The following is a 56,798-nucleotide window of genomic DNA, read 5'->3' as shown; positions in this document are numbered from 1 at the left end:
CCTGACACACAAATGTGAATGCCGTGCTAAACATGTGCACAGCAGGTAGGTAAAAACCCCAGGTCCGTGACTGTACAGAGACATACATACATGCATGTGCACATATATGAAAAGGCATGGGCTCACATACAATGCTCATTTGTATGTAAGATCAGAGTTGTATATCCAATTCAGCAATTCTAGGAGCTTCTTTTGAGCACTTTCTAGAGGCTGTGTTTGGTCATCAGGCTCCTGGGATGGGTATAGACACTCACAGGACCCTCCACATAGCCAGTCTCTGCAAAGGGGCTGAAGGTGGAATCCAGAGGGTGGGAGTTGAGCAGGCAAACAAGCGTACTTGGGGGTTTATATTTTCTAGAACATGACTACTTTCCTGCTCTCCTTTGTAATTTGCCTGACTTCCAGAGCGGCTGTGACAGGAGCTCACAAGAGAGCCAGTCTTTGGCCTCACAAGCTGCCTGACTGACTTCAGTTTCCTGTCCTCACCAGGGTCTCTGTGGTTTCCAGGGTGATGATGGTCCAGAGATTTCCTAGACCAAGGTACCCAGGGAATATGGCTGAGGGGGACTTTGACCTACCCTGGCACCTGATATGAAAAGCCTTGGTCACATCCTTGACTTACAGGCAATTCTTAGGAAAAGCAGAAAAAAAAAAACCACCCATTATCAAAGTAACTCCTTGGGGTAGTTCAATAATGGAAAATGTGATTTTTATTGAAATATGGTTTTGTCAAAACATTTCTGGATACAGAAAGCTAGAAACAGAGTACCCCAAATGGTAGGGCCTTAAGTTTTCCCAGTAGAAGGAACTAAAGCCTGGAGGATCAATCCTCCGGGTGACTCGGGCGCTGGAAGGATACTGATACGGTCCCCTGAGCAAGTATAGCAGTGCTGCCTCCAGAGGTGAGGCTGGGTAAGGAGCTATCACTCACAGTGTGCCTTATGACAGCCTTGTCTACCCTCAGCAGACAGCCCAAAACCTCAAGCTGAGATAACACCAGAACTCAGAACAGGAAGTCCTTGGAATCTGACTGCTGTCGCCATGGTACCCACAACTACCCCAGGAAGTCAAAGGCAGGCTCCCCCAGCAAAGTATCTCATCCCATAGGGAAAAGCGGTGAGCCCCAGATGTCATGAGAGCGTTCAAGATTCAGGCTCAGAAGGTGCCCAGCCTCCAGCAATCCCAGAATTCAGAGTTCAGTGCAACGATCGTTCCTCCGCTCCAAGCGCAATCTTTGTGAACATCCGCTCCCGTGGGCAACACGACTTCAGAACTGTAAGTGGGACTGGTACCTCACCCACAGCAGAGACCAAGGCCTTGCCTAGTGGTGGGAGGGGCTTGCATGTAGCTCTACCAGAGCAGGGAGGCATGGCAGAGGCTCCTGGCTGGTAGCTGAAGGAGACTCACAAACAGCTTCCTCACAACTAAAGCCCACTAAGCACACAGCTCCCAATGAGACATAAAAAATAACAATACATTTTGATGCCCTTGAGATGCCCTGGGATTCAAGGTCAGTTAATAAGATACTTGAGTAGAAGCAGGCGTTGCACAACAGCCTCTCAACTAAAATGAGCTTTCTGTGTGGAGGGTCCAGCAGGGGCATTCCTTTCTGTGATGACCAGCTCTGCATGAAGTCCACATGAAGCCCCCTCCTCTCTCCTTAGATGTCTCTGGGCCACACTGAAGACTCGGAGTGCTTATCTAAAACAGTAGGCAAGGGTTTTAGGCTAGGGAGGTGGAGGTCATTCTGACTTCTATGTGGAAAGCAGGTCAGAGAAGCAGCTCTGTATTCCCCAGGTTGTGGGCAGACACGTGGAAATCCAGCCGTGAAAGAAAAGGTGTGCACACGAATGTGTGTCTGTGTGCATGTACTGCACACACACACGCGTTGCTGAGGACTCAATCTAAGGCTGAAGTGCTACCGTTCAGACCCGTTCCCACCCGGGATGCTTTGATGTACAAGTTTTTACATGAGAATCAGTCCAAGAAAATAGAGACACGTACAACATACTTCCCATACCTAATTCTCACTTAAATAATTTAGAAAATATTAACAACGAAAAACCAGATGGTATGTTTAGAATGCCGGACACCTGTGAAGCCCCCGGGGCAGACACGTAAGCATAAAGCTTCGTGTTCCCAGCGCTGTGCATAGCAAGCACCGGGACGATGCTCAGGGAACCTCAGCAGCTCAGTAAGAGACGGCAAAGTCCAGGAAGAAAAAGGTACAAGGTAGAATAACAAAAAAGGTCTCCCCTTTGATGCTGCCAGTTTCACATCGCAGGGATAATGCATAACCCAGAGGTCATATATCTATTTCCTAAAGGTTGACTCAGCTCATATCCGTAGGCTAGCTCTCAGTTTGCAGAGAGATGCTTTGGCCTCGTAAATAGAGCTATGGGTTGTAAAGCGGAGTAACCCACTGTTAATAGTTAATCCTCAAGCTGCTGACAGTCTGTTCTCATTCTCCTAGGCTTACAACTTTATATTTCTTTATTTCTACATTTTTATTTCTGGAATATACATTTTAATTTTTTTTATTTTTGGACTCTTCATGAAGCCATCTGTCACCAGATTAGCAAAAATCACACACTGATAAGCCTAGTACTTAAAAATTGATGCTGGGAATGCAAATTGTGGCAACTTTTGGTCAGGTGAACTGGCATTCATCTATTATAATTAAACAAGTATAATTCGTAATTCCATTAGAAGATCTGGTTTGTAGAAATAAATGCAGTAGCATACAAAGATACATGTTTACATATTTGCATGTTTGTGTGCCTAGGTAGATAACATACATGCATACATTAATATAAACTACCAGCCTTAATAATGTGCACTTGCTGTTTATGGGAATAGAACACAAGAAGCAGCTGCAATGACTAATGATAGGGACCTATTTTAATGAAGAATGAAACACCCGTTTATGAAATACCGTGTAACCCTTGTCAAATTTTCTTTTTTTTTTTTTAAAGATTTATTTATTGTATACAGTGTTCTGCCTACATGTACATCTGCAGCCCAGAAGAGGGCACCAGATCTCATGGTTATGAGCTACCATGTGGTTGCTGGGAATTGAACTCAGGACCTCTGCAAGAACAGCCAGTGCTCTTAACCTCTGAGCCATCTCTCCAGCCCCTGTCAAATTTTTCTTTGCCTGCTGTATTTATATTGATTCAGCTGCTACTTTTGCAGTGCTTTCTGTTTGTTTGTTTGTTTGTTCTTAATGTACTTAATTTTAAAGGAAAATATAATTCTGCCTGTTCACATGGGATGGAAATCCCGCGAGGCAAGGTCATTCCTGTCTTCCTCTCTACTATACCTCAGAAACAACCAAACCTTCCTGAGTTCACACACAGAAGGTGCCTGTAGAAAGAATTTGTTTTTTGCATACCATTAATCAAATTAGTTTCTGTTGTTTGTCACCAAATTGCCCCAATTGCGGTCAGAACCCGCAGAAGAATGCAGACTCTGCCAGTCCTCTTCCATGGCCCTTAAGCCAAGATTGTCACAAATCTGCGGGGCTCCAGTGCAACCCCGACTCCACCTGTTGTCGGGGAGGCTAATGGGGAAAGCCTCCCCTTTGTCTCCTGAGCCAAATGAAGCATTACATGCTCACCCTGCTTGCAGCCTTGTGTTGCTCCTCATCCTCTCTCGTTGTCAAGAGGATAAAGATCAGCACGTGCTGCCCCTCTGAGCTGCTTTTCCAACACAACAGCATGGATCTATCCACAGATATGCCCTGGAGAACCCAGGCCTGGGGATGGAGCTCCAGGCCAGAGCTCTGGTGGACTATGAGGCCCTGCACTCAACCACAGAACAAGCTAACAGCAGAGAGCCTAGGTACCATCTTGCTTTGCTACGTGACCCACATTTGAGGCTCTTTCTCTTTATTCCTTTTATGGTAAAATAGAGATTCTTTTTTTTTAAATATTTATTTATTTATTATGTATACAATATTGTCTGTGTGTATGCCTGCAGGTTAGAAGAGGGCACCAGACCCATTACAGATGGCTGTGAGCCACCATGTGGTTGCTGGGAATTGAACTCAGGACCTTTGGAAGAACAGGCAATGCTCTTAACCACTGAGCCATCTCTCCAGCCCCTAAAATAGAGATTCTTTAGCTCAGCCTCTGCTACAATGTTCTGATGAGATGCTGCTGGGGCGCGTGAAAACGCTCAGCTTTAGCGCTTTTGTCTTCTAGATATTCATCTCTTTCCTTCCGTGCCATCTCCACCATCATTCATGAAAATGTCGAGTCCGGTGAGTAGATCCTCTTACCAGAAGGCAGGTAATGGCAGGGCTGGGGAGATGGTTGTTGATGCAAAACCCACAACTCTCACCTCAAAGCGGGATAAGGGATAGTTTCTTCTGAAGGCAAATATAAATGAGCTTGGCTCAGGAACACAGATTTAGGTTACTCCGAAGTCCATTTTCTGGCATGGTAAGGAGATTCGTGACATTGTACATTAACAGAACACAGAAAGTTAAAGATCAATACACCGCCCTGGTACTTTACCAGCAGGTCACTAGGTCACACCAATGTGGGGAAATCTCTGCTACAGGTGTCTGGGTTAACTGATGACATTTTGAGGTTGTCAATATATTGCAAAATGTTCCACCTGACAGTCACAAAGATGTGCCAGACAAAGAAGCAGGCGAGGAATGACTGGAAGGGGACCAGAGACAGCCCGAGATAAATTGTCTTTAGGCTCTGGACCTGCAGCACTCCAACCCCCCACCGTCATTGAAGCTGTCCATCATCAGTGAATCAGCCTCGCAGACTTTTCAACATAAGGCATAGTTTCTAGGGAAACTTGCATTCACGTGGCTCAGTCAATAAAGTGCTTGCCATGCAAGACTGACGGCTTGAGTTTGATCCCCTAGCACCCATAAAAACCTGTGTGTGTGTGTGTGTGTGTGTGTGTGTGTGTGTGTGTGTGTAGCACCCCCAATGCAGGGGGTGGGAAAAGACAGAAGAATCTTAGGGGCTTGCTAGACAGTTGTTCTTGCTAAACTGACAAACTTGGGTTCAGTAAGTGACCGTTATTCAAAAACTAAAACAAAGGGTGATAAAGAAAGATACGCAGTATCAACCTCTCACTGTGCACATATGTTCATGTTCACAGGCACTCACAACATGCTCACACACACATGGTGTAGGATGGTAAGCAGCACAGGGTTACAGTGGGATTCCCGTGTTTCCATAAGGACCAGCGCCTGCACCACTGAGGGCTTCAAGCTTGACTGGCCGACCGCAGGGAAGGGCGAGTCCAGGCAGCACTGTCCAGAAACCAGAGAGCAGCCCCACCGCTGAGCTGACCCTTGCCAGCTCCTCATGACAGCAGGGCCACAGCCAAAGTCAATCCACAGCTTACGGTCACCTACCTATGCAATGTGCAAAGACACACTTCCTGGACTGTTTCATTTGATCCTCTTATAGCTCTAAAACTAAGATGGTATCATGATCACCATCTCTGTCACCATTATTGTCACCGCTACCACCACCACTACTAATATCATACCATCATCACCAGCACCAACACCTCACCACGTATTACTGTGACGGATATCACCATGACCACCAAAATCACTACATCATCACCATCCCTGGCATTGCCATCAGTCCCATCACTATTGCCGTTAACGTTAATCATCCTTCCCATCTCACTTCACCACCCTAAGTACCACCAGCAGCATCAGCACCAATATCATCATCCTTACTATTGCTGTCATCACCATTGTCACTACCGCCATTATCACCAGCACACACACCACCACTGCTAGTACCATCATCATTATCACAGTTGAGATCACAATTCTTATTATCATTTACATTTAATTTAATCCGCAACTTAAATGATATCTGAGGGGCTCAAATAGGTTAGGTGCCTTGCCCAAAGTTGCCCATCAGTAGGTGGCAATAATAGGAATTAGAGTGGGATCCCACAACCCATATTTCCACTATTCTCTGGGTGCCTGGATGGCTTAGGATCGATGACTTCCATTCCCATGAGTCCCTCGTGGCGAGTTTTCCTTGCTATGTCTTTGAGTCATCAGTCTGAGGGTTGGGTGCCTGGTGTTCTCTTCCATCAAGGAAACTGTATGGACGTTCCTAGCAGCACGATTCATAACAGCTAGTGGCAGGAACAACTAAATATCATCAGCTGGGAAAAGATAAACAAATTGTGCTATTAGTCACCCAGTGCAATATCATTCAGCCTTGAAAGGGAAGTAAGCGCTGATACATGAATGAACCTTAGAAACATGGTAACTGAGAGGAGCCAGACATTGTGAGATTCCACCCTTACAGTATCCAGCGTGAGCAAAGCCGGAGTCAGAAAGCATTGTAGTGGTCACCGGCAGTGGAGGGAAGGGCGATGCTTGGGGAGCCGGGGGATACAGGGTCCTTTGGTGAGTGATGGAGACGTTCTGAAGCTAGATAGGTGGTGGCTGCATACGATTGGGAATGTACCGAATGCCCCTGAACTGCACACTATCAATGAATACGATGGTGAATTTGTGTTGTGTTCCTTACCCAAAAGAGAACTCTCCATCCATAGCAACCCTCTGACTGTGTCAGGGTAAGGACTCAAAGAACAGGACTTGAGCCATAGTAATATGCCTACTTGTGGATTCTTAGCCACCTACAAAACGATAGTCTTTTTGCCCCAAGCAGCTCTTGTTCCAGACCCCAAATTCCAAAGTACTTCACCGTTTGAACCACAGAACACTCCACCCTTATCTTGAGAAGATGCCCTGTGACAGATACTAGCCAGGTCTGAGAGTTCACCAGCAGCTTAAAGTCTACATTGATTTTCTTTGTGCTGCCCAGTCAGGGAAAGCTGGCATTTGGGTGACGCTCAAGGCCCTTCTCTCTGATCCAGCAGCGCAAGACTCGGCTGGAGCGCCGGATTGTTGGTGCAACCAACCGGTGGCGTTTTCCCCAAGATCATTTCTGTGGGGACCTGCTGGCACTCTCCCAGATGTGCAATGTTTTGAACATAGACCTTGACGAAGCTCTGAAGAACCCAGAAAGGTAGGAAGGGTTGAAGGACCGTGGCAGGGGATGCCAGCCCAGAAGCGGGGGGGGGGGGGGGGGGGGGGGGGAGGTACTTGATGACTAGACCACGCTGGCTATGGGTGGTCCAGGCATATCTAGGAGGAAACCTCACTAGGGGATGACACATAGGCACGGAGAGGGTTTGAAGTGACTTCTTGCTCTGACAAGGTCTGGCAGTGGTGGCTAAAGAGCAGCTTTTCCTTTACATATGAACTTCGGACTCCCACCAAATCTAAATTCATCATCCACGGACCAAATGATCGCTTGAAAAAAGCACTATGGCTAAGTGTCTTGGTGTGAATTCTGATGTGAATTCCTATGAATTCCCATTTCTACACAGGCTACCATTCCCTTTCCCTCTCTTAGTAAGAAGCCTTAGCATCAGGCTAGGCCATCACTTCTCCAAATTGCGAGTTCTACCTGTCCAGAGAACACAGCAAAGGACCTCAATGCAGAAGGACCCTTCACTTTCGAGTGTTTGTGCCCTGGCTTGATGCCACTAATATCTGAACCAGTAGTCCTGTCTTACATATTCATGGTTAAGTCGGCCTAAGCAAAGGCTGCCCGCTGCCACCTTGGAGAGTATCTGGCATGGAAGATCTGATGGTTCCATGTTTGCTGAGTGACTGCTCAAATGTGACTTAGCCTGTGGCTAAGCCTCTCTGAGCCTCAGTTTCCTTGTCTGTAGAATGGTGATGATGGAAACTCCCTTGAAAACTCGATGGATGATTAAGTCTGGTGTGTTGTATCAGGTTATGCCCTAGAAATGCTTAGTATTTTTCCTACAAATAGTGGACTCCAAATAAAGTGGAAGGTTATCTCAGTGGAGTCTGCCAGGGTGTGGGGAAAATGGGTTTTCTTTCACGAACATGGGATTGCAATCCTGTCTTTATAGTGGGAATCTATCCCTGGGACTGTGAGAAACTCTTGGAAAGCACCTTAAAGGTTCTATTTTTTTCTGTTTTTTTTATATCGATAGACAACATTTAATTAGGTAATAAAGCTAATAATTTAGGTAATAAAATAATAGCTAATTATATGTACCTTTAGATACCAGGAGGCTTTCTGATATCATGTTCCAAGGCCAGTGTGTGTACGAGTGTCTGGAATTGTCCTTTGTAGCATGCACGTGTCCCCAGAACACACACAGCTCCCCAACCCTACCTGATCAGTAAAGTCCTGGTCTGACCTCTTGTGTTGTAATTGTGACTTCTCCCACATGGGGTCACTGTCAACTTTGACAGGAGCCAGATCAAACGTATTACATCAAGGGTCACTTGGCTCCCAGCTCCCGTTTATTTTGGGTCTATAGCTGTGCCTTGGACAGGCCAGTGCCCTGGGTGCCACCCAGCTGGCCAGTTCTGCTTGTTGTGTCTGTGGGTTTCCAGGGTGTGGGGGACGCTGAGGCTGCTCACTCCTAGATTCCGTGCAGAGCTCTGTGGATGGCTTAGAGTACCGAGTGAGGTTGGGGGCCGAGAGACACAAGTATTGACTCCTTTCATATAACCATAGGTTCTTATATACAAATTGAATATGCTCTCTTTTGTGACATTATTCATGGAAAAACCTTGAACAGACACCCTCGAAAATAGTTCCAACAGTCTTGGGGGTTTCTTGCATATATGGATACAGATTGTCTCTTGCCCAAAGAGGCAGCATAGAAGAGGTGCTGCCCAGCCAAGACTTAAAGGAAGGGCCTGCCCACTATGGATCCAGACACTCTGGGAAATGAGCCTAGAACCCTTCCTGATGCCTGGCCGGTGTCCCTGGATGATGGTGTCCTTTAATCCTGTCTGCAATGCCAAGTCAATCAATGACGGGAAGAGAGGTGCAGATGTCTTCATGCAGAGAGGTGAAAATGTCCACAGGGGACCCCTGGATATTTTATCAGAGTACAGCTCTTGCGGGGAGATGAGGGACATAGGACTTGAGTTATAGGGGAACAAAAGAGCAAACATCAACTAAGTATAGGCTTAATGGTAGGCCCTCAGGCATTCCCCCTTACTCTGCCCAGCCATCTTTGTTTTATAGGGGAAAGCTCTGAGGCCAAGAGACAGGTTCCAAGGTCACATAGATAAAAAATGGAGGGACTTGGACCCAGGTCTGTGTAATTCTTCCCAGTTAGCCAAATTGGAGTCTTCGACACTGAAGTATCAAGCTGGCATTCCCATGTGTGGCTTATTACAGAAGACCTGTATACCCCTGAGACGATTTCGGAATTCCCTTTTCTCTTTCTCCACCATGGGCCCCAATCTGGGGGAAGAAGTGGCAGCCTATGAGCACATGACCCCTGCTCCCTGCCACATCTTCCCAGAGCAATTTCCCTCCTGGAGAGTGAAGAGAGGTTTGTCCCGTAGACCCTATCAGTGACCCTAACATCAGCCTGCTTCTGGAGGTCTACAGAATCTTAAGTAAATATAAACTTGTATGTCATATACAAGTTTACTATATATGCTTGTACTCTTGTGTGGTAACTGTGACTTCTCCCGCATGGGGTCACTGTCAACTTTGACATCAGCCAGATCAAACTATAGTAAACACATCGCATCAAGGGTCACTCAGCTCCCAGTTCCCGTTTATTTTGGGTCTGTAGCTGTGTCTTGGACATTAAGTGCCCTGGGTGCCCCCCGGCTGGCCAGTTCTGCTTGTTGTGTATATAGCTTGTATAGTAAACAGCTCTCACACCCAGGAGAGGCAGCATGGCCATTTTGTCATCTGGCATCTCCTGGCTCAGCTGGCAAAGGGGATGTTTGTGCAGTAGGTTGAGCTCATGGGCAGTGCCCTTTCGTTTCCAAAACCAAGCTGTCCCATTTAAGGTGACAGTCTGAACTTTTAACCCTGGCCAGCTCTTCTCAGACATGACACCCAAGTGACTGAGGGAAGGTGAGGGTAACTGGGTCCAGTCCATCACTCCTGCTGAGCAAACAACCCAGGTCTTCCTGAGGTTGAGTCCTTTGCAGCCATCTCTGTCCTGGAAAGGGTGGCATGCTGTCACTATTATTCCGGAAATGGGCTCCTGCCCAAACCGCCTCCATGCACCTGGCTTCTGAGGGCTTCTGAATCACTGGTAAACAGCCTTGCCAAGTGGACGCCGGGATACACAGACCAGATGTGGTCTCAAGTGTCCCTTGGCTGATTGGCTTTCTTGGGACGATCATCCTCTAATTGAATATGTGACTCAGGTTTTAGTTTGTTTCCACACTCTGCATGGAGAGCACATAGTGTCTGTGAAAAGCACTATTACTGTGGCTATTCATACTCAGTGGACATTGACCAAACACTTGTACGGCGGCTTGTACCAGGGCCACAGCAGTAAACAGACACCCTGGTGTTGTGTAGAGGACCCAGGAGTAGACAGGCAACCAGAAGACATTGCAGAAGTTTTAGAGGGACAGACTTGGGGATCTATGGGGCTGGGGTTGCTGGGCCAGAGAGAGCAGCAATGGAGCTTTTCCTAGAGAATTAGTAAGAACCCCTTGAGAGAAGAACTGCCAGTCTCAGAACAACTGAAAATTAACCTCACAGTCTACCCCAAACCCTGTTCCTCCACCCAAGTTCTTGTCTCAGGACATGGACTCCCAGGTACATGGCCGGGGAACTCTCAGCACAGAAACAGAACCTATGAGCGTGTGGCAGCTGCATTCGAGAAGCCAGAAAAGGCTGCAGTCAGAGCGGAAGGCACAAGGTCGTAGTGAGGCAGAAGCCTGTAGCTTTGCCGATGAGTCTGTGGGGACACAATGGTGGATCCCCAACAGGAAAGACAAGACCAGCTCCGTATGTTGTGTGGGGCGTGACAGGGAGAGGATGTGCTAGAGGCCAGGACACTGGCATTGACTGGGCCTTGAGTGGGTGGACAAGAAGCAGCCTGGACGAAGGTTGAACGATGAAGGTAAAGAGCATTTCATTAGATGGAGATTAGTGGTTAGAAGTGGCAATGCCCAGTTGGCTGGCGTGGGTACCTGGGGGTCCCTGTTCCGAGACTAGAACTGGGGTAGAAGAACGGGTTTTGGGGTAGACTGTGAGGTTAATTTTCAGCTGTCCTGAGACTGGCAGTCAATGCCCTAGAAAAGAACACTCTATGCTCTTCTCCAACAGATATTTATGGAGTACCTACTGTATGCCATTTTAGAGTTTCAAGTTTTAGAGACTTTCCAAAGGAAGTGCCATTCCACAGGCAGGGGGAGCCTCAAATACCTCCTTGGTAGGTCATGCTCACCAGCAGGAACAGGGGTCGGTGTTTAGAGTCAGCCACGTCAACAGCTGTGGAAACTCTCACAAAGAGGAAGACATGATAAGGTTCTGTTTTAGGGACGGATGCTATAAGGATCGATGAGGTAGGGATACTGGAATGATGTGTGTTGTTAGGATGGATGCTGTAAGGATAGATGAGGTAGGGATACTGGAATGATGTGTGTTGTGGGGATGGATGCTGTAAGGATCGATGAGGTAGGGATACTGGAATGATGTGTGTTGTGGGGATGGATGCTATAAGGATCAATGATGTAGGGGTGGCTGCTATGGAGATGGATAATGTCGGGACTGATGTTTTAGTAAATTATACAATAGGACGAGTTGTGGCCCAGTTTCTGAACCCTGCCATGAAATACTATCATATAGTTGTTAAATAGCAATAATCATACCCAGGTCACACAGCCAAACTAACGGTGAAGCCGAAAGTAGCCAGACAGAGCTACATGGCCCTCGGGGTTCTATCTGGCGCAATTATATAAGGTTGGGGATGTTACCCTTCTTTCTCCAACTCTTGGCTCACATAACAAGTTAAGACATATAGAATCCGTCTCCCACGCCTCTCATAACTATTACGGTTAGCAAGAAATTGACTTATTATTAACCTCCAGATCTTCTGTTTGTGCTTTCCCTCAAGATTATACATTTCAAAATTCCAGAAGTTTTTCTCTGAGAATCTCACAGACAGTGGCATCCAAAGCGGGGAAGCAGGTGAGTTGTCACCAGTGGGTTCAGCCAGAACTGTGCTGACTTCGTGACTCTCCCATGGTCCCTGAGGAAGGGAATCAGCCATGGGCAGGCATCTGTTCTGCGAACCCCCATTCTCGTGAACCACAGTGTCTCAGGTGAAACAGGTGACTGCGAGCATTCTTCTATGTGTGAGGAGCGGATCCATGCTCTACATACAACATGCATGTGGCAAATAAAGACAAACACACCGGTGACATTAGGTAGCCTTTGGAGGAGTCTACACAGAACATTCAGGCACCAGCAGCTGGATTTTTGTCCCTTTGGGACTTAGCCAGTCATGATTGACATTCAGCTTGACACTTATTCCAAAGGCCTTTTCTGCGATGGGAGTATAAATCAGAGCAGGGAGAAGGCCTGCTGAGCTAGGTGAGGACAGTGGGAAGACAGCTGTTTTCGTCCTACCTTTTGTTATGCTGGAGGATGAACCTAGACCCTCATATGTGCTGGGCATGCACTCTACCACTAAGCCACACCCCTACTCCAAAGTCAGCCCCTTAAAGAGCTGTTTGGGGTTAAACCCCACAGAACAGCTGCCTGAAGTCAGACACACCTCTTTTTCAAGGGAAAGCTAGCAATTTCTTCTCATCTGCCAACTCTACTGGATCTAGAGAAGCAGTTTGATTCCTTTTCATGGTGAGGAGAAAGAACACCGGGATTGATTAGTGATGTCTGCCTTGTAATGCCCATCTTTGAAGTTGAGATTGCTATCCAGTGAAGGAACATACTGGTTCTATAATTCTGTTCCTTCCTATAATCACCCCACATATATGGGATTGTTTTTTTCCCTAACCCAGCATAACCACACTGCTTGAGGTCATCCAAAAAGATCTGAAACACAAACTCTGTTTCTGAAATCCAACATAAAACAGTATCGTAAGCTGGTGAATGACAATATCAGGAAGGAGAGATAGGTACCCCAAGTCACACCGTCCAACTAATGGCAAAGCCAAGAAACAGCAAAAGGCCTTCTAGATCATGTCTGGCTTAGAACAATTGTCCCTTTCACCAGCCCCTCCCCCAGCTCTCTGCTAACAGTAAGAGCTGACTCATGCAGAGTCCTCCCACCCACCCCCCTCACGCCTCACCTTGGCCTGGCATCCTTGAATTATTCACCTGCCCTCCTGTCAAGATCTCCTCCTAATCATCTATGAGAGACATAGGTCGGATGCCCCCACACAAAGCATCCCACAGTTAGCAAAGGGCTTTCTTCACAGTGCCATTTTACTTCTGTATGAAGCCCCCTAAGAGAGTCCACTCTAGAGGGTTCCTAAAGTCCCTTCTGAGCTATTTCCAAGCCCTCGAGTCAGAGAGCAGCTTACATGGTTTGGAAATCTACAACTTTGTCAGCAACCCTCAGAACACCGATATCATTGCCATACCATTGCTCATGGAGTCCCCCTCAAAGCGAGCAGGCGCTGGGCCCATACTACACTAAGGCCTGGGAAGCCCCGTTATCTACTGAGTAACTATGGCCATTAGGAGGAGCTGATGCATCCTCAGGTGGCAGTGTTCCTAACTCAGCATCATTTTCTCTCCCCAGATGTGATTCTAGAATGCCTTGGCTACAAGTGGGAACTCCATCACCCGCAGATTTTTCAGTCCGAGACCTTGGCCAAGCTTTACCTGACAGCCCTGATACAGAACACAAAAGGCCCCACAAAGGACCTGGAAAGGATTCTGAAAGGTAACCTCCCAGGGGACCTGTGACGAGAGCGGCAGATCCCCTCAGGATTGAGAGAACTTGGTCGTTGATTGGCACACGGTCGTCTTCATTAACGTTAAATCACACTCTACAGTGTGAGCTCACCATGTGTCGAGACTGCCCCCTCAGCTATGAAGTGAGCGATAGCTCTTGTTGTATGAGTTTGGAACTTAGAGGAGGTAATAGGTGTGGGGGTTCTAGAATAATACCTGGCATGGAGCAAGTATTCAGTACATCTTCATTAATATCTTTGTAACAAACAAGTCTTATCCAGCCATGTAAAACACAGAGCCTACCTCCTCCTTAGAGGAGACAAGATGGGCTATGTTGACTCTCCCAAAAAATGTTCTGGAAGGAAATCACAGTTCTGAAATCTGACTTGTTCGCCCTATTCGTGCTGGTTAAAGGTTTATGTGTGCGTTTTTCCTTCTGTTCCCTTCCCTGCTGTTCTGTTTCTCTTTTTCTCAACTTGTCACCTTCCAGAAAGAATTTAGGTCACTTCTTTTATTCTCTCTTCTTTGCACCCCAACCACCTTGGCCCTCCTCTTTCCTAGTCCATATGTCTTCAACGGTTACAACACCAGCTTCTTCGGGCACCAGCTTGACTATCCTCCAGACTGGCTCATAAGCAGGTGAACTGGAAAATCCATGGTCTCCAAAGCTAGCCAGCTTGCTGGTCAGAGCGGGATTGCATCCTCAGGCTGTGGAAGCAATGCCTTGCTGTTCTGCAGCCAGCCAGGCAGCCAGAGTCACTCAGTGCCTGGAGTACACTCTCCTATCTGCTCACACCCATTTGACCAAACAGCATCTGAACCGGCATGGAGCCAGATCTGTAAGCAGCTTCTGCATCCCCACAGAAGCATGAAAACCCGAGTCCCTTCTTGTGATGTCTTTTCTGTTCCTAAGCATTAGCATTTGCCTCACATTTTCTAGAACAGGGCTGCACTCCTCTACCTTCCCAGAGCTCAGCTCAGGACACTGACCGAGCCATGGATGGAGACTCTGATGTCTTGGAGGGGAATTCCATTGGAAAGTAAGGGAGCCTGTGGTGGGGAAGAGGGCAGAGCTCATGTTATCTTTCATGGGTCCAGAACTGTGTCACTAAAGACTAGGTCCCGCCCCTCTATCCCAACACCCCTCCTAGTCACAAGGTCTAGCTGCAGATCTCAGAAACGGTATAGTAACGAGAACTCCCTGTCCATGATTGTCGCTGCTCTCCTCATAACCACCCACACCGAGAAGTACCAGGACGTGCCTTTCCAGGATGTCCCATGGAACCGCCACCACCTTCTCAATGCCTTTAGAAATAAGCAGGGCCTCTGTCCCAAGGTTGAACACTGATCTCACAATCATTGCTTGGGTCCTGTGGGGAATGTCTGTGCATTATCCTGGAGCTGGCACGGATAAGGCTTCAGGAAAAGTTCTGGAGAGCGGAACTCTGTAGGTTCCATGGCTACTCATCCTCTTTCCACCTCACACTGATGAACCACTGAACTAAGAGCTAGGGACGATTGTTTAGGATGACACCCAAAGAAACGGTCTCTTCTACTAAGCGCACTCCAACCTGGTCTGATTTCCACAGACCTCAGGAGCAGGGTTAGTTTCCTATCTGTCTGGGTGTTGGCGACCTAACCTGGAGGGAAGGTTGAGCCTGTGTGTCTGGCTCGCACTCCGGCTTAGCTGGTACCATCCTTTCCTTCAAAAAACATAGGCTGTTGTGCTTATACCAGGCAGCTAGCGGGATAGAAAAACACCCCAAAATAATGATAAAACATGGTAAGCAGCATGAACCGTCATAATACTAGCCAACCCCTCCTGTGTGTCTCCTGTGTGTGAGGCATTTGTGTGTAATGTCTTTCGCCTTTTGCAATGGGGGGAGTAATTGGTAAGAACATGCATCAGGAGACCATGCAATCAGGCTAAGAGGAAAGTGATTCAGAGTTAGGTAAAAACCTGGCACTTAGAGGGTACAGAGGTAGGCAAGGATGGTGCCTAGTGGGTACTTCACAAGTAGTGGGTACTTCCTGAATGTCAGAGGGTCGTAAGGGGATGCTGAGAAAAAGGGACTTTTGTTGACACATTTTTCTGCAGCTCCACTTCCTCTTTGGCTCCCACCTCATGCAATCTTGAGCTCTGTGGTGCTGGGATCTATTCATTTTGTCTGTTCAGCTAATATTGACTTAGGGCCAGTGTGTGAAGAACCATGGCACATCCTGGGGATGGTGTGGCTGGTGAACCGTCAATGTATCTGCCCAATAAGTGTAAGATTAGATCCATGGTGTAACAGCAGGTTGTGGCAAATTGGTCTTCGGAGAAGAAACAGCTATATAGTTGGAATAACAGTGCTGTCTTCCCTATGGGGTCAGCCAGGGAAGGTTTCTCTGAGAAGGGGACCTGTGTGTAGGCCCCTAGGGAAGGAGAAAGGCAGGGAGGGAGTGCTTCATTATTCAAGTCAAACTCAGACTGGTAAGTTTAGGACCTAGGGAGAAGTTGAAAGCCAGGAAGCTCCTGGGATCATAGGTGAAGCTCTGGCCTCTGTGCGGAGGGGAAGGGATGATCTTGGAAACCCCCTCTGAGAGCCTCAGTTTAGAACAGCTCCAAGTACATGGACTAGCTAACGTTGAATTAGCTGGCCCCATCCCTTCACCCAGAACTCTTGGGTGGCAGGGGGCAAAGCCTCGAGAGCCACTATACGGGGCTTGTTAGATGGCTCAGCAGGAGCACCGAGTCCAATATGGGACCCACATGGTGGAAGAAGAGAGCTGGCCTACACATGTGCCCCAGATATAAGGATATAATAACATTTCTGGGAATTTTGTTTGTTTGAGACAAGGTTTTTCTGTGTAATCAGTCCTGACTATCCTGGAACTCACTTTGTAAACTAGGCTGGCCTTGAACTCACAGAGATCCACCTGCCTCTGCCTCCCAAGAGCTGAGATTAAAGGCTTGTGCCACCACCACCTGACATAATAATACTTTTTACAAAGAAGAGAGCCGCCATGTGGCTGCCACAGCCCCCTACTCAGCCTTCAGCAAGTGGTCCCACTTGCTGCTGGCTCTGCCCATGAAGCCCAGGCACCAAAACTAATGGCTAAGGCCTGCTTTGCCTTCAAATTGCTCACAGCCTAGATGGGGGTAAATGGAAGAAGTACAGAGGGAGGGGCACAGAGCAAGACGTTGTATACACACCCAGCAGCACGATGCAGAACTCAGTCACCCATTCTATCGATGCTAATATTATTTGGGGGGAGGGGGCTGGGAGAGAGTGACAGAGGAACCTCTGTGCCACTCAGCAGCTACTTGTGAGTCTCAAACTGTTTCTAAATAAGTAGGTACCTCTAAAAGACATCCAACCAAACAATCGAACTAAAAATACAAATGACAAGTGCCAGGACCCAAGCTATGTGCATGGTGATGGGGCCTCATTCTCCATCTTCACACTACATTTTCTTCACTAGCTCAGGCACCTAAGAAGGTCAAAGAAAGGTCCCCTGTAAAGAAGATCATCATTTCCTTGAAGATCAATGACCCGGCAGTCACCAGAGTTGGTAAGGTGACCCGTCTTCACATTCTGAGAAGGCCACTGTATGGTCCTCCCAGAGACAAAAATGAACAGCAAAACACAGCAAAAATTTGATGCATGCTCCTTCTCAAAACTACTGAGCAGGGACTGGAGGGATGGCCCGGTCAGCAACGAGCCTGCTGCATAAGTGCATGGACCCAAGTTCAGGTCTCCGCACACAAGTAAAAGCCAGAAGCAAGCACATCTGTAGCCCCAGTCCTGGGTGGGGTCAGGGAGGCAGACATAGGTGAGCCCTGATCATTGGTCAGCCCCCTGAGCCAAAGTAATGAGATTCAGTGAGAGACATGGCCTCAAAATAGGGTGAAGAGTGATTGACAAGACACCTGACATCAACCCCTGACTTTTACACACACACACACAAACACACACACACACACACACACAGAGAGACAGAGACAGAGAGACAGAGACAGAAAGAGACAGAGATGAACAGTGCTGAGAAAGAAGGACCAAGAAGGCTGGGATACTAGGAAACACAGGAAATCAGAAAGATCAATGTGGTCACTGGTCAGAGGACAAGATACAGGAAGGGAAAGATGTTCAGGCTTCTCAGACCTGGGGGAAGCTACCTTACTGAACTCATACCTGTAGGGTATAGGGACATCCATGGGCCTACCATTTTCCCAAACAGCACTTGATGTACCCACCACCACACACACACACACACACACACACACACACACACACACTGGTTCCCATTGGCTGGCTTCCAGCAGCAGTAGAAGACTCCTGCAGAGTGTTTAACCTTTCCCCCAGGTTTCCCAATCAGTCATCTGTGTGAGCACAGCTTACAGGACATGCTGTGATGACACAGGTCTGTAGGTATGTAGGTCAGGGAGCACTGCAGATAGTGCCCTGGAGCACTGACATAGTCCTCATAGTGCACTACATCAGCATAGCAATCCTGTCTTTAGGAGGCCATGTTGTGTTTAAAGGAGGCTGGGTCCATCTGATCTCTTGCCAGGCAGTCTGGTTTCTAAATCACTAAGTTACCCTGGCTCTACCCAGAGTGGCCTGGCCTCTTCTGAAGTTCTCAGACTCCAAGGGAAACCCATCACTCAGCTCCATATCGGGGATCTAGAGAAGAAAAAGTCCACCTGTCTGTATGTAGCATTCTTCACAGAGTCAAGTAGACACATTCCTGTGGGGCCATGGACCCCAGGTTCGGGAAGACAGGCTGGGTGACATGCTAGCCTTGGGGTTATCTGACACGCAAACCCTGAAGACAGGCTCAGAGGAAAATCTGCCTTCCTCACCTTCATCCTCGGCTTCCCTAGGAGGCTGCAGGTCTAGGGGGTCATCTGCCTAGGTAGTCTGCACCCAAGTCTGCACTCACCGTTCCTCCAAACATCTCCACCCGCTCCCTGCGGCAGTAGTGAGACTCCCAGGTGGGCACACAAATCCCACACTAACGGCTCCCCCTCTGCCGCTGCCTCCCCAGCCTTCGCCCTGGCCCTGAAGAACCTCTACATGAACGAGGTGGAGATGAACGTGGACAACGTGCTGGGTGTGCTGGCTTCCGCTCACATTCTCCAGTTCAACCGCCTATTTAAAAAGTAAGGATGGCAGGAGGGCAGGCTGTGCAATCTGGGAGTATTCTTTGAGGCTCGTTTCATGAGATGTTCCTCTTCCTTGGAGTTCCCTTTGTACCAAGCATGACTTAGAACCCAGAAAGGGGCATCAACACTGATGTATTAAGTGTTTATGACATTCCCCCATTATGTTTGTGCATGTCAGTCAAGTGATTCTTGATTCCCGGGAATAAATTACAAGTGGGGAGATCCTATCATGGGAAGAGATTTTGCAGGTATGCAAAGTGACTTCCTTCAAACCCAGCTCTCTTATTGCTTTTACCGGAGTTCATCTGGGAATTAAAACCTTTCCCCATTAAGTACACACACTTCTAAGCTGTCTTCCTGACTTCTTCCTGTCCTCAGACCTCTCACTTCAGATAAAACCTTGTTTTATTCTTGAAAATATTTTTTAATTGTGAAGAATGTTGCACATAGTCATGGTAAATTTTTTTGAAGGGGAAAATGCAAAGATCAGGCCAGCGAGCAGCCCGGATGGTACAGGCACATGCCACGGCCTGGTGACCTGAATTTAAACACCAAGACGGACATGGTGGACGTGGAGGACTAACTCCCTCAAGTTGTCCTCTGACCACCACGTGAGCACGGTGGCATGCATATTCCTTTCTCCCCCACAAAGTTGATTAATGTAATTTAAAATTTGTTTGTATGAATGGAAAGATGAGGATCAGATGTGGCCATATCCCAGCATCCACTTTGGGGCATAGCCTTCTCGCCTGGGCTGCTGATTGGTCTGGCTGCCAAGGAGGTGGGCTCATGGAGCCAGAAGAGGACCAGGAGAATGAAGATCCATGTGAAGGCTTCTGCATCCTGAAGTCACCTGGGTCCTGGAGCCTGTATCCCATGAGAACCTGAGAGCACGTCTCAGTACTTCTGCCTTGAGTGATGTGACCCAACAGGGCATGGTCACCAGCCCCCAGTTATCAAAGAGCTCTTTCTGCAGACTTGAGAGCAGCTGCGTGAACAAGCAGTGAAGACCAGTTTAGTTCTGCAGTGAGCTGTCCATTCACGATGTGCCTCAGTAGTTGGTGTCATAGACTGTAAATCCTCATGCCCTAACCGCTGCCTGGGATTTGCTGAGGGCTAGGGGACAGTGGCCTCAAAGCCTGGAGACGGTGTGTTGGCCATGGTCAGACATGGTTCTCGGCTTTCTGTATCTCCCCATCACTGTCCCCCCACACTCCCAAGCAGCCCTGAGAGCTGGCAGTGTTCCTGATCTAGCTGTCCTAGTGAGGAGGCTGGGGCCGGAGAGACACAAACTTGCTTCCAAGTAGAGCAGCAAGGACCTCAGACCTGCTGTTCTTCACCACACTATCCCACTTGGCTTGGGTGAGGGAGCCATGTTGTCACTTCTAGGGCCCTAGTTGGGGGTTGGGGTGGGAGGGCCGCTAATTCCGCCCTCATTCATGCCCCTGCTCCTCCCAGAACTGTTTCTTGGGCTTCTCTGGGATGCCAAGGAAGCAGAAAAGGGCCAATGGGCAAGCAGTTGCACTTGCAAGCCTATGGCTCAAAAATCCCCACAACACACAGGAAATGAGTCAAGCAGGGTGGAGTGAAGTCAGCAGCTCACAAATGTTACTTACCCAGGCTGGGTAGGATTGACTTCAAGGACAATTTGTGCCTGTTACCAGCACTCCTCTGAAATCTCCCTTTTAACTTATCTCCAAGTTCTCCTGTGTGTTGACACCTATGAACGGGTACCTGCGCCAGGTGGAAATTCCTGTGTGGGATTTGTCTTTCTTGACTGTCCTGTTCCTTCTTCAAGTTGCAGGGATGTATACCTTCTGAATCCATTTGGCCCTGAAGACAGGCCTGGAGTAGACTCGTGTGGCTGTCTAATTCCCTATGCAACTGTGATGCAATTCGGTCCAGAGACCTAGGTGGTCTGCCTGGCTCATTTAACCTCCCCAAGCCCCAGTGAGTTTTTACTTTGGGCTGTAGCTGACAAGTTCATATTGTATAGCCTAGGCTGGCCTTGAACTAGCAAATCCTCCAGCCTCAGCCTCCTGAGTACTTGGATTACAAGGATGTACCATAGCTCCTTGACAAATGCCAGTTAGTATAAGTGAATGAATATCCCACCCAAGCCAAGAGAAGACACCAGCTGCCCTGGAGAGGACGGAGACAGGCTTTCTCCTGGGGAATCTGGAAGGATTTCACTTACTAATTTTAGAGGCCACACATTCAGATTCAATGCTACCTATGTTTCTGAGCCATCACCCCATTCCTGGGGTACCAGAGGAAGCCTCAGGTCGGGTTCTCCAACTGCAGCTTCTCAGAGCCTTACTGGGGATACAGATCCCATGAGCCAAGGATTCTTTAGGGGCTCAGAGGTCAGGGATAACCTGCAGGGAGACACTGAGAGGGTCCTGGGGTCTAAGAAAGTCCTTCAGTACATTCGTACGGCCAGACTTGCGGGGCCATGTAGTTGTTCCTCATGGGAGGGAGGCCCCTGAAGTCAGAATTAGTTGGTGTGGTGTTTTGCAGTTATCTGAGGAAGCTGGCCTTGACTCTGCAGGCAGTGATAGATGGGAGGGTCAGACTTTGCCTGAGACTTCCCATCCTCCTTATGACGTAGCTGATACCCACTTTAGCTCAGCCTAGTCCCGTGGTTCTGAACCTTCCGAATGCTGCAACCTTTTAATACAGCACCTCATATTGCGGTGACCCCCAGCTATAATATTATCTTGTTGCTACCTCATAACTGTAATTTGCCACTGTTATGAATCGTAATGTAAATATCTAATACTCAAGATATGTGACACCTGGGGGTCGCCACCCACAGGTTGAGAACCGCCGGCCTCACTGGTTAGTGTGACACCCGTGGAAGCACAGCTCACTTACTTGGATCGTTCCTGAGCAGCTATTTCCCAGGCTCACGTATGGGGAGGGTGGCTTTCTTCTTGAAGCGGGCCTCTAGCCCTTCAGGCTCCACCCACCACCATCCTAACTCTGACACTTGGAAGCCCTGTGTGAGCATTAGTGTCCCGTTCCTGCCTCCTCCACAGACGAGCCAAGAAGAGCAGGTCCCCTGTTCTCCTGCCTCCTCCCCTCTTTGGTCTGCGTGTCAGAACAGGAAGAACTGTAGCCATAACGAGCCAAGTCTCTTGACCTGCTCATGAGCCTGGGCACGTGAGGCCTGCCCCAGGTTCTTCAGATGACCCCAGAGAGCTTAGCATTCTAGGCTGGAGGTCAGGTCGGGCCTGCCGCACAGCTGAGCCTGTGTTCGAGAAGCTGATGGTGCGACTGATAGGGGTGGGTTAGTCATGAGCGTGGTGCGCATGAGTACGCATGCATGCATGCATACATGCTCACGAAGGAGGACAACAGTGCCCCCGGGTCCCTCTTACGGCATGGTGACTTCAGGCACCAGATGAGACGCTGCAGCTTACCCCGGCTGAGGTCCTGGTTTATGAGCAATCACCCTGCTAGCTGCTTGGGTCTGAATCACACACTCTGGAGGTCTTTCGCGGATGGGATCTGTGCACACGTGTATCACCTGGTGATGCTGCACAGGCTCTCGCACTGATGTCTGCGCTGGTGCCTGGACTGGGATCATAGCTGAGTTGCTGTCACAAGACGACTCAGGGTAGCTGGAGCAGAACAGGAAGGAAAAGGTGAACCCGGAGTTTAGGGTGATCCCGGGTCATAGAGGATCTCAGAGGTCCCATCAGCAACTTCCTCCACTTGAGTTAGTCAGCAGAGTGGGGGACCGGAAGCATGAAGAATAGTTAAGCAGAAACCCTCTGCAGTGTGGGTTTAGCGCTGGGGGCACTGTGAGAGGTTGGTACTGAGGTGGAGCTGAGAGGAAGAGAGGACCTGAGCTAGGTTCAGGGAGAAAAGAAGCCCAAGAATCACGAAGATGAGAACTGATGGTTTTGCAATCTTAGGAACCAGGAGTGTTAAAACAGAAGGCAGGGAATTCTAATAGGCCCCGGAGGAAATGAAGATATTCTAAAAAGACATTTGTGCCTCTCAGTCTGTCAGACGACAGAAACAATGGACTTCAAAGAAAAGAAAATTTCCCCAAAGAATCTCATGCCAAGAAAAGAAAAAGGTACCAGCTGTTGGGGTGAGGGGATCTTGTATCCCAGAAAAAGATCCCACACAGTCCTGAGAACTTGTCACTCAGCCACACAACCACATGGGATGAGCCTAAAGCCCAGGCAGTGGTGTGTCCGTGGTGGGCAGAGCCTCCCAGTTAAACTTCAATGTCACATCGGGACCCCAAAGACAGACTTGGGGTGGTATGGCTCACTGTATCTCGTCTCTTTCCCAATGTGCCCACATAAATAAACAATAAATTTAATTATTATCAGAAGAAATCTTTTTTTTCTGCCCTCTACTTTTAATTTGGCTCTTTTAGTCGGCTTCTTGAGGCTGGGTGGCTGCACCTGGCTCGGGACTCAGGCTGTGACCCTTAAGTTTGATAACAAGACTACTGTAGGCCTAGAATCAACTCAGCACAGTGTTCTCCTGTCCTCACGCCCCGCCCTGAGGGGACAAGTCTCCTGGGAGTAGCGAGGTCATCCTAGAACACAAGGTGGAGGGCAATCTGGCCATGGCCAGGCAGTTTACTCATTTGCTGGCTATTTCTTACCTCTTCCTAGCAAAGGCTCTAAAGTCAGTACATGAAATAAAAACAACCGGACTCCTTAATTTGCCTTCATATTTTTTAGGGAGAAAGAAAAACAAAGACAGATAAACTGAAACTTGTCTACCAGAGCTTAGGTGCGCCACATGCTCAGCTCTGAACATCCTAGCCACTAAGGCTAGAGGCAACTCCAAGAGTGACACGGAGTTAAAATTGCCTATCAATCTAGAGAAAGAAGTCAGCTCAGAGAGGCGCGGCCACTGTGGGCATCTTCAGGGTTCTCGGTGATTGCTAAAGAGAAAACGAACAGCGACTCTCTGTTCTTTTTCACGTTGGCAAAGGTGCCATAGCAAAATAGACGTCACGAAAGCCGTTCTCTGGAGGCATGGGCTGGGGAGCCCCCTGCTCACTGACCAACTCTGGCTTCACAGACGGATATGTTTAGACTGTGTGGGGCCAGTGAGACGGCTGAGTGAAAAGGCGCATGCCACCAAACCCCAGAACCTGAGTTTGAACCCCAGGAACCCCCAAGATGGAAGGAGGGAACTGACGTCTGCAGGTTGTCCTCCAAATCCCAAACGCGTGCCTTGGCCTTCACACACCTGTTCACTCAGACACAGAAACGTCATCGATAAATGCAAGTCCCGGATTAGACTTTAGATGGATCCCGGCTGGTTTTACTTTAACCACAGGGTGTTAATGAGCTCCAATGATGCCCTGAGAGCTGCGGCTGCTTGCCCTCTGTGCCCTCTTTGGTAAGGCGAACTTGCCTCATGCCTGAAAGTGACCTAACATCAGATAAAACGGTTACGGGACAGATACTTCCGAGATGCCACCTTCTACCTCCAGCTCACTTCGGTTTCACCCTTCCCTCTCTCTGCACGTCAGTCCTGTCATCCCTGTTTTGCCTTTCTGATCAGCACTTGCTCCTGCCACCTGCCTTCGCACGTGCCTCTTCTCTCTCTCAGAATCCCGGCCCCTCAATCCCGGCCCCAACCACTTCTTTGTCCTGCTGTTTCAGATTCTAAATTCCACTCTTTCTGTTTCCGATCACTTTTCTGATTAAAGCACAACCAGATTCCCTCTTTCCTGCATTCCCATGGTACCTTGTGCTTTAGCCTTATTAGCCCTAGGGTGTCCAACCTTTGGACATGGAGACACCATGTCATCTACGAATGTGTTGAGCTGCAGTTTGGACATATGCATCCTAACCCCTAGCCAATTATAACAGCATGATAATCTGTTCAAGTGTGAACTTAATAAATGGCATGTGTCTTCCCATTGGCCAGTAGCTATGCTCCTTGTACACCAAAGTCCTGGGCCAGTATCAGGCACACAGTGTGTGATCAGTAGATAGAATTTTGGTTGAAGAATCGGTCAGTGGAAATCAGGCCTGGTTATGAGAAGGAACTGAGATATTTATCAGAAAGGTACTGTTGGAATCTGTTTGTGGACAGGAGAGAATAATATTGGAGGCTATCTAGCAGTGTGTTGGGAAGAAAATGCCTTGGGTAGGAGGGCATCCAGAGGCCATCTTGGCAAAGCTTCTCTGGCTCCAGGCCATGGTGCTACTTTCTGCTAACAAGGCTGCTCACTTGTCGTCTGAAGAGTCTGAGCTCCTTCTGGCCTCACTCCCTTCCCTTAGCCCGGAACTCTTAGAACAGGCCTCAAGTTCCTAAAATAAGGCTCCCCTCCCTTCCCGGTGAGAGGTCTCTGCCGCCACCCTCAAGCTGACCTAAAGCCTCTGCCCGTCCTCCTCTGACAGCACATGGGGCTGTCAGTACCAACAGTTTTCTCTCCACAGGTGTGTCACCATGATGTTGAACAGACTCATGCCGAGCACCATCAAGAACTTCTATTTGGCCGGCTGCAAGGTGAGGATGGCGGGGTGGGGGTATACGGGCCCTGGGATGCCAGAACTTTCAGAGCACCCGGGCCCTGGATGTCATCCATGAGGCCTAACTCCAACATGACTACTCAAAAGCACCAACTCAAGAGTAGAAATACTTAACTTTCGAAAGGGAAGGAAGGAAGGAAGGAAGGAAGGAAGGAAGGAAGGAAAGAAGGAAGGAAGGAAAGAAGGAAGGAAGGAAAGAAGGAAGGAAGGAAGGAAATTAAAGATGCGTGAGCAAGAAAATAGCTTGAAAAGCCTTAATCTTGGGATTCAAGAACAGTTTCTAGCATGACCTTTTCACCAAGGCAGCAAATACCTTCTAGAACACAGCCGAGACCGAGTTCTTATCCCACCTAGGTCCAATTAGTCACTGTTGGGAACAGTAATGCAATGCAGCTCTCCTTATCAGAGGACAGTGGACATGATGAGCAAGCAAACTGCTCAGGGCACTAACTGCTGAAGGCCAGTGCTGATTCCCAAGCCTTCCCTCCTCATTTCAATCCCCTGCTTCGCATCTACTGCTCACTGACAAGTGGCACACTGTGGGATTTCAGGGCAACAGTTACCCACAGCCAGCATGTCATGATGCTATATCTAAGAAATATACCAGTGTCTGTCAAAGAACCACCTAGTTCTCAGCCACTCCATACACAGCACTAGAAAGTCTCTCTTGGTAACATCCTTGTGTTCTGGGTGCCATTTCTCAGCAAGTCTTTAGCCCAGAAAAACCCATGTCCTCAGGACATGCAAGGTCTGCCAAGACCTTCTCAACCCATGTCCTCAGGACATGCAAGGTCTACCAAGATCCTTTCAAGATCCCTGGTTCTAGGAGCCCTTTTCACATTTCCTTTTTTCCCCTCTCTCATTTTTATCAGCTCTTCGACAATTTTTTACAGTGTATATTAACCATATTCACCCCATCCTCCATCTTCTCCCACATCCTTTCCTTTTCCCTAACCACCAAAATTAGTGTCCTCTGTTAGATTGCTTAAAACCCACTGAGTACAGTTTGTGCTGTCCTTACACTATTGGAGACTGGTTGACTTACCAGGGGTCACAGATTTAAAAAGTCTCTCTCCCAGCAGCTATCAACAGCCAATAGCTTCTAGGGTGGGCTTGGTGCCCACCTCCCCTCCAGGTCCTGTCTTTTCATTTTTGCTTCTAGAATGCATGCTGGAGTGGCCTCTGAACTCCACATGGGTTAGGCTTCTCCAGACTTGCAGTGGGGTCACTGAAGGCAGCCCAGGGTCTTCAGCACACAAGCCTCTGCTCAGGCAGTCTGAACAGTAGCTGGACCAGTTACTAAAGAAGGCACCTTGGAACCTCAGTTTCTCCATCGGTGCCATAGGGATAACTGGGAACTGACCTCACAGGGAGTGGTTTAAATCGATGGAGTTCAATCCTCTGATGGTTGTGACCACGCTCCACCACCCCACCCCTCCACACTCCTAACCTTCCCCAGCCCCCGCCTCCCGCCCGCTCCTACCCCGGTCCCCACCCCAGCAGAGTTTTTATGAAAATGGGGCACATCTGCACGCAGTGTCGCTGCAAGCCAGCAGAGGGGGCTGGGAACCAAGCATGTTTTCTCCAGCGCCTTCCTATTTTGCCTCCTCAGTACAAGGAAGAGCAGCTCACCATAGCCTGCGAGAAGTGGCTGGCGATGAACTTGGTACCTCTAGTGGGGACACAGATCCACCTCCGGCACATCCCCCAGCATCTGCTGCACAAGGTGCTGAAGTCCCCCAGGTCAGAGCTGGTGTGTGGCCCGCAGGATGGGGGTGGGGAGAAGCAGGCGCTGTGGGGGACAAGGAGCCGTCCCCAGTCATGGCCAGACCCACATCTCTGTGGACTTGCCGTTTAGTTCCCAGTTCTCCGCCATTCTGAATAACCAGGCCTTGGATGGGAGCCAAAACTCAGGGTATTACATGTGGAGTCAGGTTCTTTATGCTCCCTAGGTAAGGACCTGCTGATGTCAGCTGTCTCCTTATCTGACTAGGTCAGAAAAGCAAAAGACTATTGCTTAAATTATTTTTTAAAAAAAGAGGAAGAAACCTGACAACATTCACGTTTTATTATGGAAAATAAAGAAAGGCAGAAAAAGAAAAGAAAAACTTCTCACTCCAAACAAGATTTCATGTCTAGTCCCTTACTCCTTTACTGAAGCCTAAATATCCAACTGCCTGTTTGGCCTCTCTGTCAAAGCTAAATACCCGCAACTTTCAGAGCCCCCTGCCCTTGCTGCTCACCCCTCTCCTAGGACAATGTCCTCAGAACACATGAGAACCTTGGGATTCCTCTGGATACTATTTTGATTTCACCTTGATTATGAGGCCAATTGTTTCCAAACTGAGTACTCCACAGTGCCTGTGCCAAGGCCAAGCCTCCATCATCTCTCGTGGCCCATGGCAGGGCCGGCTAATGATACACCTACCCACAGTGTTGATCTCGCATCTGGCTTTGAACTCCACAAGTAACATCTGGTTCTACCATCTCACCGGTCTGACACAGCCACACACATGGACCTTCCTCGGACTCTCTGCAGTGGTGTGGCCACCCTGGGCATGCTCCCTTCCGCCTGAAATCCCTGTCCTGTCCTGCCAAGCTCTGTCTCCTCCTTTCTCCAGCTGTTTAGGAAGCCATGGACAGCTCTTAGCTTTTAGCTGATTCCTGATATTTTACCAACGTTCTCACCTTAGCTACTGGCTTTCAACGCAGATTTTTCTTCATCTCAGATTATTTCCTTACGTTATACTTCTAGGAAAGAAATTGCCAAGATGAACGGACTGTCTGTTTTGAATTCCTCTTTTAAAAATATTTTATTTGAAAATTTAATCTTCAGGAAAAACAAGAATAGTGCAAAGAACCCTGGCTTCTCAACTTGCAATAGTTCGCCTCTAACTACAATCATCTTAAGCTGTGCACAGCCACCCTGAAAATGCACTGGGATGCCCCAAACTTCCCTGACCTTACAGCTACCACACAGCCACCACAGGGTGTCCATTGTTCACTGTGAGATCTCTTGGCTGACAGGGCTGCCATGCCAGTATGGTTGCCCAACACTGTGAGAAAGGGCCACACCATACTTACCACTCTCCGAGGAGAAGATCAAGATCTGAAGCTTGCTTTCTACTGAGTATGGATGGCTTTATTCCACCACAGAGTAGAAAAACTCATCCAAACCCCTTTCACTCCCAGGTACACCCTTTGCCCGGAGTCACCCACCTTTGTGTTCTGTCCCTGTTCTGTTTGCCTCATTATTTACATATATGTAAATACACACACACACACACACACACACACACTCACGCACCTCTCTGAACTGGAGTAAGCTATGTACAAGTGCTCCTTCACTCCAAATGCCATTAGGGATGGTTTCCTAAGAAAGAGAATCTTTTTGAAAGATTTCTGTATTTTTGTATTATATCTATATCTATATATCTATATCTATATCTATATCTGGGTGTTTTTCATCTACATGTACATTTGCACACCAGAAGAGGGTGTTGTATCCCATGGGACTGCATTTATAGATGGTTGTGAGCCACCATGTGGGTACTGGGAATTGAACTCAGTGCCTCTGGAAGAGCAGCCAGTGCTCTTAACCTGTGAACTATCCCCACCAGTCCCCCAGCCCCAAGAAAGAGAATTTTAAAAACTTTAATAACAAGGAAACTTGTCATTGGCATGATACTTGGATATCACTGGCCTAGTGGCATTGCTTTCTCGCCCCCTAATTCAAGGCTTAGTTTCAGACCAAATGTTAGGTTGCCAAGTGTGCTGGTTAATTTTTATTGTCAACTCGACATGACCTAGAGTCACCTGGGAACAGGGAACCTCAACTAAGGAACTGCACAGATTAGATGGGCCTGCAGCCACATCTGTGACAAATGTCTTGATTGATACAGGAGGGCCAGCCTCTGTGGTACCATCCCCAAGCAAATGGACCTGGGCAGTGTAAGAAAGCAAGCTGGGCGTGAACCAGGGCATGGGAGTGAGAGAATGAGAGAGAAAGAGAGTGAGAGAAAGAGAGAGAGAAAGAGAGAGAGAGAGAGAGAGAGAGAGAGAGAGAGCGCCAATACGCGGTGCTCCTCCGTGGGTTCTGTTCTTCATGCTTGAGCTCCTGTCCTCATTTGCCTCGCTGATGGACTGTGACCTAGAAGTGCCAACCGAAATAAACCCTTTCCTTCCCCGAGTTAGTTGCTTTTGGTAACAGTATTACATCACAGCCACAGAAAGGCAACGAGAACATCAGGTCTCTTTGGGACTCTTTTCAGATGGCTCTTGATGCTCAGAGACAGTTTCTAAAGACATGCTCCCATTGGGTGACTTTCAGAGGTGGAGATCATATTCTATTTTAAAGGAATATTCACAGTAAAACAAAAGAATGCAGATGTTTGTCATGTTTGTGTGGTAGAAAGTATCCCGCTCTTAGAAAGTCTGTGTCAGAGATGACTCCATGAGTAAAAGTGCCTTCTCTACAGCCAAGAGGATTTGAGTTCAGATCCCAGCACTGCTGACAAACTGAGCATGGTCCCATGCTCGCCCGCAACCCCAGTGTTGGGGAGCGGTAGAGATGAGGGGATCACTAGGGCTTGATGGCTGCCAGGCTAAAAGAAAAATGTGTCAGGGAGAGACACCGCCTCAAAGGATAAGGCATACAGTGATGACAGAAGAGGATACCTGATGCACTTGGGTGACCTCTGTTGGCCTCCGTGTGTGTGCATGTGTGTGTGTGTGTTGCTCCATGATGGATCATTAGCTTATTCCATAATTTAAATTTATCATGTGACACTCAATGCCCTCAAATGAACAGAGGAAGGAGGGCGGCAAGGTAGGGTCCGTTATCTAAGAAGATCCCAGAAGCCATTTCAGGAGCAGCAGGGCGCTGGTGGGCCCCAGGCACTCTGCTCTAGTTCCCTATGTTTTTCTCATTCTTGTACCCACCACCCTGCGTTCCACCTTCCAACAGAGCAAAGGTCAGGACACGGAAGAATGTGTAAACATGGCGTCCTTAGACATGACATAACACCACCCATCCCTCCCTCGGGAAAGGCTGAGCTGTCCCACACTGGTAACGTTTGACTGAAAAAGACGGGGAAAAATAACATCTGACCACAGCCAGAACACGGGTGATGGCACAGGCCTGACAACATGCTCACCCGGCAGGAAAATAGTTCCAGAGCATGACGTGTCAAATGTCTAGACTCGCCAACCTGGCAGATGCCAAGTGGAAACTGGGTCCTGGCCTTCTGGCCCTGTGCCGGAGGCACCTGCACAGATAGGCCAGGGCTTACTGCCTGAGGGTCTGCATCCCCGGCTCACACAGCCTGAAGTGGACAGAGACTCAGCAGCCCAGACTCCTCACTTCCTCTCTCAAGCTGGTCTGGATCTCCAGCAGCCACGGGCTTCACGCAACCCCATGCTGGGAGAGTGGAGTCAGACGGATCCCAGAAGGCCAGTGGTCATCCAGTCTAGTGCAGTCGGTGAGTGCCAGGCCAGTGAGAGGCCCTCTCGGAAAATAGGTAGAGAGAGAGTGTTTGAGGAAAGAAAACACGTAATGTCAGTTTCTGGCCTCTACACACACATGTATGTACATGAACAAGCGTATAAGCGCACACCTCAAAATAGATAGAGAGACAGACAGACAAGTAAAGAAAGAAAAAGTAAATATGACCAGACTAGAGGGTCTCTTGTCAGGGCATTTGCTGAGAAGGGTTGGCACCCCACTTCCCACATCTAACCCAGCAGGAACAGCTCCTCCAGTAACTAAACACCAGGTGCCATAGATACTGCATGTTCGTCCTTCCAGTGCCCCCAACCACGACACTAAAGTCACTACCTCTTAGAGCAGAGAGCTGATAGAAAGTTCTGCTGGCTCCTGGGCCCACAGCCTGCCTCCAACATGACATCCTCTCCCACTCATCCTAGAAGTGAGGCCTCCCAGAAAGAGGTTGACCAGGCCTGGGATACATGTCCCGAGAAGTTGTGAGAGCCCAGAGCACACATGCGCACGCACACACAAATACACACACATACGGCCAGGGTTGGAGCATTCCTGGGCCCCACTCAGCTGACCTGCCAGATAACCACTATCACTTCGCCCCCAGCCTGTGAGAAAGACACAAGGATCAATGGTCTTTTCTCAGCAGAAGCCTCTGCTTCTAGGCTGTCCGGCATTTCCTCCCTGAAAGTCCCTCCTCCTTGACCTCACCTCTTTTTGGTTTTACTTTCCATTTTGCAAACGATATACAAATATACACTGTTCTCCTGACCTCCTGGGCCTCCGGCGGGGCGTAATCTGTTTGCCTAGAATGTGGTTCTCAGTTCATTTTCCTTGTAGAGATCACCACCAGGTGACCCTTGTTCTCCTGATTCTAATTTATGAAAACCTCATTCCAAGTTCTGTCTTCCTGGAAACCCCAAGGGCTATCCAGTTCCCAGCTACAGAAAAGGGTACCCTACAGCAGGGAGCCCAGTCGCTCTGTTTCCAAGATCCCCTGCTTCCTCTCTGCAAGCCAGGGAAGCTCAGACTCTCATGAGTTCCCTAAACAAAAGACACCGTGAGATGGTGTCTTAGCGGGTTAAAGGTGCTTGCTATGCAAGCCTGATGACCGGAGTTCCATCCCCAGACCCAAGTGAGAAGCTGGATGTGGTGGGGCACATCTGTAACCCCAGCACTCCTACTATGGGATGGATCATGGAGACCTGAAAGCTCAAGGGCTAGCCTGGGCTACAGAGTACAGCCGAAACAAGGGATCTACTGCCTCAGCAAGATGGAAGGTCAGAGCTGAGTACTGACAGCTGTTCTCTGGCCTCGCATAGATCAGAACATATGTGCACTTACACTCACATACACCATGAAATGCACACGCACACACGCACACACGCACACGCATACACTTGTAATATTGTTTAAAGAAGAAAGACACCCCTGTAATCCTTGTCACACCTGTCCCACGCTATGTGTGTGATGCTGCACTGTCATACATGGAATTTCTGTAGCTGGTCCTTCTCTGGCCAACAGGAACAATGCCGACCAATTACTGAGCGTTGTCAAATACAGAACACTGTAAATGGGTCTCCACAGGGCTCATCCCCACAGCAACCCAGTGTGCTGGGTCCTTTCACCAACAATTTTTATCCCGTGAGATGGAGATTATGGGGAATGAAGGTTCAATCAAAGCTGTGTGCCCTGCTTCACCCCATGCAGCAGGTGAGCTGGATTTGAACCCAGGTCAGAATTCCCTCAAATCCATGGCCGTCACCAGATTCTAGTACACCTTTGAGACCTGTTATCTTACTGATTGATGGTCAAGACCAGCAAGGATGCTGATCTTATTGCTTTTTATTGAAAATGTTAAAACTTTGTATTGTATTTATTTGGGTGTATGTACACATGGGCAAGCGTGCATTCATGTGTGCGTGCGCATGTCCTGGCACATGTGTTGAAGTCGGAAAGAAAGAAAGGAAGGAAGGAAGGAAGGAAGGAAGGAAGGAAGGAAGGAAGATAGATCAGAATATCAGGTCAGAAGTGGTTAAAGACACATCTGTAATCCCAGCACTCAGAAGGCAGAAGCAAGTAGATCTCTGAGTTTGAAGCTAGCCTGGTCTACATAGTAAGCTCCAGGCCAGCTGAAAGTTCATAGTCTCAAAAAAGCAAAACAAAACAAACAACAAAATATTACCAGCAAAGCAGTTCACCTCTTTTCCCCAGTGTGATTCCATTTCTAAAAAGAAGGGAGTGACTGGGAGGTGCTTGTAGGTCCCTGATCATGCGAGTGAACTCTATTTGCGTACTTGTGCATCCACAGATAATGCCTTATGCTGCCTTCCAAAACAGCATCCTTACAGTGGTAAGGGGTACCACAACCTACTCACTAAGACGGGGCCATGCACTCCCTCCCAACCCCCGATGATTTATGTAATTAGATTTTCTAATTCTGCGTGCTGTGCAGGGTCCTATGGAACAAATCCACAACCATCTCTTTTCATTATTTTTCTAAAGGTCTTTCATTTTATTAGTTCTTTGCTATGACAAACAGCAGCAATGGATGTCCTTGTTCACGGCCTGTTCATGTGGGTGTGGCTTTCTCTATGGTCAGTGTTCAGAAAGGAGGTCTATTGTTTTATGTGCAGCATTTTCCTTGAAAAATAGAATAAGAAGTCAGTGTCTGGTGCATGACCATGATTTTCTCCTAAAGAACGCATTTCAGTTACATTACAGTGGCTGCAAGCAAGTACCAGGGAACTTGCACGGTGCAAGGCAGGAGACTGAGTTCCATCGGCATTGAAGTCTCCAAAGCTCTTGGATGAATTAAAAGCGTGGGTGAATGTTCTCCTCCTGGCTACTTCCTGCAAGAGCTAATGCAGCCATGCGACATGCAACTGACATTGAGACATCACTGTCATCTACAGTGTTCAAGTTTAAGGAGTGTGCAATGAAGTTACAAAAACGGGGGGGGGGGGATCTCACAATGCTTTCAATACGTTTATGATTTTATATCAGAATGTATCTGTCACTCTCCTGGGGTCCATGCAGCATGTGGGGTGGGGCTGCAGGTTGGACATGCCTGGAAATGCTTTTAGAGACTGATGTCCTAAATGCAGAGACCTCAACTTCAGCAAACGTCTTAATAAAAGCCAGGATGTGATGAACCCCAGATGACCCCTCCTGTCACTTCTGACTCGTCCTTGCTAAGAACTCAAGAAAATTTCTAGCCTTAAATGCCACAAGTGTAGCATCTACTCGAGAAACCACACAGTTTGCTCCCCTCCCCACACACCCAGCTGACTAAACTCTCTATGGGGACATGGCATCTGCCTCTAAGAAATGCCTTCCTCTTCCCACCTTGCTGCTGAGGCCCAGACAGTGACCAACTTGGTTCTGTCTGGCCTGACTCAAGACTCTGCATCTGTAGGTGGCCTGGAAACCTACAAGGAACGCAGCAATTATACTGTGTCCAGAAATAGCGTGGGAGGTGGGAGGGTGGCATTTGTGTTGCTCTTTGAGACATGAGCTAGCTGGTTCTCACCTACAGTGACCCCTTGAGGTGGGGGATGAAGAGGCTATATGACATAACTTATAACGAGGTGTTCTGCCCGAGGTCTGACACCAGAAGTATCAGCGGGTTTAAGAAGTGTCTAAACCGTTCCTTAGACAGCTGAGTCAGCAGGGCCTAGAGAGGGCCGCAATGGCTTTGGATACAGTGGGCTTTTTTTCACCATGTCACTCCGGCTGTCCTGGAACTCACTGTGGAGACCAGGCTGGCCTCGAACTCACAGAGATCCACCTGCCTCTGCCTCCCGAGTGCTGGAATTAAAGGCGTGTGCCACCACTCCATGTGGCACAGTGGGTCCCTGAGGAGACACCTCCTGCTGCTGTGACCACAGCTTGGATTATGAAGCCAAGGGCCATCACTGCCATTTTGAGGAAGACCTGCCATTGCTGGACACATGGTCATGTGCCAGACACTGCCCTAAGCACTTTATCTGTGCGTGGTCAGCACAGTAATGGCCCCGAGGATGCCCACATCATCCCTGAAACCCCTGACTATGTCCGAGTGCATGGCAAAGGCGTGTTGGGGTTGCAGGTCAAATGAAGGCAGCTAACAAGCTGACTTCAAAATTCGAGGCTACCCTGGGGACATAGGGGTCAGCCCAGGAGATCACAGGAAGACTCTTACCACACACATGTGCAAGGGAAGAGTCGAAGAGAGAAAGGAGATTGGAAGATGTCGCATTGCTGACTCTGCCAAAGAAGGGCCCGAAGCCAGGGGATGGCAGAGCTTTCCAGGTACCAAGACAGGCAGGGGAAAGATTCTCCCAAAACCTCCAGGAAGGACCAGCCGATCCTGTTCACACCATGATCAGAGCCCGCTGAACTCCATTTTGTACTTCCGACCTCCAGAACCATGATGAATTTGTGTCCTCTAACACTACCCTGTGACAGCTACAGCCACAGCTGGACACTTCCACGATGAATTCTCTCCGCCGGTCTTCACCACTGCCATTCTGAGAAGTGGCTGGGACTGCCCTTTCAGAGCCGAGAGAGCACAGCCATACCCTAGAGGCGCTGGACCCATGCCTGGGTCTGAGCCCAGAACCGTGTGACCTAAGAAAGTTATTCATCTCAGCCTCCAGACAGGCCAAGGTCCAGTGGGGCCAATGAGACACTCACTCTGGCTGCACAGTTTAGCAGGCGAGAAGGAACAATGGCTGACTGAATAACCTGACTTCTTAAGTATCTGTGTGCAATGTCTCACAGAGCCACGATGAACACAGACTGAAATGTTAAATAAACAAAAGGCTGGGACCAACTTCAGCAGTTCTCAAAGCCAGGCGCATCTCTCTCCTTTCAGAGGCTTGTGTGCTATGGGGTTACAGTTAAAACCCGTAACGATTTGAGAACGCAGCTTTCGGTGAGAGCTCGCCAAACGAGAACACTTCAGTAGCAGCATGGTAGGCAGTTGGAAGTACAGGCCCAGCCTCTGGTTCCTAGCTCTCCTTCAGCTGAGTCAAGTCACCCTGAACAAGTTACTCAGCATCTCACTGTCCGAGGCCACTTAGAGGCTCTGGCTGGCTGTGTCTCACCACCAGACTCGTTTCTGCCTTTCCTTTCTCTTCCAAGTGGCTTTTCCCTCCTAGTCCTAACGTTTCTTCTCCATCTGCCCCTTCCACCAGGTTGTTCACCTTTAGTGAGTTCCACCTCCTGAAAACCTTACTCATGTGGGTCTACCTGCAGCTGAACTGCAAGGTCCAGGCGATTCCAATCCATGAGACCATGCTGGCATTTTTTAGCAGGTAATGCACCGTAACGTTGACCGACAAAACATATGTATCTTGGTTTAAACCATGTTAATGAATTGATTAATCGTTCACTCATTTATTGTATGGGCGTGCACGCCACGAATGCACAGGGAAGTCAGGGGACGGCTTGCAGAAATCAGTCTCTCCTTCCACTGTGGGAATCCCCGAGATTCACACTCAGGTTGCCAGGCTTGGTGGCAAGCGTCTTTACTTATTGAGCCATCCCTTTATCTTTCTATCTTGCTTAAAATATTGTGAGGGAAAAAGACGTCGGTAATATGATTTCCATTAGCATCATGTGGAGAGCGTAGGTGAAGCCGGGGGTGATGAATGCTTCAGAGCACCTAGAAGAGACGATCCCACGCGGTTGTTTTGCTGAGATATCCACATGCTTGGGGAACTGGTGTGCCCAGTGACAACCCTGACGCACAAGGTAATAATAGTTCAGGAAAATGACCGTGCTACACTGACCTTAAAACATCAGGCCAGAGGTTTTTCCCTTCTATTTTTATAGATGACATGGAGAATTCTGAGTTTTCTGGAAAAATAAAAGCATTTGAATGTGCAGAAGATTCCTAGCACGAATCTAGCTTCTTATACTGTAAAAACTAGTAAATAGAGTGAAAATACTGAGTGTCCATTGAGGGTGTCTTACCAGGCACTCCCGAGAAAACTTTCTACTCTTTACTTCTGTTTATCAGCATAATACTGAAGGGCTCTTGTTCATTTTAATGTCTCTCTGTGTCTCGTGTGTGTGTGTCTGGCTGTATGTGGTGTGTGTCTGTGATATGTGTGTGTACATGGGTGTAACGCATATGGGAAGTATGTGTGTGCACACAGGTTTATGTGTGAGCACAGGGGATGTGTATGTGCCACAGAACACGTGTCGAAGCCAACCTTGGGTGTTGGTCTTCACTTTCCACCTTGTCTGCGACAAAGTCTCTTGTCTGCAGTTACAGGCGATAGGTGAGCTGGCCACCAAACTGGGTTGTCTCTGGTCTCTGCTTCCCATCTCACCACAGGATCCCTGGGTTACAGACACATGCGCCACCCAACCTGGATCCTCATGGGTTCTAAGGATCCAAACTCAGTTCCTCATGTTTGTATGGCAAGCCAATCTGGCTCAGGGGCAAGGGTTTCCATCCATGGTTGACTGGCTCTGTTACCCCGGGGCTCGTGTTGACACAGAGCCTTGTGGTAGGTACGAAGCTTCTCACTTCACGATGACCAGAAAGCAAAAACAAAGTAAGGATTAGAGTTGTGCTATCCCTTCCTGGAACAGATATTAGAGGCCTCTTTTCTTCCCACTAGGCCCAAAACTGAAGGCTTCTCCATCCCTAGTGGTCAAGTCTAACCCATGAGCTTATGGGGAATATCTTAGAGCAGACCATAATTTATTTTAAATATGAACTCATATCCATACATCCCAGAAGGTGGGTGAGTGTGGTGACCCTGTAACCAGAGACCATCCCAAGTCCTTGTAAGGAGCCTGCTCTCGAAAGAAAGCTGTGGGGAACCTGGCTGTCCTCTCTGGTCCATGTTCCTGCAGGAATAGAAATCGGGGCCTCTTCGCATGATGAGGCATGTTCTTTGTACATGGGAATTTAGCAGATAAGTATGTCTTCACATGTTAATGAGCAAATTAACCTGTTTGAGCCAAGTTTCATGCGGCTTGTTTTGAAACATCTCATCCATTCCTGGAACAGCCGGGCGGCGTGCTAACTGCAAAGCCTGCTCTTTTCTTGTCCTTGTTATTTGGGGAAAGCTTTACTGGTGGCAGAATTGTGTGTGCTGTGCTCTGTTTCTATATAATTTGCTTGAAACCCAAATGTTTTAGTCCCACCTCCCCCGGTCTTTTAATATCCCAGAGACACTCATTCCAATGAGTCATGCCCACCAGGGAAAATTACCACTTGGCTGCAGGTCAGCTCTTGTCTTCGCACAGGGAGATAGGGAGTGAGCTAGCGTGTAGTGACTCACTGGAGCTGTGCTGAAGGTGTGAGGAAGATGTGCTAGGAGGGAGTGGAAGCGTGGGACCCTCCACCAAGGATGGGCTTCGTGGAGCTGACCCATGGGCCTTCTTCCCAGTGTCTAGTTAGTGCACAGACACTTCTCTGGATACTGACGCGCATTTAACCCCAAACTTCACACTTGCATCTACCCAACATTGCCCCAAACCCTAGATCCTTCCCTTTCGCGTGGGACTGCTGTTCACCTGTATCCACATCATCTCACTGGTCCAGCCTAAGCCTTGAGGACAGCATTTTCTACTGAGGCGGTGAACATATTGGCAAAATCATTTGAATGACCGTGATCTTAAGCCATCTTCTTGAGAAGAAATGGACACCGAGGACCAGACATTATGGCGACCTCCAGCGTGAGATTGTCATAATGTGGCAACACTGAGACAAGCTGATTAAATACTAGAGAGCAAGGGTGTGCCTGCAGCTAACCAGGGAGGCGGCAGCGCTCCAGCCATGGGAGCAGTCTGTCCGGCTAGGCATCCTGAAGGAGGCTAAGAATAGTAACCACTGCAGCAGTCACGTGGCTCCGTTCTCACCTGTTCCAGGCTCATCCTAAGAAAGGCTAGAAGCAAATATAGATAGATATATATGTCTGAGTTATTGCTACTCCATTTTTTCCCTCATGGACTTGTACAAAATGTTTCATTCATTCACCAAATACTTCCGGAATGTGTACCACACGCCTGGTACACTCACAGGAGGATTCTTGACTTAGCCAGGTGCTTTTATTGCTAAGTACACCGGTGTAGGAAGGGAGCCTGTGCCCCCACATAAGCACACATGGGAACACACGCATGCACACACATGCAACACACATCCACATACTTGCACATGTGCACACACGCGCACATGAACATGCAGACGAACAGACAGACACACCTTGGCACCTTATAGGTTGTTTCTTCCCAGTGATTATTTTGGAAAAATAGACAGGTTGTCCAGGCTGTGCAGAATGAATCTCAACATCTCCTTATAGGAAAGAATGTGTAAGCAAAGCTAAATGCTTCCCTCCGAGGAAAAGCTCCCATTCCCTTCGACTTACTGCAGAATCCAGGAGAGCTGCTACACTGTGATAAAACACAGACTGAAGGAAACCTGGGGAGAGACGGGTTAATTTCAGCTTCTAGGTTATAGGCCATCCCGGAAGAAGGCCATGCAGAGACCACAACGGAGAGCTGCTTACTCACTTGCCTGGATTGCGCTCCTACTCCACCCAGGGGTGACACGGCCCGCAGTGTCCTGGGTGCACCCACGTCAACTGTTAATCATGCCAATATGACGGAGGCGATTCCCCTACTGAGGTTGTCTATGCCTAAGGGAGTCTAGTTTGTGTCGAGTTGACAATACCCAACCAAACAGCTAGTAAAGCCCATACGCTTGATAATGACCAAAGCAGAAAACTTTAAAGTCCATTTAAAATATTATTTATTGCTGGATGGTGATAGCAAACACCTTTAATCTCCTTTGGGATGCAGAGGCAGCATAGTCTACATTGTGAGTTCCAGGATAGCCAGGGCTACACAGGGAAACCCAGTCTAGAAAAAAAAATTATAAATATTATAAAACCTATTTATTTATTTATTTATTTATGTGTATGGGGGTTTTGTCTGAACATACGTCAGCCTGTACCACATGTATGCAGTGCCCGCAGAAGAGGGCATGAGATCTTCTAGGACTGAAGTTAAAGGAAGTTGTGAGCTGTCATGTGGTTGCTAAGAATCAAACCCGGGTCCTCTGGAAGACCAGCCGGGGCCCTTAACTGCTGAGCCATCTCTCCAGCCCCTGAAGTGTTTAGTTTGGAAACTAAACTGTAGAACATTTGTGTGGAAAAGCACAGAGACCTTGAGAGAATTTTCACACTGAACACACACGTGTGCTCAGGCCCAGCGTACAGCATTATGCTCTCTCTCCTAGAAGTCTTTGGTCTGCATCCCACATCGGCCATGACTCCAGTAGGGCCTTGGACCAGAAACCCAACCCTGGCATATGGAGGTGACCATGCTCAAGTCCCAGATGAGAGTTGAGGACAGTGACCCATGACGCCCTTGGTAGAAGAAACTGAGCAACGGCGGCATCTTGGGGCCACTGTGGAACTGTGTTATTTACCCTGTGTTGGGGTTAGGAGTAAAGGGATCATTTCCTGCCTGTTTGACTCCATAAGGTCTAGGTCTTCTGTCAAGTGTTGTCATGGAAACAAACAGTAACTAACACACCCAGGTATAACATCTTCAGATTCCTCCATGGTACAGTATGTGTCGGAATCCTCGGGTCTGTACCTGGTGGCTCGGGTTTGCAGGGCCAACGCAATGAGGCGCTATGAGCCTCACATTGACTCATCCGCAAGGGAAGCTGACTCCAGCTGACGGTGGGAAGGAGGAAGTGAGAACGCTGAGGCTGGAATGATCTTTAAAATTAGAGTCTGTGACCTCGGAAGGGAATTTGCCTTCCGCACCTCCTTTCAGGAGGTGGGGGGGAGGGGGGCACACCTTGAAAGCAGGACCCAGAGGCGACCAGTCTGTGTTTGAGTTTCCAGGAACTGTCTTCCCTAAGGGGTCAGTCCCTGGGGGCTGAGGAACCTTAGACAGTTTGCTCCTGAAAAGTGAGCGATGAATTGTCAATGAGATCTGGGAAGTGACTGGGAAGACAGGACCTGGAATTCACTGGCACAGCCAGGCAGGAGGTCCCCAGACTTGTTCCTGTTGTATGATGTTGGGTTCACCGGGGTCGCACAAAGATGGGGACAGACCACCAAAGTCTAATAATCCAGAAGCAAACTTTATTCCAGGAAAATAAAAATTAAAAAAATAAATCTCCACAAAAAACTTATCAGCGAGCTGAGATCACAGCCAGAGATGGATTTGTAAGGCTATGGCAAAGACTGGTTTCTGAACTCCTCCTTTTATAGCAAGCATTAGGCAATAACAAAAGAATTTTTGCAATCTCAAGGTAAAACTCGGATACAAATTGCCCTTCTTTGCAGTTTCCACTAACAGAGATTTTCAGTTAAACTAGCGTTTGTATTTAGTCCATTGTTTTCCCCTGGCCTTCCCTGAAAGTGTCTACTACGGCTCCCAACACTGCCAGTTTCTCATAGCAGGGAAGGTATGGAACAATATAAAACCAAAAAGTCAAAAGTCACATACATCCCATCATTTAAAAGTTAACTCGGCTCACGTCAATGTCTGGTCATGAGTGGCCGGGGGGGGGGGGGGGGGGGGGGGCGGGGGGGGGGAGGCGGAATCTAAAAGCCGAGCCTCAGTTTGCAGAGCGGAAAGCTGCTTCAGCCCCACAAATAGAGCTATGGGTTGTAAAGCAGAGTAACCCACTGTTCATAGTTAATCCTTAAACTGCTGAGAAAGCCGCTGACAGCCTGCTCTCATTCTCCTAGGCTGACAACTTTATATTTCTTTATTTCTACATTCTGATTTTTGGAATCTACATTTTTATATTCTTATTCGTGGACTCCTCCTATGACATCGATGGAAGTTTGCTGTCATCATCAAGACAGGGAGAAAGGTGCTAGGCTAGACCTGTGTGGCGGCCTAGACAGAGGATGTCTCCAAGCCATAGGAGAAGAGTGAAGTTGATTGGTTCCAGAGTGCGGGTCACACCCCTCAGCCCCTTTGAGATTTTAGAAAATCAGAGGCTGCCAACTAAGTGGATCTCTATGTGTTTGGGGATGAATGCCACCAGGAGCAGCGCCATGTCCCCAAGACGCCTGAGTCCCAGGAGGACTTAGGGACAGGAGACTTTGCTGGGTTCCAGCAACTGTGCCAAGGACATGCCAAGTACCGTCACCTCAGTTTCTCCCACCCATCCAACCAGACACACGTGATTCTTGTCTCCACAGAGGAGAATTAAGCTCAGATGGGTTCAGTCGCATGACTGACGGGTGACCAGGCCAGGAGTGGACCATGGTGTGCCTGACTCCAGGCCTCCATATTGGTTGGTTGATGGGCTGACCATGGCCTCTCAGCTCAGCTATAGCAGCATGTCCTCGGCACTTTCCCAGGGTTATGGAACTCAAGTGCTTGTCTCGAAGTTGTTCCCCAGTTCTCTGAGACAGGATGATTGTCCAGCGAAGACCTGGAGGACAGTCCTTCTGGCCCAAGTACTTTCCCAAAGGGAGGACCAGGCCCTGGGTCTCCTCCAGCACTCTTTCCACTCCCAGCAGAGTAGCAAACTGGGAACCTTATGGCTTCTGTGTTTGAGGACCACACGCTTCCCTCTAGGCCTGGCCTCTCCCTGTGTGGTTGCATCTGACTCTATTTAAGCTGCAGATCACTGATACCCTTATGTCAAGAGCGGTAGGTGTGGGTCCCCATGAGCACATCTTTCCCTGGGAATCTGACCTTCTCTACCCATTCCTGACTTTCAGCCTGTGTTGCAATTCATCAGCATTAACATTGGCACAGGGCCTCACAAAACAGTAGCGAAACCAGGGACCCATAGCTGGTTCTTGGGTTTGTCCTAATTCTACCAGCAATGTTTTGAAAGGCCTAATTTGGTTCTTCCTGCAAGGGCCACATCGTTAAAGAGTCAGATGTTCGATTCTGGGGTGCAAAGCCTGGCCAAGATTCAGTTTTCTGTGAGATGGAGCTGACCAAACTTACTTTGTCTGTTCCACAGATTTGTGAAACTCAAGAAAATGTAAATTCCCTGCGATTGGCTTATGTTCTTGTCAATCATTTAATACGCACAATCTAGGCACCTACTATGTGCACAGCTCAGAAGTAGAGGGGAATGTAACCACTCATCTCTTTGTATTGTCTAGATGGTCCCTGCTTCCACGCTTTTGCCTCGTTCTAGCCCTGCTGCAGAAACCACTGGTCTCTAGGTCATGGCTTTCAGCAGCTCATGCATTCCAGAGAGTTCTCTGAAGACTTTCTGTTCTTCTCTTCCAAGCTTTCCCAAGAAGTGCTGCTTTCTGGAGCGAGATGCAGGACAGACCTGGATGCCACTCTTCCTTTGCCTGCGTCTGCATGGCATCACCAGTGGTAAGTGTCACCACCTAGGTGACCGTGTGCGGGGGGGGAGGCTCTTTGGGATGAACCCCCAGCAGATATTGTCTCAGACACCCCCCAGAAGCCGCAGGAATGCTCCTTGGGATGGTCACTCTCAAGATGTATGACTTCCGTCTCAGTCACCCCACCTGTAAAATGGGGGATAAGCAGAAGTTCCGTGAATAGCATGATGGGCAGAAAGGGCCATCACAGTTTGCTTTCTGTTGTTGTGATGAATAGCATGACCAGAAGCAAGTTAGGGAGGAAAGGTATATTTGGGTTACACTTCCAGGTCTGTTAGGGAGAGAAACCAGGGCAGGAACTCAAGCAGAAACAGAGAAAGGCACCATGGGGAAAGTGGCTTACCTACTTATTCCAAGGTTCACATTCAACTACCTTTCCTATAAGGCCCAGGTCCACCTGCCTAGGGATGGCACCACCCACAGTGGGCCAGGCCCTCCTACATCAATTAGCAATCAAGAAAATGTCCCCACAGACAGACCTACTTACCAATCTGAGGGAGGCAAGTCTTATGTCATGTTGACAGCCAAGCCTGGCTTCACACTTGTGACTCCTGCCTTAGCCTCGTGTCACCACCAAAAGCACCCCCCATCTCTTTCCTTTGTCTTGAGACAGAGTATCATATACCCCAGGCTAGCCTCAAACTCAGTATATAGTCAAGGATGACTTTGAACTTCTGATCCTCCTGCCTCCACCTCCCGAGTTCTAGGGTTTCAGATGTTTTCCTACACTCATTTGTGTGGTGCTGAGGATCTGAACCTGTTGAATTATGCGTGCTAGGCAAGCACTTTACCCCTGAGCTGCAGGACACACCCATCACCCAAGGCTGTCTAATTGAGTCACTGCTGCTGCAGGGGATTAGCTTCTATGTCACTTGTTTGGCATTTTGGGAGAGAAACTGACTCTCTCTTAAAGCATTCCTCCGGAGAAGGAAATGCAGGCTTCCCAGATTCTGTACTGTGGATCCAGCTCCTTCATCAACTGGACCTCAGTCTTTAGAGGTCAAAGTTCATTGCAAAGCCACACTCAGCCTGGCTCTCTCCTTTTCCCCCCATCTGTGAGCTACTCTGTCTCTGGTTGCTAACATGCTCAGGCTAAGCATATTAACCTCAACTTTATTTCCTGTCCCCCACCCCTGCGGTGAATACCAAGCAGAGTATGAGACCAGAAGAGTTCACTGCCGTTTATTGGCTTTAGAATTGGCTGGACTGATGTGGTACAACAGGCTCGGGGGTGACACTTTCAATTCCCCTTTATGACACACACTGGGACGTTTCCTACAGACTAACTCAATGTTTCCTTCACTGTATACACCAGGGACACATTTTTTTTTTTCATTTGAATGCAGTTGAGAAGCATTGTTCAATGACTCCCAAAGCTCCAGGTCTACGCCCTAAGCTAGGCTTTTGTTGACTGGACCTCATGCTCTGGGTCGAGAAAAGGTGACAGGATTTGGAAAGAGGAGGAAAATATTGTCCATATGTTGTGGGCAGCTCAGGAAGACACTTGCTGCGAGAGCTTCCCCTAAAGGGACTTGTGAGAACGATTTCAAAGCCATTCTCAGATCTGTGGATGTGGTAATAGCTGAAACCCTGGGAGTGGCTGATGCAGTCAGGAGCTCTGCAAGCTGCTTCTAGATGCTCTAGTGACATTGATAACATCATTTTAGCCCCGGCCCCCTGCCAGGCAAGGATTGCAGCCAGGAGACTGGAAATGCCGGAACCAAGGGGATGGTGTGTTCTGTAATTTATGATAATCTTAGGGACTCTGGGAAAGTGTGGAGGGAAATAAAAACAGAAGCTGATCAGTGGACAACTCACAAGAGTCTGCGTCTCCTTCTCCATCATGAATCCTGAGGATTTGAAAACTCAGGTCATCGGGCTTGACAGCAAACTCCCTTTTCTCTGAGTTATCTCAATGACTGCTGGGTTTTTTGTTGATTTGTTTGTTTTGTTTTGTTTTCTTTTTTTTTTTTTTTTTTTTTTTTTTTTTTTTTTTTTTTTGGTTTTTCGAGACAGGGTTTCTCTGTGGCTTTGGAGCCTGTCCTGGAACTAGCTCTGTAGACCAGGCTGGTCTCGAACTCACAGATATCCAACTGCCTCTGCCTCCCGAGTGCTGGGATTAAAGGCGTGCGCCACCACCACCCGGCTTTGTTTTGTTTTCTGAGACATTCCCAGCAACCACATGGTGGCTCATAACCATCTGTACTGAGATCTGGCGCCCTCCTCTGGCGTGTGGGCATACATCGAGGCAGAATGTTGCATACATAATAAATAAATAAATCTTATTTATTTTCATTAGTTTCATTTTACCCAGAATGGTTTTGAACTTGCTATGGCTGGTCTCATGCTTCTGATTCTTTTGTCTTTACCTCACAAGTGCTGGGATTACAGGTGTGTGCCACCATGCCTCGTCAGAAGCAGATTATATGTATATATATATATATATAATTTTTTTAAGATTTATTTATTTATTATGTATGCAACATTCTGCCTCGATGTATGCCCACACGCCAGAGGAGGGCGCCAGATCTCAGTACAGATGGTTAGAGCCACCATGTGGTTGCTGGGAATTAACCTCTGAGCCATCTCTCCAGCCCCTATATATAATTTTTGATTTTATGGAGCGGAGGGTGAAGTTGCCTGCAGAAGTCAGAAGAGAACATCAGGTCCCCTGGAGCTAGAGCAATAATTGAGCCTCCTGTTGAAGGTGCTGGATTTGAACTCAGGTCCTCCACAAGGGCAGCAGGAACACAGAGCCACTTAGCTATCTCTCCAGTTTTGCCAGAAACAGTTCACAGCCTAAGTAGCTGCCTCCCTTCTTCTCTGTAATGTTTTTTGATAATAACGTCAAGAGGATGGAAAAACCTTGGCAGTGTGTGGCGGATTGTTCAAAGGGAAAGGCCCTGCCTGGCCTGTTTCGGGGGCTTTGATGTCTACCTTCTACTTTAATGTCGTTTCCTGAGAACCCATGAAGGTTCATCTGGCAGTGATTGCTCTGGCAGGGTTGTTGAGACCATGTTTCTCTAAGAATCATAGAACTTAAATGCTAGTATTATTTGATTTTTGGTACAGAGTCTCACTATGTAGCCCTGGCTGACCTGGAGCTCACTATGTATACTAGATTGGCCTCAAACTCACAAAGATCCTCCTGCCTCTGCCTCCCAAGTGCTGACCTTAAAGGCATGAGCCACCACATCCAGCTAACTTAAACTTTAATAAATAGTACAAGACATTTCTTATTAAATTGAAATTGCTCTTCAGTTTGGAGTGATTATTTTATTCTTTTTGAAGTTTCTTTGTATAAGTGTGTGTGTTATGGTGTGTTTATGTGTGTGTGTATCCATGCCCATATATGTGTAAACATGCAAACATGTGCCTTTTCCACCTTATATATTGAGGCAGAGTCTCTCACCAATTGGGCTGGTCTAGCTGGTCAATTTGCTCCAGGGATCTCCTGTCTGTCTCCGCAGCTCTGGGACTACAGTGTCCACCAGAACTCTAATCTATACCCTTGCGTGGCAAGCACTCTGACCGCTGGGTTATTTCCTTGGTCCCGTACATTGTTTTTCTTTTAAAATAAATTTGGAAGGGGGAGGGTGGAAGGGGAGAGGGGAGGAAGGAAAGGAAGTGGGGAAAAATGGATAGCTCAATAAAAGCAATAAAAAATTAAAAACTTAAAAAAGTATAAATTTGGAGTATGTATTAAAAAATAAGTGACTTCTGCATGCAGCCATAGTGATTCTTAGATATTGGTCTCCCATTTTAACAACAAACATGTAAAAAAATAAATAAATAACCTAGCCCTTTCTGCTTGCCTGAGGCTCTTTTTTCTTTCTGTAAGTCAGACATTTGAGGTTGTGTTATGAATAAGCCCATAACCACTTCCCCTTGTGTTTCTTTAAGGGAAGGATCTGGAGGAGTTAAGGAACATTAATTTCTTCCCTGAGTCCTGGTTGATCCGGGTTACAGCCAACCATTATCACGCGGTGAGTCGGCTTAACAAACTATCTTGCCCCTTCAGTTTTGCTTTTTCTGGACATACGGTCCTCATTTGAAATCTCTGGGCCTCTTGAGGTCAGGGCATAGCTGGAGCTTCCTCCAGGGGAAGGGGAGAGGGTGAGGTCCCACATGGCCTCCAATCTGGAAATTTCGCCAGGGTTGAAGAGCTATGGTTATACCTTCCTCCAAACCTATGCCCTAGTAGACACAAACATGAATGTGCTTATTATGGAAGCTGTTCAAACTACAGAGAAAAAAACACCCTCAGACCATCCCCCAAAGACAATAGCCCCTGTCCACATTCCATTGTCTCTAACGCCTTTCAGTGGGGAACCCACTCTACATACTAGTTTTTTTTTTTTTTCTGTAGTTTGAATTACTTGATTGTAGGAGATTCTCCACAGAAGAAATGCTGGCCCTATGGCGTATGTACAGCTTTGTCCCTGGTGCATATTAATAGATGTTGGGACCAAGCGACTCCGTCCCCAGGAAGAAATACTCGCCCCGCTGTGCACACACTTGGCAGCCTGGAGCATTTAAATCTCAAGCTGCTTTTGTTAACGGAGTCGGGAACAATGACATCTCATCCCTAAATATTCATTTCTTTTCCGACCGGCAAACATGAGTGTTTTCCACGTGCCTGCTTTGTGAATTGTCCATCCAAGCTGCCCTGCTTCTTGCACGTTTCCAGCAGATGAAGCGGGGCAGTGTTTGAGTTCTGAAGATGCATGAGTCACGAGTTAAAATTCAGCCAGTTCCACAAGTACTTATTGTGATGTTGGAGCCAGCCCTCCGAGCGCCCTTCTCCCCGCACGATAGAGGGCAGCTCTGTGGAAAGTCCTTGCTTCTCTAGGATATAATTCAGAACTCTTTTCTAAAAGTGGCCAAAGAGACAACACTGAGAAAGTTCCCAGCTCCATCTTTCCGGCCCCTGGCCCTGCCCAATCCTTCCTTCCATCTTTGTCTGTAAGGTTTGCTCCTGAAGCCCACACCCCACTTTCCAGTCCTCTCTGTGGAATGTCGCACAGGGGCCTGCTCACTCTTCATTTCGTGAACATGGTCCCTCACATGACAATGCTGTTGGCGTGCATCTTTTATTTCCCTGCTCACACTGCTTAGCCATTTCCCTCTCTCCTCTACATACTCTGGAAACTCTGGGAACAGTTCCTGTAGATGGTAGATTTTCAGTAAATGTCTGAAGCTAAAACCATGGGGCCTGGAGGTCCAGGAGTGGAAGGATGGGAAGTGATAAGGGGTGCTTTCTCGTGCATCAAGTAAGCTGTGTATACTTCCCTTCCAGCTGGAGAGCGGGGGCAACATGGCCCACCTGAACGATCTTTCCACACAAGCCATGAGGTTTGGGCTACTCTTTAGGCAGGTACTGAAAACTCGACCCAGCCAAGGGTAAGGGACACCCCTTCTATTCTGAGCGAAGGGTCTCCACGGGACTACCCGTGACTACTCTGACCTCCGGTAGTAGAGCCCTCACACTCCTAAGAGATTCCAGTTCATAAAACAGAGGACTGGAACAGACCAGTCAGCGATCTGATATGTGTGATCCAAATTTTCCCACTAGGGTGACCGATGGTCCCACTTTTCCCAGGATGGAAGAGGTTTCCTGGGAGTTGAGTTTTCTTCCTAAAAGCAAGAAGCGTATGGGGAAACCATGAGCTAATCATCCCCCCACTGGCCCCCAAACACACACACACACAGACACACAAGGACTGACAAGTATGAAAGGCTCAGCAAGTCTCCAGCCTAGGTGGTCAGACCTGCCTCATTCTGGTAGCTGGGTGAGCGGATCTCAGTCAAACCATGGTTGGCCAAGAAGCTCCAATGTGAGGCATTTCAGTGCTCAGTCACAGGACAGGGCCTGGGGTTGGCAACTGTGCTCTGTCTTAGGCTTGTTACAATAGACATATGTTTATATTTTAATACCACTTAAAGGTAATTAGCAGGGATCTTAAAAGAACTCATGTTTCAGGGATTTGGGACCTACGTCTAGCTGATCCCGTATCTGGTTGCAGCGACCCACCAAAGTGGATTTTTTGTGGCACGTCTCATAGGTCCATCACGCTGGAACAAAACCCACTGCAGCACATGTGTCATTTAAGACCATACCTAACTCATTATTTCTCCCCCGTAAATGTTGGAAGAAGTTAGTGTCTGAGCAGGGACAGTTTGAGTGAGTCGCCTTTGCATCCTGACGGCATCTCCCTCTCATTCGGTCGCTTCTCTTTCCCAACGTAGGAATACACCACTTACTCGGAAAGGATTTCTATATATGGATACTTCTTTGAGATAAAGGGAATCAAACATGATACTACCTCTTACAGTTTTTCTATGCAGGTAAGAAGCCAGAGCACCGTAAAGGCCCACCTCTGATACAGCCACTCAGGGCCACCCGATTCATACGGGATTAAAGGGAATCGAGGAATCATTAGTCATCATTCACACAGACCATGTCATAAAGCTCCGTTCACACTCCTGTATGCGATGCCATGAGATTTTCACAGCCAGCAAGGGAGGTCGGTACCCATAGTAGACGAGGCTGTCCACTCTGAGTGACTTCCCTTTCATGCCGTCATGTGGCTTCTTGACAAAGTCAGGGTTCGGCTTGTCTGTCCTGGGAGTCAAATCATCCTCAGTCTGTACATAATGGCTGAATGACCCACGGTCATTCTTTGAAGAAGCGACAGGTAGTGCCTACATGTGAGAGAGGAGATGAGTCTGTCTGGAGTGACACAGGACAGTGTATGGGACATCTGGGGGATCAGGAGAGGGAGTGACGTCTCAGCGTTCTCCTGGAGCCCTTAGGAGAGGTTGAAGAAGAGCATTTAAGGGCAGGGCGAGTTGCATCTATTATAAGTCCCATGAACCTCCTGCCTTTAAGACGAAGACAAGAGGACCAACCTCGGAGTATTAAAGGTTCTAATCATGCAACGGGCTTGCAACAGGTTTGCCATAGACAGCATTGTGTATATTTTATTTCTGTTTTGTTTTATCTGAAATGTGGTAGTTAGGGACGGAACTCAGGGCCCTGTGTATTCTAACCATGCGCTGTACCATGGAGCTATGCTCCCATCCCAGTGCTGAAATACTTGGCAGTGACGGGAGTAACAATAATGGGGACATGGTGAGGACTGCTGTACTCCATTTAGGATCTGCTTACAAATCTCTTTTCTAAATCCCAAACTCCTTGAGAAACCATCTCTCACGTGACCCTTTGTTTCTGCTGTCAGTCACCATGCCTAGAGCCTAGGGGAGCTTTAAATGATTGAATCAGAGGGTGGATGAATGAATGAATGAATGAACGAACGAGTAAATGATGAAATCTGACTTTTAGTACCAGTGTGGTCACCACCTCCCAATGCGTCCCCACAGCGAGTCCCTTCTCTTCCTGGGTCCTCCATTCTTAGTCACCAGGCCCTCAGGCGTCTTTCTAACTGAACAGAAGAGATGAATTATGGAACACTACTGTTGACCCTTCTGTATACACTGTTGGGGCTTTATCCCAGCAGAACAATAAGGAAGCCTGATTTCGATAGCCAAGCCCTCGTCCACTGAAAGTGGTTTGCATATGGAGAGGTCTCAGATGTCACGGGGTTCCAGCATAATTTCCTGGAGAATGGCCTCATGCTATCTGTATAGAATGGAACAGGAAGGTTGTGTGCCAGGAACTGTTTGCTAGCTCTGGTCACCCTGGCCACAGGATTACGTAGGACGGACCGCTCTCTTTGCAGAGAATAAGACACACGGACTTGGAGTGCCCCTCCCCCATCTGCGAGCACAGCGCCATCAGCCTGAGAGCTGAGCGCCTGGTGAAGTATGAGATCAGAGCCCAGACGTTGGTGGACGGCAGGTGGCAGGAGTTCAGGACAAACCAGATCACGCAGAAGTTTGGGTTCATCAAGCCAGGCTGCAAAAGCCACGTGAGCATCCCCCTTGTCTGGTTTTTCCTCTTTCTCTTCTGTTTTTAGCTCGTTCCCTCCCTCACCCCCTTTTGGGCATTCCTATCTTTGAGTTACCAGTGATCTATCAGAGGATTGTTTTCAGTTTCTTAAGGATGAGCACGGTCTAAATGATACCAATGATAAACCTCCTAAAACAAATACCAGTGGTTGTGGATGGCTAACAAATCAAAACCACGGGCACAGCAGACCCATCTTGTAAATGTCAATAGGTATTTACATATAGACGTAAGGTGTCACAGCTCATCAGTTCCTCTGAGATCCTTCCCAGGCCATCTGCCTCCCATTAGCTAACCCAGGAGGCCAGAACCCCCGTCAACCCCAGGGCGGTACCAACATCTAGGCAGACTTAGTACCTGCTTGGCATTTGGTGGCTACAGTCCCCAAATAGCCAGAGGACCAACAAGGGACTCTTTGGGCTGTGGGTTTGAGGTTGGGGCTCTTACTGGTACCCTATTGGAAATGGTGCTGTGCCACAAACCAGGATCATTCTGGGTTCAGGCCTTGGGGACGCGTTAGAATCACCTGGGGCTTTGAGCTGCCCCAGTTGGTGATCAGGAGACCACACAGGTGGTGAGAACAAAGGCTGCCCAGGTGGGGCCTGGGTTTAATGCTTCTGAAGGCTTCTCAAGGTGTTTCCTGGGGTGGGGTGGGGCGGGGCGGGGCAGGGATGGAGGAGGGGAGACTGGAATCAGGTGACAGCACAGTTGTGGCCTTGGGACGGCTCCCAAAGATTTATACTTTACTGTATCTAGATTATGTCTAAAACGTTGTTTGTTTATGCTCTCCGTGGGCTGCTCCGCGGTACCCAGGGTTGGGAACCAGGACCTTCTGCGGCTGTCTTTGGCGCAGCAGCCTCATCCTGAAAGTCTCACTTGTTCTGTTTCGTTTCTTCTCCCAGGCCTTGAAAATCCAAACCGTGGGCATCCCAATCTATGCCAGCTTCACATTCATTTTCCCAGCATCTTGACAGTTTTCAGAGGAATCTGTGGGATCCCCCGCCCTGACCGACCTGTCTACATAAGAGAAAATAAAATGACAGTAACGAGGGGAGCCCAGGGTTCCGCTATCTGTACCTGTGAGCTCCACCAGGTCTTTGCTCGGGCTCTTCTGTAATAGGTTAGCGGTAATCTGTTTCTCTTTTCATCCAAAGATTTATCTGGGGAAAACTCATGTCCAAGTTTGCTCAGGCTGTCGACAGGCTAACCTTGCAGCTGCATGGCTAAGAGCCTCAGCTATTAAGGGTCTCACACAATGTCCTACAGTCCTGGGACATATCCATCCATCCCCTCTGGATTAGAAGTTAAACCCTTCCCTAAGAGAGATGGGTTATACAAAGGGTCACCTTCGGGTGTATCCACCTCTCAGTGGTAGGTGTTATCTTTGAGAGCATGGAGAGTTGAGAGTGTTCTGCAAACAATGAGGGGGCGTACATTCAGTCTGCTGGCTGCCGAGGGCTGACACACAGTTGAGGAAGTTTTCTCCCCAACAGAGAGAGAATCTCGGGAGGTGGGAACGTGGAAGGTAGACCTGGGGGGAAGAGTCAGAGCTAAAGAGATGGACTTTGGAAGCCTGTTTCCAGGACTGTCTGCTCCCTCCTGTGTCCCACACTTCCACACAGTGGTTCCCATTCAGGTCCAGTCAATGGGAAGTAGTAATGGGAACTGGGGAGACAAGAGAGGAGAGAAACTGGGGTAGCCATCACCTCCAGGCTACACAGCAAGGGTCTGATAGAGTTGTAAATATGTATGACCCGGGGCGGGGGGGGGGGGGGGGGGGTGGATATTGGAAAACATAGCCTTCACAATTTGGCTTAAGGTGAGGACCAATGAGACACTCAGGCACAGAGTCTATGGGGTATCATAGCCTCAGAAACGCCCAGTAACCTGGACAAATGATATCCTAATGCAATGTTTTAAAAACTCAAAACCGGAGCTGGAGAGATGGCTTGGTGGTTAAGAGCACTGACCACTCTTCCAGACGACCCGGGGTTCAATTCCCAGTACCCACATGGCAGCTCACAACTGACTGTAAATCCAGTTCCAGGGGATCTAAGACCTTCACACTAATGTACATAAAATAAAGTTAAATAAATCATAAAAAATTCTTAAAAAAAATAAAAACTCAAAACCAATGGAAAAAGAACTCACTATAGCAGAGATGGATGGACCATCGTGAGATGCACACTTCTATGGCCAGTGCTCATATCAAAACATAGTGGAGTCGGGCAGTAGTGATGCACACCTGTAATCCCAGCACTCAGGAGGCAGAGGCAAGCAGATCTCTGTGAGTTCAAGACCAACCTGGTCTACAAAGCAAGTTCCAGAGCAGATGGAGCTGTTACACAGAGAAACTCTGTCTCAAATAAAAAATAAAAATAAAATACTAAAACAAGCCGGGCGGTGGTGGCGCACGCTTTTAATCCCAGCACTCGGGAGGCAGAGGCAGGCGGATCTCTGTGAGTTCGAGGCCAGCCTGGTCTATAAGAGCTAGTTCCAGGAGAGGAACCAAAAGCTACGGAGAAACCCTGTCTCGAAAAATCAAAAAAAAAAAAAATACTAAAACAAACAAACAAAAAAAACCACATAATGGTCAGGTCTTGGATGCCCCAGCCAGCCTCTCCTAGGCTCCCTCACCCCAACAAACACTACCCAGACTTCCGACACCACCAACTAATTTTACCACAGAGTCCAATTGGCTATTTTACAAACAGAAACACCCCTTGGCCATATTCCTAGCTACTTTTCTTGCTGCTGTGATCCAGTACCTAACAAGGAACAAGTGAAGTAAGAAGGGTCTTGTTCAGGCTCCCAATTCAGAGGTGCTGTCCCTCACACAGGTGAGTCAGGTCATCCAGAGCTGGTGGCAACTGGTGAAGTCACCTCTGCAGTCAGGAAACAGATGAATGCCGATGTTCAGTCTCCTCCTCTCTCTTCAGTCTGGGCCCCCAGCCCACGGATGAGAACACCCACATTTAGGGTGGCTCTTCCCACCTCAGGTGACCAGATCTAGAAACTCATTGAAGACACCCAGAAGTCTGTCTCATAGGTGATTCTCGATCCTGTCAGGTTGACAACCCATAGTCACAGGTACCCATAGCAGTCACATACCTTCGTCCAGCTGCACGCAAGACCTTTGACCCCAGTTGCCTGGAGGTGCAGTTTTACCAAACAAGCATGGTTGTTTCACTCCTTAGAAAACCAGTGTTGCTTAGTAACAGGTTGCTGATGAACAATGAGAGACAAAACACAGACCGGAGGTGACCACCATCACTGAGAAGCTTGGCAGGAAGACCCTCTAGTGTGGTTTTGGGGTCTCGTTGAAGATTTGGGGATTTTTTGATTTTTCACTCACAAATGGGTTATGCATGCGTGGTGCAGGAGATCTGTGGGTGTTGCTAGAAAGGACTGAAGTCTAGAAGCTTCCATTCCTCCTTAAGGATCCTCACTGTACCACACACACACACACACACACACACACACACATTTGTCTTTCTTCCCAGTGTTCCCCTCCCCCACAAAACAACAGGTTTAGGAATCTGCCTCACCACCCTGGGTGAAAAGAAGAAAAAAAATCATCCTCTAATGCAGCATCCATACAGTCTCCATGAGAAAGTCCCCCCGCGGAAGAACCATTGGCTCTAATGCTAAGATCTGCTCCTGTCCACCAGAGGGCACAGTTGACCTCGAACTTGGGAGTCAGAATTCCAGTGGCTGAAAATGGCAACCATTAACTGTTAACTTGACCCTGTCTAGAATCATCTGAGAAGGGAGTCTCAGTGGAGGACTGCCCAGATCAGACTGGCCTGCACACATGTCCGTAGGGCCTTGCCTTCTTGTTAGTTGATGCAGAAGGGTCCAGCCCATTGTGAGCAGTACCACACCCCGGGCAGACAGTCAGTCAGTGCTGGGTTGTGGTAGAAAGTTAGCGAAGCATGAGTTTGTGAATGAGCCGGCAGGCAGCATTCCCTGCTGGTTTCAAGGTCTCCCTTGGGTTCCTGCCCACAATGATGTACCTGGCAGGGTAAGTCAAATACATCTCTTCCTCTGCAAAGTTGCTTTGAGTACTAGCAACAGAACTGAAACTAGAACACGCACCTTGCAGCACTGGGTCCTCCTTGCTTAATGGTTGAAAATGAAAGTAACACATCTGGGGTGAGAGGCAAGGAGTCCAACCATACAGCCTCTGAACTTGGGAAGTGCAAGTCTTGAGACTAAAAAAAAAAAATTCTCAAGAGGTTCCCACCAGCTCTTCTTATGAGTGGAAGCTTCATAGACTCTGATTTTACGACCCAGGGTTACAATGCCCAAAGCAGTGGGTGTGGGCACTGGGCAGTGTTGCGTCCTATGACTCTGCTTGCTTCTCTCATCGTTCATTTCCCAGGCCCTAGAGAAGGAAAGATTTGTCCTCGCAAGTTAGCTTCAGATCCGCTTGGTGCATAGCAACTTTCAGGTTCCAGATGACCTAGATTTGGCTCCCAACTCTGCCTCCTCCTAGCTGTGGGCCTCTTATCTGGGCAAGTCAGTTAAACTCTCGGCCTCAGAATCCAATCCGACTCTGGTGACTTTGTCAAGCACCTAAACCCATCACAAACACCTGATAAACTTTATTCCTGTTGCTCACTTGCTGCTTGGAGTGATTTGGAACTTGTTGGAGGTTGAGACTGATGCCATGTAGGCTTGGATGCGTCCTCCTTGGGGCCTGATGCAGAACGATGTGGTTGGACCTGTGGCTCCCTTGGGTCTTTCAGGCTGCAGTCACTGGTGGTGACCGTTGAGAGTAGAGGACAAACTGAGCCTGTGAGGCAGGCGTGGTGGTACTTGGGAAGTAAGCACTGGCTTACTTTACCATGGGCTTGACAGAATAAGATGATGGTGAGGGAAGATGGCTCAGTGGGTCAAGCGCTTGACACTCAAGAAGGAGACTTGCATTTGACTCCTCAGAACCCACATAAAAAGCCAGATGTGGTGGTGGATACACCACCACTGATGAGGAGGCCAAGGCGGGAAATTCTGAAGGTAACTGACCCTGTCTCAAGAAAAAGAGAAAAAAAGGTAGAATTGAACATGGCACATACCTTAATCCCAGAACTTGGGAGGCAGAATAAGCAGATCTCTGTGAGTTCAAACTGAGGTCATCCTGTTCTACATGGTAAATTCCAGAGCTATCATATTGAGACCTTGTCTAAATGTCTAAATAAATAAACTAATGAATGGATATAAATAAACAAAGGTAGAGAGCACACGTAAGGGGGGGAGGGGAGAAGGAAAAGAGAGGAGGGAGAGGAAAAGACAGCAGCATAGAAAGAGTAAGAAAGGCCTTCTGTCCGCCCTTGTTTATTTGTATTTCTTTTAGATCCACCTGCCTCTGTCTCCTGAGTGCTAGGTGCTAGGGTTAAAGGCACACACCACCACTCCAGGCTTGCCTATCTCCTTTCTGAAATAGCATCTTATTATGTAGCCCAGGCTTGCCTACCTCCTTTCTGAAATAGCATCTTATTATGTAGCCCAGGCTAACCTGGAACTCACAATCGTCCTGCCTCAGG

The 56,798-nt window shown here is 48.2% G+C and overlaps 1 protein-coding gene across 1 annotated transcript; it reads left to right on the top strand.

Moving 5' to 3' along the window:
• The first annotated feature begins 4,246 nt into the window (after positions 1 to 4,246).
• Positions 4,247 to 52,223, top strand: Btbd16 (BTB domain containing 16). The gene is made up of 15 exons (XM_041667097.1): positions 4,247 to 4,318; positions 6,898 to 7,040; positions 11,950 to 12,023; positions 13,603 to 13,746; positions 17,223 to 17,312; positions 18,789 to 18,903; positions 25,338 to 25,407; positions 27,043 to 27,173; positions 36,108 to 36,227; positions 43,163 to 43,254; positions 47,187 to 47,269; positions 48,583 to 48,660; positions 49,533 to 49,631; positions 51,026 to 51,214; positions 52,155 to 52,223. The coding sequence occupies exons 1-15, from the start codon at positions 4,247 to 4,249 to the stop codon at positions 52,221 to 52,223; spliced, it is 1,569 nt and encodes a 522-aa protein (XP_041523031.1).
• Positions 52,224 to 56,798: the final 4,575 nt, after the last annotated feature.

Source organism: Microtus oregoni, unplaced genomic scaffold, assembly GCF_018167655.1.
Source record: "Microtus oregoni isolate MIOR12 unplaced genomic scaffold, Mior012 000016F_ref0000370, whole genome shotgun sequence".
NCBI lineage: Eukaryota > Metazoa > Chordata > Mammalia > Rodentia > Cricetidae > Microtus > Microtus oregoni.
Note: the sequence above shows the minus strand (reverse complement) of the source record. Positions and strands in the feature narration are given on the sequence as shown.

Coding starts and splice junctions, on each gene's coding strand:
- Btbd16 (XM_041667097.1), top strand. CDS start 4,247: ATGAAAATGTCGAGTCCGGTGAGTAGATCCTCTTACCAGAAGGCAGGT. Junction 18,904..25,337: donor TTCAACCGCCTATTTAAAAA/GTAAGGATGGCA, acceptor TTCTCTCCACAG/GTGTGTCACCATGATGTTGA. Junction 43,255..47,186: donor TCTGCATGGCATCACCAGTG/GTAAGTGTCACC, acceptor TGTTTCTTTAAG/GGAAGGATCTGGAGGAGTTA.